This window comes from Arvicanthis niloticus, chromosome 6, assembly GCF_011762505.2.
Source record: "Arvicanthis niloticus isolate mArvNil1 chromosome 6, mArvNil1.pat.X, whole genome shotgun sequence".
Classification (NCBI taxonomy): domain Eukaryota; kingdom Metazoa; phylum Chordata; class Mammalia; order Rodentia; family Muridae; genus Arvicanthis; species Arvicanthis niloticus.
Window position 1 is genome coordinate 68,756,067 of NC_047663.1, and position 71,645 is coordinate 68,827,711.

The 71,645-nt window shown below is 46.9% G+C and overlaps 2 protein-coding genes across 3 annotated transcripts; both read right to left on the reverse strand.

Annotated features, from left to right (window-relative positions):
- Nucleotides 1-9,363: 9,363 nt before the first annotated feature.
- On the reverse strand, nt 9,364-22,058 carry C6H5orf15 (chromosome 6 C5orf15 homolog). 2 transcript variants are annotated; one of them, XM_034506082.2, is made up of 3 exons: nt 21,878-22,057; nt 14,420-14,922; nt 9,364-11,120 (listed from the first exon to the last, which is right to left on the reverse strand). In XM_034506082.2, exons 1-3 carry the CDS (start codon nt 22,011-22,013, stop codon nt 10,989-10,991), a joined length of 771 nt encoding a protein of 256 aa, XP_034361973.1. In that variant the 5' UTR covers nt 22,014-22,057; the 3' UTR covers nt 9,364-10,988. The 2 variants fall into 2 exon arrangements, with proteins under 2 accessions (XP_034361973.1, XP_034361974.1); XM_034506083.2 differs by lacking the exon at nt 9,364-11,120 and adding an exon at nt 11,831-12,659 and having other exon boundaries at nt 21,878-22,058.
- Nucleotides 22,059-27,798: 5,740 nt separating this feature from the next.
- On the reverse strand, nt 27,799-54,622 carry Vdac1 (voltage dependent anion channel 1). The gene is made up of 9 exons (XM_034507069.2): nt 54,367-54,622; nt 42,015-42,084; nt 41,417-41,466; nt 39,930-40,082; nt 39,773-39,825; nt 33,345-33,572; nt 31,169-31,319; nt 29,609-29,666; nt 27,799-28,788 (listed from the first exon to the last, which is right to left on the reverse strand). The coding sequence occupies exons 2-9, from the start codon at nt 42,079-42,081 to the stop codon at nt 28,697-28,699; spliced, it is 852 nt and encodes a 283-aa protein (XP_034362960.1). The 5' UTR covers nt 42,082-42,084; nt 54,367-54,622; the 3' UTR covers nt 27,799-28,696.
- Nucleotides 54,623-71,645: the final 17,023 nt, after the last annotated feature.

Sequence of the window (71,645 nt, forward strand, 5' to 3'; positions counted from 1 at the left end):
AGAGTTTGGTTCCCAGGGCCCATGCCAGGTGGTTCATGTGCAATGCCGGCTCTAGGGGGTCCAGTGTCCTCTCGGGGACTCTGAGAGCCTGCATTCATGTGAACATGCATCCTTACATGTGGGGAGATGTATATGTATAATTAAAATATAAATTTTACAGAAAAAAAAAGAAACCCAGAGATAGACTGGGGGATTTTGAAGATGCTGAGAGGCCGGGAAGAGAGGGTGGGGCCCTGAGTGCTCTAGCAGACTCCACCTCCTCAAACTCACAGAGCTGATCTTCTGGAAGAGGAGGAGGGAGAAAACCAGAGTCTCCAGCACTCCAAGCTAGTTCATCTTTTTGGCTATGGAAACATAGCTGGGTCCAGGCTTCTTTCTTTCTTTCTTTCTTTCTTTCTTTCTTTCTTTCTTTCTTTCTTTTTTTCTTCCTTTCTTTCTCTGTGTAGCCCTGGTGTCCTGGACCTCCCTCTATAGACTAGACTGACCTTGAACTCAGAGATTCACCTGTCTCTCTGCCTGTGTCACCAGCACTCAGCTTAGGTCCAAGCTAACAGAGACTATTTTCGGAGTTGGGAGGAGTTGGTAATGCTAACCAGGGCCCCTCGAGGGAGCAACCCCTTGCCAACCTGGTCCATAGGTTATGTTCTTCAAAGATAGAAAAGGAGGGGCCGGAGAAATGTCTCAGTGCTTAAAAGCACGGTCTGCTCTTCTAGAGGACCTGGGTTCAATACCCAGCACTTACATGGCAGCTCACAACTGTTTATAGCTCCAGTTTCAGGGGCCCCATGGCCTCACACACCCATACATGAAGGTCAAACGCCAATGTACACAAAATAGAAAGAAAACTAAAAAGAGAAAAGGAGGCCACTGAAAGGCTTTCCTCGACTTCCTTTGGAGCTGAGGCTTGACAGTGAGTAGCTTAAGTGCTGGGCCTTGAAGACTCCTGCTCTCACCGCCTTGTCCTGTATCTGTGACTCAGCCCAGGGCAGGGCTCAGTGTGCTTGATGATTAACTGTCTGTGGCATGAATGGGCTGCCTATGGGTTCCTGGACTGGAGGAGATGCATGCTTTCATTCCTCTGTAGGTACAGTGTGCCTCCGTGCCAAGCACTATGCTGGTGCTTGGCTTGGCTGAGCCACCTTCCTAACGAGCTCAAAGACGTCCCTTGTGAGAGCCCCTTCTTCTGGAACGCTGTTGATACACGGCTCTGCCTGCAGGCCCAAAGCCAAGAGTCTGGTTTATGTGTTAAAGATACTCAGCAGTAAGGCATCCCAGTAGGCCTTAGAAAGGGCAGTGTGCCTGTCCACCCTCAGCCAAGCAGCAGGACAGCCTCGCCTTCCTCACTGTAAACAGACAGAGTTAGGTACTTAAGAACAGATAAACTGACAGTCAGCAATAAGGTCAATGACTTTGGGGACCCAAATCATGTTGCCACCAAAGGTCATGTGAGAGAGCTGCCTTCGCTTGGAGTAGGCCATTAAGAGCTCACTCACAGGCTCCATGCAGTCTAACGAGGCAGTGTTGCTCACGGTAACCTGACTGAGCCAAGGAACCAGGGAGAGCAGCTACTTCTGCCTCATGCCTGTCTCAGTGTCCATACCAACGACATGGTTCATTCTATCAAGAAATAACCAGCAAAGGGGGTGGTGTGGAGGCGGGGTGTAGAGCATCTGCCTTGCATGCACACAGCCTTGGGTTTGATCCCCAGCACCACATAAACCGGGGCTGGTGGCACGTGCCTCTAATGCCAGCACTTGGCAGGTAAAGATAGAAACAGGAGGGTCAGAAGTTCAAAGTCATCTTTGACTACATGGAAGCCAGCCCGGGGTAGCTCCTTCAACAGAAGGAAGAGAAGGGAGATGAAGGGAAGGGAGAACATGGGAAGAGAAGTGGAGAGAGAGCTCTGTGATGGAGTGTGGCTCTCCTGCCATAAACAATTATACAATAGGGGCCAATGCAGTGGCTCGCAGTTAAAGGGGCTTTCCAAACAAGCTGGAAACCTGAGTTTGGTCCTTGAAACTCACAGTGAAGTGGAAGAGAAGACCCAACTTCACAGAGCTGCCTCTGATCTCCACATGCGCCTGCAGCACACACACACACACACACACACACACACACACACACACCATGTTCATGAATATATACATACACACATACAAATCAACAAAATTTCTATTTGTTTGTTTGTTTGTTTTTTTAAGACAGGGTTTCTCTGTACCCCTGGCTGTCCTGAAACTTGCTCTGTAGACCAGGCTGGCCTCAAACTCAGAGCTCACCTGTCTCTGCCTCCCAAGTACTGGGACTAAAGGCATGCATCATCACTGCCCGGCAATAAACACATTTAATAACAATAATAATAATAACAACAATAAGTAAGCCAGGAAGCCATGGCACACACCTTTAATCCAGCACTTGGGAGGCAGAGGCAGGCAGATCTCTGTGAGTTTGAAGCCAGAGTCAGTTACAGGGAAGCCAAGGCTACACAGAGGAACTGTCTCAAAAAACCAAACCAAAAAAAGAAAAAGTATAAATAAAAACAAAAATGAACAGAGCCTACAGGATCCATGTGGGGTGACAATAAGCACCCCAATATAGACATTAAGGAAGCCCAGCACTAGACAGGCAAAAAGGAGAAAAGGAATATTTGAAGGTTGACCAGAAACTTCCTACTTTGGACTAAGAACGTGAAAATCTCTGTGAGTTTGTGTAGGGCAGTGGGCTGTGAGAAGCAGCTGGGTGTTTGGGTGAGCATGAGTTTCAAACCCCGGAACCTTTATCGGACGGCAGGAGTTCAGCTCTGCTCCCAGGCCCTGGTTTTTTTTCACTTAGCTTCAGTCCTCCAACAACCCCTCCCACAGAGAGGTTTATGACCATCAGTCATGAGGAACGGTCCCTCAGGCTCTCCCACACGCAGATGAGGCATCTCCAAGCTCTCAGGCAATAGACATTATCTGCTGTCAGACCCTAAACCACCCAAAACTGTATATAAGGGCTCTATTTAGGGGAAGTAAAACGCGCTCAAGAATCATCCTGGTATCCGAGAATTTTTGTCACAAGAGCTGTAACACTTGGGGAGAGCTCTGCTCTCCCAGAACCTGCCTGGGACACCAAGCTGCCTCCTTGCCAGCTAGCCATCCCCTTATTGGCCCAGCCCGGGCTTGAGTGACAGGTGCAACACCTGGGAGAGACAGGTCATTGACATCGGCGAGCAAGCAGAGGCAGCAGCAGGGGCAGGCAATCTCCCCTCCGGCTCGAACTCTGAGTCCTTTGGCCTCGACCTCCAGCATCAGGCCGGAGACCTACAGACAGTGGAGACACAAGCGAGGAGACAGTAGCGAGCCCTTCCTGCTCTCGCCCTGTCCCCAGTCGGGAGATCGTCGTGGGACACCCCCCAGAACAAGGGACCAACAAGTTTGAATTCAGCCTGTAACATAAGTTTCAGAACAGCCATGGCTACATAGAGAGACCCTTTCTTTTTTGTTGTTGTTTTTGTTTTTGTTTTGTTTTGTTGTTTTTCGAGACAGGGTTTCTCTGTGTAGTCCTGGCTGTCCTGGAACTCACTCTGTAGACCAGGCTGGCCTCGAACTCAGAAATCCTCCTGCCTCTGCCTCCCAAGTGCTGGGATTAAAGGCGTGCGCCACCACCGCCCAGCGAGAGACCCTTTCTTAAAAGCAACACAGAAGGAAAATTAAACCATGAACCCACAAAGCAACAGCTCAGCAAACCCCAAGCAGGATGAACCCAGGAGGTCCTCACTGCCGCAGAGTTCTAGACCCAAACTATGAAAACACAAGGACCTTCAAGAAGCAAAAAGAAGCAACTTATCACCCCCTTCGTCCCCACTCCCCGAAAGGATCCCCGGTCTCATCGAGACTCAGAAAACTGAAGACAACACCATTTCACCAAGAGCTGAAAGAGCTGCTCCAGGTGACTCCCATCTATAAATCCCAGCATGTGGCAGACTGAGGCAGGAGGATTGCTGTAAGTTGAATGTCAGCCTGGGTTACGTGGTGAGTACTAAGTCAGCCAGGACTGCATAGCAAGATCCTATGCTCAGCGCTAAAAGTGGTGATTCCTGAGAATCCAAGTTCAGTTCCCAACATGTGCATCAGGTGCTACACACACACACACACACACACACACACACACACACACACACACGCACGCAAATATAAAATAAAGCCAATGAGATCATCCAGCAGGTGAAGGGATTTCCCACCAAGCCTGGTGATCTGAGTTGAATCCCTGGGACCCATATGAAGAAAAGAGAGAAAGTGACTCACATAATTTGTCCTCTGATGATGTCCATGTGTACGCACGCGCACGCATGCACAATAAATCTAAACAAACAAAAAGTAGACTTTGTCTCAATAAAACAAATTGAGACCAGAGACAAAGAGGAGGAGGAAGGAAGGAGGCCAGTTAAGATACTCACAAATTAGTAAAAGATGAAAGACATTTGTGGAAGTGGTAGTAATGGTGGTGGTAGGACGGTGGTGTTGGTGACCTTGGAAGTCAAGATGATGGTCATGATGGTGGTAGGTGTGGTTGTGATGGTGGTACCACAGGGGAACATTTCAGTGGGTTTCTAGTCTAGGAATGGAATTGTGGGTGTAAGGGGATCTAATCTCCTGGACCTGGAGTTATGGACTCTTGTCAGCAGCCATGTAGGTGCTGGGGATTGCCCTAATGCTGCCCACAAGCTCTCTAGGTGGCCCAAGCCATCCCCCACCTCTAGCATTATGAGACTTGTTATATTTGAGACAGCATTTCACTATGTGGCCCAAGCTAGCCTTCAACTCTCAATCCTCCTGCCTCAGCTTCCCACAGACTAGGATTTCAAGCATATGCCAAAAACCTTGTGAACCCCTTTTAAAGATGTCTTAACTTGGGAGGCAGAGACAGGCGGATTTCTGAGTTCGAGGCCATCCTGGTCTACAGAGTGAGTTCCAGGACAGCCAGGACTAAACAGAGAAACCCTGTCTCGAAAAACCAAAAAAAAAAAAAAAGATGTCTTAACTTACTGTTTTATGTGTGCAATGTTTGCCTGCATGTATGACTGCACCACATGTATGCTGGTGCCCACGGAAGCCAGAAGCCGGTGTTGGATCCCCTGGAACTGGAGTTACAGGCTTGTGAGCTGCCATATGGGTACCGGTACTTGAACCTGGGTCCTCTGGAAAAGCAGGCTCTTACCCACTGAGCATCTTCCCAGACCCATTTCAACTATAATTATTATCTTAACTAAGTGTGTCTGTCTGTATGTGGGCAGATGCCTGCAGAGTCCGGATGAGGGCCTTCCCTGGATTCCCAGATTTCCTGGAACCAAAACTATTGACAGTTCTGAGCAGCCATGTGGATGCTGGGAACAGAACATAGGTCGTCTGCAAAAGCAGTTGGTGCTCTCAACTGCTGAGCTGTCTCTCCTAACCCCACTGTAGATGCTTTGTGTTCCACTGTAGCTTTCCTTTTAATTGCATTTATTTATTGTGTATAAGATGGTGTGTGTATGAAGGGGAACGCATGCCGTGGTGTGTACACAGAGGTCAGAGGATAACTTTAGGGAGTTGGTTCTTCCACCATGCAGGTCTTGGATGAAACTCCAGTTGGCAGAGTTGGCAGAGTTGGCAGCAGCCTCTGCTGAGCCACCGTGCCAGCCACCACTCTGGCTTTAATTCAGACAGGTTTCCCCATAAACGACAGGTTGAATACTCTCACGTGTTGCCAGCATTAGGCGCCCTGCACCCCTTTAACTCTTACCTTTATTTTATGTGTATAGGTGTGTGCCTGCATGCATATCTGTGCACCATACGCATGCAGTGCTGGTGGAGTCCAGAGGAGGGGATCTGATCCCCTGGACCTGGAGTTACAGATTCTTGTCAGCAGCCACGTGGGTGCTGAGATTGAACCTGCGAGAGCTGTCAATGAGCCATCTCTCCGGCCCCAACCATGCATCCTTTCTAAAGGCCGTTTTCTTTACTTATTTTAATTTATTCTTCCCTAACAATTAAAGTGCCTCAAACATTAAAAATACATAACCACTATAAACATATGAGAACCAAACAACAGAGTTCCAGAATGTCTGTAAATTGTTGACAGACTTATAAGAACTAAGCAAATCTATAATAATAATTGGAAACCTTCACAGACCACTTCAATAATGGATTGAGGAACTAAAAAGAGCAGTAAAGGGTGCTGGGAGACGGCTCTGTGGCTAAGAAAATGTACTTCTCAAGCCAGCTCAGCTCCTAGCTGCATTCTAAATATTTATCCTTATACCCTGAGATAAGCACAGGCCCCACCCCTCTCTAAAGAAACATATCCTAGCAACAGACGGAGACCATTACAGAAAAACCACAACAGATGAAAATGTGGAGAACAGGTGACCGACTGGTACTCAGTGAGGCTGTATAGCCTAAAGTCAGTCTGCCTCTGTCTCTCCATCCGTCTGGCCCATCCATGTGTGTGTGTGTGTCCCCTTCCCTCTCTCCCCCTCCTCCATCCCACTAGCCCCCTGGCCTTGTTTCAGGACAAGGACAAGGATGGAGAATGGGATTAGAGAGTTCTAGAAACCGTACCGTCTATCACCTCACAGGATCACGCATGCCTAGAAGGCTCAGCACAAACCTGACCCCAATGAGCCATATGCCTCAGAGGAGCCCCTGGGAGCTGGAAGGCAACCCCGGGACTACAGACCAGTGAACTATGGTGGGTCCAAGGACTGTGATGGTCCTTCTGTGGTAAAAACATTTCTCCATCTACAATCTCCTTTAGGAAAGATTAATCCATTTCCTGTTCCCAGAAGATCTCTGAACTACTCAATTACCAATCTCACAAAGTGCAATCTCACAACTCAGCTCAAGATCACCCAGGGCCAGCGTTAACCTAGCCTCTTCCTTTCCCTCCATTCCTTCCTCAGACAGAATTCCTCACAGATGAGCCAAGAACAGCATGGACCAGGACTACCCTGGCTCCAGCAAAGATGGGACATCTAAAGCAGCCCTTGAGATACCTCTTTCTCCTAAGAAACAGACATGAAACGTGGTTTTTTTTTTCTCCCTAAGACTACAAATAGGAAGACTCAGCCTAGAGGCCAGACCCAGAGAAGGAATCCAACCCAAGCCTGTGTCTGAGGCACACAATAGCTGTCATCCAGGGTGCTACCTCCATGGGGAGTCTCAGGTACCAGTGCTATCCACCCATGCACCAGGGAGTGGCACAAACAGCTCCCTGAGAAGGGTGTCAGGACCTCAGAACTACAGAGAACAAGACTGTCTCACTACAAAGGTATTAGAGCAGTTGTTCTCAACCTTCCTAATGCTGCAACCCTTTTATACAGTTCATGTCACTCCCCCCACCTCAGACACACACCCTGCCAACCATAAAACTATTTTTGATGGTATTTATAACTGTGATTGTGCTACTGCTGTTAATCATAATGTAAACATCTTTGTGTTCTTTTTTGCTGTTGTTGTTAAGATTGATTGATTGATTGATTGATTGACTGACTGACTGATTTAAATATGAGCACACTCTAACTATCTTCAGACACACCAGAAGAGGGCATCAGATCCCAGTACAGATGGTTGTGAGCCACCATGTGGCTGCTGGGAATTGAACTCAGGACCTCTGGAAGAGCAGTCAGTGCTCTTAACCGCTGAGCCATCTCTGCAGCCCAACATCTGTGTTTTTTGATGGTCTTAAGTGACGCTTTCAACTCCCCTCCCTCACCCCCAAAGGGTCACGACCCACAGGTTGAGAAGCCCATTATTAAGCCAACCAAATGGAGCTGTGAGCAGGGGCTTTACAGCCCATTCCTAAGCAGATAACAAGTGTATGTGGGGTCTTACAGGGTTAAAGAAGCACTAGGCTTAAAGCCTTCTCAGGTAGAAAATGGTGCTTGCCCCAAACCAGATCTCAGCAACACAGACAGCAGGTTCCCACAGCAGATTACTGAGACAGTCGCACAATTCCCACTCCAGTTCCAACATCTGTCTGGACAACCTCCCCTCCTAAGTTAAAGTTACAACACAAGGGACTAGCACCCGAGCTAAAGACTGCTATACTGTATACTAGGGAACTCAGGACAAAGAGGTCTCTCAACTAATTCATGGGGAACCCAGAATGGGTACAAGCTGCTGCAGCACCAAAACATGCTAAAACAACAACAAAAAAAAAAAAAAAAAAAAAAAAAAAAAAAAAACCAACAACAAAGAACAGCCTCAACACACACATACACAGACACATGCACACATGTGCACACATGCATGCATGCTCAAAACAGAGAGAACTCTGACCAGATTCCAGTATCACCAAGGCTTCACCATCCGTGTGTGCTTTACCTTCCCATAGGACTGTGACGGTTGTCACTCTGCAGGCTGGTTCTATCTACCCAGCAGAGGCGTGCCCTGAACGTTAGCCACCGAGGTTGACTAGATGCTAACTATATAACCCTGGGAGGAGCCAGGAGAGGCCCTGCTTCTGATTCCTTAGCTACTTTATCTAAAAGCTTAAAGGAAAGTGGGAACTGCTAAGCTGGGAATGGGAGGAAGTAACAGCTACTTCCTGTTCTCAAGCTCAGTCTGGGACAATCCATATGAGCAGCCCCTCACCCCAAAGAAACCTCACCCAAACCAAGCATGGTCACACATGGTGAGATCCTGTCTCAAAAAATAAGACACACAGACAGACATCCCAAGACAGGGCCCCATGCGAACACAAATGCTGTTTCCCCTGCTTGGCAAGTTCTAACACATGCCTCTTGAGCTAACAGAGGGGAGGTAAGTAGTGACAAGCTCAAAACAGAGATAGAGACAAGCTCTGGACAGAGGTTTCAGAAGGCCAGTCTGGGAGGAAGCAGGTCACAATCACTTGGATCCATTAGTACTATACAATTTAAATGTGGATCATGGGTCCTTCATCCAAGAGTTTAAATGTAGATTGTCTGTTAAACCCCCGCAGCATTTTCTGTCTGTGTATGATTTGGTATCCCAAAGTCAGAGGCTATTTAAGGCAGCACCTTCAACAGTGAACACCACTGCCAGGTCACCAAGCCACAGGCCTATCACCGGGGCTGACCCTCCTGGTTTGGGCAGCTCATACTTAACAGGGAGCCAAGCCTGGAGAATACACGGTGATGTCCTACAAGTCTTTCTTGCCATCCTAGTTTGCTAGTGATAGCAGATGTCAGGGCCCAGTAACAAACTGGACCTAAGACACAGTCACAAGTGTAAGTGTCTTCTGAGCTCCGAGGCTGAGCAGGCCTTGAAACAACTGGCTACAGCCCACTTGCTCCCAGTCAGCACAGGTCTTCTGTAACCACTCAAGTCAGCAATGTAACAAACACATTGACAAAAGCACACATTTATAGCTTTACCATTTATTTCTTAAAATCTTATTCAAAATATTAAATAATACAATTTCAGATATGAAAAAAACTACTGCAATAAGACAGTTCAGGTGTTGTTCACTACAGTGCCCTTCCCTCGGACAGTCAACTGTCCCTGATGGGGAAGACAACGTTGCTGCTTCCATGGCCACACAGGGAGCATGGCTGCTGGCCCGTCCAGGCTTTACTGAGCACGCAGTAGACTATGCTTTCTGGAAAGTTGTAACGAAGCTTGGTAGTCAAGCATGGTTCAAATCACACAATTACATTCTGATCAACTCTTAAAAAAACAGGCTACCATGAAATACAGCAAATAATCCCAGTTGCTGGGGCTGGAGAGGAGGCAAGTCTGAAGGTCACTGTTACACAGGTCTGTATGGACTTTTTCTAATTACTGCTTTAACTAAAGGACCAAGACACAGTGTCACTCAAGTGACAATGAGCTCCAGAGTCTCTTCCAGTTTACTGTGATCAAGAAACAAACTGAGAAACCTCTGACCTGTTTTACACTCCGTCCATAATCAGAACCCAGGAACTCACACTACAATCAAGTGCTGATGAACTGTCCCTGGTCATGGGTTAAATACTCTACCAGCTTCTGCCCGAGACTTCAGTCAGTAATCCAAACCCAAACCTGGAGTCTACTACCTAACATTTCACCCGTGCTTACTGGGAACTGCAGTCTCTTCTGCCAGAATTCCTAAGCGAGTTCACCATGACCGTGAAGCAACAGCCACGTCACCTCACACTGTGTAGAGAGCCTGCAATACCCAAAGTGGGTTCTTTTCAACTATGTGTATTTACTATGTGTGTAGCATGTATGGGGGTGCACAAATGTACACATGTGGAGGTCAGAGGACAACCTCCACGACTATTTCCTTCTACCACGGAGTTCCTGGGACTGAACTCAGGCTGTCAGGGTAGGCAGCAAGTGCCCTCACCAACTGAGCCCTCTTCACTGTCCTTACAGCAGCTTTGAGAGAGAGGGGGAAATGTCATCTTAAAGCAAAGCATTAGATTGCGATATCTTTGTTCATTAAAACTGGGAACCAAACACACACAAAATGTGTTTGAAAATATCGGATTTAGGAGTTGGTAAGCGGCCACACCAGTCGTACCAGCACTTGAGAAGCCAAGGCAATAAGACCGACAGTTTGAGGCCAGCCTGGGCTACTGAGTGGGGCCTATCTCAACCAGAGAAGTAAAATAAAGGAACTGAGAAACAGCATCCGGGTGGCAGTGAGTGATGAGCCAGCAGCGCTGGGCCCCACGGGCTGTGAACTCAGGGTTGGGCCTTTCAAAGGGAACACTGCTGCCAGAGGCACAATAAATGGAAAAGAATAACAACTACACAAAAATATAAAGTAATGTTTAACTCACATTTCAGATACCTGATTGAATCTAGCTCTAAAGAAAGATAAAAACAATCATATCCTCCTTGTTTGTGACAGTTAGTTCTCAAAGCACCAAGGCGAGAAAGAGAGTGCCCGTCTCAGTTAAGTGCCACTTGCCTGTGGCAAACATCTGCACATCAGAGAAAAGTTAAGCAAATAAAACAGCATGATAAGCAAATCAAGTCAATAAACGACAATCAAGTGCTTTAGAAAATGTAATCATTGGTGATCTTCAGAGAAGGCATGGCCTCGTTCACGTTCTGATCCAAACGATGGTACTCCACAGTTTTGGAACACAAGCCATCACGCCACTTTCTGCTCTGAACTAAGAGGAAAATCTGAAATAAAACAAAACAATTAGACATGCCAAAGAAAAAACTTACCTGGAAACGTTTTTTGTAACAAGTGCAGGACCTTGCTCAGGCTTTGGGACACAAAAACTAGTATTAGCAGTAAGAAGACGGCCCCCTTCTCTAGCTTGTCGTCATGGCTACATGGGGCCTCTCAGTGGGTATGGAGTGGATACCAGGATCCCACTTGCCCACAGCCTGAGTGTCAGCACTGAGCTCAGTTAACAGGCAACTCTGGGGGTTTGACTGCTGCTCTCTGTCATGGGCTCACCCACACTGGAAGCTGGAAGACATTCTAAAAGTAACTGTTCCATTTTGTCCTTTCTCAGGTAAGAAAACTCAGGCCTCAGAGAGGAAGACAGCCTAAATGACAAGGCAAGTCAGGGAGAGCTCAGCATAGAGAGAGAGACAGAGAGAGAGAGAGAGACAGAGAGAGAGAGAGAGAGACAGAGACAGAGAGAGAGAGAGAGAGAGAGAGAGAGAGAGAGAGAGAGAGAAACAAACAGGCAGACAGAAACTGCTTGAGCACCCTTTGGAACTCCCAAAGGCTCAACTGCTCAGATGCAGTAACCCCCACCCCCACTAGCTTACATCTCCTTTAACCCGAGCACAGAAATGATCATTGCACTCTCTCTGAACTAGAACTTGGAATCATCTAACCATCTAGAAGGAACACAGCACAATCAATTATGCAGATATTGAACCACACTTTTTAAAGATTTATTTATTTACTATGTATACAGCGTTCTGCCTGCATATATGCCTGCAGGCCAGAATAGATCACCAAATCTCCTTACAGATGGTTGTGAGTCACCATGTGGTTGCTGGGAACTGAACTCAGGACCTCTGGAAGAACAGACAGTGCTCTTAACCTCTGAGCCATCTCCCCAGCTCCCTAAACTACATTTGTAAGTAATATGCTATGGTGCCAAAGTGGACAGGGAAAGCTCATGAGGCCTCAGCCTACACAAAGAATTAGAGGCAACTAAGGGATGCTGAGAGCTGGATAAAGTCTGCTTCAGGGAAGAGCACACCACTAAGTTATGGAACATAAATGGTCAGCCCTGAATACACATACAAGTAACATGCAAGCTGAGCAGGTTATACTCATAGCTATTTCTCCCCACCCCCAGGTGTAAGAACAAGGTTTAATGCTGCACCCATCAAGGCAGCCCCAATGTCCATTAATGCAGACGCTCCCCTGGAGTGATGTAGGCTTCCTCAGTGTCCGGCTTCCTCATCATCCTTCACAGGACTAAGCTGTTTCTAAGGCAGCGGGCGTGACACCAGCGAGGGAGGCCTGTGGTAGGAGGAGGGGGCTGCCTAATCAACCTTCTTAAACTTGCCGTTGACAAAAGGTACCCAGTCCAGGATCAGCAGCCAGTCCTACGGCACCCACGGTGCCCCTCATGCTGGCTGTGGGGATCCAGTTTTTGGCCAGTTCCCGGTAGCACAGGCCTAGAAACCTCTCAGCATCGCTGCAGGGTCTCAACACTCAGGGTCACCCTGTTCCACTGCCCTGGAGCACTGCAAATATATATTTCTATTCAAGAACATATATAAATATGTATTTAAGAATATATACATATAACAACAATTAATGAAAAAGGCCATGAATTTGAAAGAGCAAGAAGGGGTATATGGAAGGATATGGAGGGAGGAAATGATATAATTGTATTATAATCTCAAAAATAAAAGATAAAATGGGGGAGATATGCTGTGAAAAATATCCACTGTTTGGCAAAACACAAAGTTACTGGGGCTGAAAGAATACCTCAGCAGCTGGTGAGTGTTGCTTTTGCAGAAGACCAAGTTCAGACCCCAGCACCCACCTCAGGCACCTCATACCTGTAACTCTAGCCCCTGGTGGCAATGTGCTCACATGCACACACATGCATGTACACACACACAGACACACACACACACACACGCACACAACACAATTAAAAATGGGCAATAATAAATAAATATTGGGCTGTTGAGATGACTCAGCAAGTAAAGACACTGTCACACAACCACGGTGACCCAAGTTCAGTTTCCAGAACCCAGAAAGACACAAGAAAACAAGTCTACAAAGCTGTCCTCTAACCTTCACACGAACACTATGGTAAGTGCCCCACACCCACAATTTACCTAAGATTTTAAAGCAAAATGCGAAAGTCTACATAATGTTCATTAAAAAATCACAGCATCTGTGTATGTGTATATGTGTGGACCAAAAATACATTTAAAGTATATTTTAATGCTCTGAGTGACAGCTTAAATTTTCCTTTTCCCTAAAGTCTGAGATTTCTAAATTTTCTACATGAAACACCTTGTTTGGGAGGAAGGGGCTGTTTGTCTGTTAATAACCAGATTCCCCAGAAGTAGAGTTACAGGTTATGAACTACCACACGAGTGTGAGGAATTGCAACCCAGTCCTCTGCAAAAGCAGCCAGAGCTCTTAACCACTGAGTCATTTCTCCAGCCCAAGTTAATTATTCTTGATACAGTTTCGAATAGTCTAAGCTGGCCATGGACAACAGTGACCCACCTGCCTCTAATCCCCAAGTAACACGGTGACAAGCATGCACTACCATACCTGGTTATACATAAGGTCCTTTTTTTTCTTTTCTTTTTAAGGCAGGTTCTTAAATACATAGCCCAAGCTAGCCTGCCCCTCAGTACAAAGTCAAAGCTGACAATGACTAATCCTGAATCTCTGATCCTCTGGAACTCACCCAGGCTTACACAAGTGTTACCATGCCCAGGTTTATGTGATGCTAGGAGAGAACTACCAACAGAGCCACATCCTCAGCCCAACCCTTGAGTAACCAGAAAATAACGTTATTGTAAGATCATTAAGTGAATGCATAATAAATTAAAATATTAAATTAATATTCTTCTGCCACAAATATTCCCACTTAAGTATCATTACTAAATTAAGAAATGCAAGCCAGGCATGGGAGCACACACCTCTGACCCCAGCACTTGGGAGACAGAGGCAGGTGGATCTCTGTGAGTTCAAGCCAGCATAATCTACAGAGTGAGATCCAGGACAGCCAGGGCTACTTTAGTGAGGCCCTGTCTGAAAAATCAACAATTCCCTGGACTTTGGTTTAGTTCATCATGAAAAAATTCAAGTAATTTCCTAGAAGCACATGCAGCATTATTCCTCATTTCTCTAATTACCAGACTCATAACTTCATTAGAAATGTTAAATCAGGCCTTTCAACCTGACTGAAAAAAATTTATACAAATATGGCTGAGACGATGACATTGCAGAAAGGACTAAAATCCCAACTTACCTTCCTTTTGTTGTGATAGGTAACATAAACAACCGCTGCACAGAAAGCAAAAATAAGGAGATGAAAAAAGAAATGGCTGTCCTCTCTGTGAGGGGGCGGGAGCTTCACGACCTGCACTGAGTCCTGGAAGCCTCTGAAGCGCCTGCTCTCCTTGCTTATGGCAATGCTGAGATCCTCAGGCTCCTCATCCCGGGGGTTGGTAGTCCAGTCGTAGTCTGGCTCTCCGTAGTCACCATTGTCCAGAGTGTCTTTGACTGTGGCCGGGGAACTGTTGAGAGCCAGAAGATCCTCCTCCTCCATGCTGGGATCTTCATTGCTGTCAGCCTCGTCCTGGGGCACAGACGGAGCCGTAGAGGGCGTGGGTGCCACAGAGCTGCTTCCACTCTTCTCTGTACTGGCTGGGGTAAGTGTGGTGCTGATTTGGGAAACAGAAGGTTTGGTATGGTTTCCAGGCATAACTGAAGGAGAAACGGTAACACTGTTTGGAGTACTCTCTGGTGTATCTGAAAAACAAAAGCATCCAGACATTGCCAACCTTTACTAAGAGAAAAACATATTTATCAAATTTTTCACTGAGCATTTCTCTTCAGTGTAATAAATTCCTGCAGCTTTCTTTTAATATTTAGTTAAGTTTCAATGGCTAGCAATCAATTCCATTTCTTCTTGGTCAGTTAATCTCAGGTAATAATTGTTTTGCTCAGTAACAACTTGGACAGCCTACTACTCAAAGAATAAACAAGCATCAGCTTTCAGGTCAGTCTTCAAAGTCCACACAGACCTCATCCTACCTGCACTGTTTCCCTTTACCAAAGACTGGCCCGCAGCCAGCCCTGTCCAGGCTCTATCTCATTGCCAGAATAGAAAGGGAGGAAGCCTTGGGACAGGAAAAACAATTAGTATACATACATCACACACACACACACACACACACACACACACACACACAAACACTCGACACAGAATCTGGAACTAAATACAGTATAAAACAGGTACTTAGAAACTTCTTTTACTAAAATTGACTGACCCTCAATTGGAGCCCAGAACATGAGCAAGCACCAGTTAAAAGCCTTCACTTTGTCCGTGTCCTGCTTCCCTCTGCAGGTCAGTATGGTAAGCAGTCAAAGAAGTGTCTGTCTAGTCTGTGTCATCCTTCAAGCCACTGTCCTAACCCTACAGGCACCCTGGATTCTACAGAGCAGACCCTCCGAGGACAGAGCAGTTATTCACCAGGGAGAGGGTGCATCCTGGCACTGGAGTACATCCCCTGAGAACCTCCACGTATCCTCCAGCAATAGGAACTTCTGACCACCTTGGAGAACCAAACCAGAGACAAAAATCCCAGACTACACCCTGACTGGATGCTCAATTACGTACCATCTGCCCCCTCCCTGCCCTATGCTCAAAGTTCCTGTCAGGATCTTCCTGAAAACAGGGCTTAGGGGTCACTAAACCTCTTTCTCGGTTTCTCCCTCTCCCCAAAATAGCCATATTAATTCTCTGCTTTTCACCATTCCTTGACTCTAATTTGCAACACTTGAGATAGGTGACAGAGCCTAGTTTGTCGGGGCTGCCAGAGGCTAGACTTTTACTCTAAAAAAAAAAATCGTGTTTCAAGCATATAACCAGTATACAAAGCTATAAACAAGCTGAAAACAGCATCTCTAAGTGATACTTGAAGACTCTTAAAATTTTTAAATCACCAAAATTCTAAGGGACAAGAACCAGAAACCAGAACTTAAAAGCTTACTGACAGCAGTATAAAAGTTGGGGAGGCAGTCTCTGGGTGGGAAATGAGGCCAAATGCTTGCACAATCTTCCTCCCCTGTTCCCCTACCTCCTCAGTAAAGTTCACTGAAGTACAGCTAAGACTGCTTACAGAAGTAACTCCACCCAACAGGGAGAATCAATGGAGACACAGTCCACAGAGGAAAGCTGCTCAATCGAACAGTGTTTCCAATCTGGCTGAGTGGAGCCTCTGCTCAAGAACTTCAATAATGATGATGATGATGCTAACAACGACCTATCACATGTGACCTAAACCTCAGTCTATAAAAACAAGCCACAGGCCTTCACAAATATTCTCACACACAGAAGACAACTGTTCATATACACACACTCTCATTTAGTAGTATGTCCCAACTGTGATATCTACTTTGTTATCTACTTTGAAAAGGGGGGATGGTCTTAATTGGACAGAAGTCTCCCAGAAAAATAATTTCTAACAAAGAAAAAATAAAGGGCTGGAGAGATGGCTTAGTGGTTAAGAGCACTGTCTGTTCTTCCAGAGGTTCCGAGTTCAATTTCCAGCAACCACATGGTAGCTTATAACCATCTGTAATGGGATCCAATGACCTCTTGTGTCTGAAGACAGCTACAGTATACTCCTACAAATAAATCTTAAAAGAAGGAGGAAGAGGAGAAAAAGTAAGAAGAGGAAGAGAAGAAGAGGAGGAAGAAGAAGAGGAGGAAGGAAGAGGAGGAGGAGGAGAAGAGGAAGAGGAAGAGGAAGAGGAAGAGGAAGAGGAAGAGGAAGAAGAAGAAGAAGAAGAAGAAGAAGAAGAAGAAGAAGAAGAAGAAGAAGAAGAAGAAGAAGAAGAAGAAGAAGAAATAATAGTTTATAAAGATAATAGGATTAACGATATTGCCTGGTATATGTGGGGCACTAGGTTTGATCCCTAGCACCAGAAAAATAAATGTTAAAAGACAGTAAATTAGAGCCAGGCATAGCAACACACACCGGTACTGCCAGCAGTCCAAGGTCATCCTTAGTCTACACAGCTAGTTTTGAGGGCATTCTGAACTACAGGAGACCCTATTGCCAAAATAAACAAAAAAATCCGTCTTCCCCTACCTAACTTTTTGGATAGTCTCTAAAGGACTTGTGCTAGGAGGGGCAGGAATGACTCCACAGAAAAACCATTTCCTGAGCCCTCCAGATGTCTCCTCATGCTTCTCTGTCGACATAACAGAAATCTGATTCCCTTCCAAACATGCTGGCCCTGCATCCCTTTTACTCCACAGCTGGATACACACACACACACACACACACACACACACACACACACACACACACACACATATATCCTTGCACAGACAGAAGAAGGGCATGGCCTGCACTGCACACCATTTCCCATTCTTCCCAGAAGTGCCACTGGTTTGGAGCACACATCTCTCCTATCACCAACTCCTGCAGGTCTCCTCATTCTAACCCTCCTAACTGTAGGGTCCTCTCTCATCCAGAGAAGAGCTCCTATTTGGATTTCAAAATCCATGACCTCTCTTGTGCTGAGTCAGCCCAACTACCCATCAGCCTCTGCTCCACTATTACCAACTCGCCCATCTGCAGCATGCTGCTTCCTCGAATGCTGGCCAAGCTTTCTGACTCATGGGCTGCTCTTCTCAATCCATGAAGACTGACTCCCATGCTTACTGTTCAGCCCCTGCAGCCACCACCAAATCTGGCCGATACACTCTCTGCTCTTTCTCACGGTTCAGTGGTGTGGCCAAGCACTCGGATCCCTCTTGCGTCCATGGCTAATGGCCTCCCCACTCACACAAGAGTCTCCCTCATTTGGCAAAGGCTAAATCAAACTCTTTATCCCCAAGTGCACTATACAGCCGCCCCAGCTGGAAACACACAGCCATACCAGTGTTTTCATTTCATCTGAAACTCAATGTGGTTATGCTGTAACTTCCTGGCCCATTTTCCTTCCTACTCCCTGAAGCTGCCTCAAACTCCCAACACTCCCATTCATCAGAAGAGAATGTCCACAAATCACCAGAACTCTGCTCATGCAACAGCCTCAGCTAAGCATCGTCCTCACCTCACACCCCTCCTGCACGGTGCTCCCCCTCACCTCAGCAGCACACCAGGCAACCACGGACAGAAACCTCTGAAACAATGGGCAACCAACCCTGTTCCTTCAGAGTCTTCCCAGTTCTCCATGCCAGCCATGGGGCAATCATGGGCCAGCTGTGTGAGACAAGGTCCTGGGTTCAAACCTCAACACAGGAAGAACTGAGGGAAAGCCTGTAGAGGAGCTGCTGCTGTCTATTCTAGGCTGTAAAGCTGACAGGACGTTTAAAGTCCATCAGGGTAGTCCACACACCACCAAGCCAGGCGAACCTCGGTTTCACACCTCACACAAAAATTAAATAAGCATAAGTCAGGTAAAATATAAAATATTAAGGAACAAAACTAAAAAAAGAGAGAGAAAGAGAAAAAAAAATTTGAAATCTAGAACTAGAAAAGTTTTTAAATTTTACAAAAAAAAAAAAAAAAAAAAAACAAAAGCACAATGCATAAAAGGGAAAATACTGGTAACTGCTATTCTTCAAAAGAGAAACTTTTGCTCTGTCAAGGATGCCTCCCAAGATAAAAAGACAAGCTACAGTGCAGAGAAACTATTTGCAAGCTCCATAAACAACAAAGGATGTGTTCCTAAAATAAAAAATCTCAAAACTCAAAAGTGAAGAAAGCAAACAATCCAAGTGGAACAGAAGAAAGATGGAAACAGAGTGGACCCTAAGTTCCCTCTGACCTCCACACTCACTCTCTCTCTCTCTCTCTCTCTCACACACACACACACACACACACACACACAAATTAATTAACACCTATATCTATCACCAAGCATAAGCAAGATCAGAAGGCTTTTCACGTCAATGCCCAGGCCTAGTCCAAGCCACCATCGCCTCATCACCTCAGCTTTTGTAACTCATCTGCCTGCTTCCGCCTTAACCCAACTGCCTGTGTTCAGCACAGCAGACCGCCATCATGCAGAAACTGATGTGAGGTCACTCACTCCTTTACTTAAAAACTCCCACCAGGCAGTGGTGGCTCACACCTTTGATCCCAGCAGAGGCAGGCGGATTTCTAAGTTCGAGGCCAGCCTGGTCTACAGAGTGAGTTCCAGGACAGCCAGAACTCCACAGAGAAACCCTGTCTCAGATTAAAAAAAAAAAAAAAAAAAAAAAAAAACTCCCTTAGCAGGGTGGAGAGATGGCTCAGAGGTTAGGATGATGTACTGCTTTCCAGAGGATCAGATTTCTGTTCCTAACACCTATCAGGTGCCTCACAACTGCCTACAATGCATCAATGTCCAGGCTCCATTGGTATTCACCAACACATACCCACAGACAGACAGACAGACAGACAGACAGACAGACAAGTAGGCAGGCAGGGAGAAAGACAGAGACATGCACACACTTTTTTTTTCTGAGACAGGGTCATTCTGTCTATAGTTCTGACAGTCCCAGAACTCTCTCTGTAGACCAGGTTGACTTCAAACTCACAAAGATCTGCCTGCCTTTGCCTCCCAAATGTTGGGATTAGAGTTGTGTGCCACCACTGCCCAGCCACACACACACACACACATACACACATACACACACACACACACACACACACACACACACACACAACCTTCAAGCTCCCTCTTTCTTGCAAAAGCCAGTCTTAGTATCCGTCTACAAGATCCTATTTGAGGGACAGAGAAGTGGCTCAGCAAATAAGCAAGTTTGTACTTTGGAACTCAACACGGTAGAAAGCAAGAACTCTCAACCAAAAGCTGTCCTATGTTCTACACCTAAACACACACACACACTAAATAAATGTAAAGAAAGATATATCTTTTAAAACGTCAACAACCTGATCTTCCCTTTGGCCACTTCCTAATCTCCCTAACAGCTGCCCATACTGTCTACTTAAAAGACCCCAGCATTCAGTGCACGAACAGTAAATGCACTCAGTCCGACCCAATCTCATCAGGATGCACACTGCACCCCACAGAGCATCTCAGTACCTGTTGTACTTCTGCAGGGGCGCTTCCCTGAGTCTCAGCTAGGCAGAGTCCCTCTTCATTGATGAATGCCTACATCCAGCACCCAGGAAGTCAAGCAATGACACTAGAAGAAAAGCTCAAGCACAGCCCAGGACAATAAGCTAGGACTTCACATGACACAGCAGATGCAATGCTGACCCAGCCAGATGAGAGAGAACTCAGAACAACCCATGTCAGACTGCCTGCGTGCACTTCATGGACATTATGGCTGAGCTTCATCCACACAGGTACCACTGAGACTGCTAGGACCCCGTGCCTGACTGGTACTACCTCTAGTTTAAAGGTAACAGAGAGAGAGAGAGAGAGAGAGAGAGAGAGAGAGAGAGAGAGAGAGAGAGAGAAAGAGAAACTTAGGTGCAGTACCCACAGAAGCCACAGGTGTCAGATTACTCCTAAAGATGCAGTTACATACAGACTATTGCTTTAGATGATTAAAGACCAAAACAGTCATGTCTGTGTCCACCAGGGAAATCCTCATTACATTCTACCAATGATAAAAGAGCCTTGGAAACCCCAGTCTTTCCCCCAGCAGACTCCAAAACCCTCCAGGTAGGGCAGTCAGCTGCCTGTTTTCAGTGCTGCTGAGGAAAGAAACTATGTGTGCAACCCAGCACTGTAATAAAGGATTGTAGGATTGGCTGGAGAGTCCCCCTGGGCAAAGAAGGAAGTTATCCCAGTTCACATTATTTTTCCATCTGAAAAAAACTAATAAAGACTTGGAGAGAGAATGATTGTAGCAACGTGACAGAAAGAAAAATGACTACTCAGCAATATTCAGTTCTTAACAGTAGGTTTCTCCTGCTAAATCTCTGCCTTGGTTTACAGATATCTTCATTTTCAAGAAAGGCTTTAATATCCTGGTTTATGATGTAGCATCTGCAAGAAAAGAAAGTCTATCTCAAATACTACGACTTCATTAAAATGAGGTGGGGCGTTCGCTTAAACTTCAGCACAAGGAAGGGTATCTGCTGACATGCTCTCCTTTGTCCCTCCTCCAAGCCCCTCAGCAGTCCAGCATCCCTGGACTCCGCCTCTATGCCAAAAGCACCAGAACGTCCCAGATTCAGAGATGGAATCCCCAAGTAGCTCCCCCGTCCTCCACTCTGAAATAGTCAATCAATTCAGTCCAAACACTGGGTCACTGTCCCTCTCTTTATCTCTGAGCTCACCTTTTTGAGGGGAAAACAAAACAAAAACTTGCCTAGCCTTGCTTGTCCCTCTAACCTCAAGCCTCTCTCTAAACATTACTTCCCACAACTCCAGCTATCACTTCGGCCTGTCTCCTATCCAGTCTGCACGATCTCTGAACTCCCCATTATCAAACATTTTGGGGAACACACACACACACACACACACTGAGCGCCCTTCCTCCAGGGAGCGTTTTCTCAAAGACTCTGCCCACGACACGGCCACTTCACGTCCCCGCCCACTCACTCGGGTCTCTGAATCTCACAACCCCACTTCTCAGGCCTAAGGAGACCACACTAGGAGCGCTTCCCATCCCGGGCCCAGCCCTGGCAGCGGGAACTCGGCCGGTGGGAACCACCGTGAGTCGGCGGCGCTCGGTCCCCGTCGGGCCCGAACCGGACCCTCGCCGTCTCCCCGCGTCCATTACCAGAGCACAGGACGGGCGCGAGCAGCAACGCCAGCACCAGAGATCGCGCCAGCGCTCCGAGGCCCCGGGCGCCCGGCCCGGGAGACAGCTTCTCTCGTGCAGCCTCGCACATTCTGCCCAGGGCGGCGGCAGCCATAACGGACTAGACCTCGGAGCCTGCGCTGTTGCTAGGTTCTGCGAGGTGACGTCAGACACGCGTCCGAAGCGCACCCCCGAAGCAGCTACGTCCCGACGTGATGACGTCGCATCTCTGAACCGGAAAGGGTAGCGTGGTATTGTAGAGAAGGGTGCTGAGAAAAGCAAATGGAACGGATTTATTTTCAACTGGTGGTTGTTGTTTTGTTTGGTGGTTTGTCGTTGTCATCTTTGAGATGTATTTTAGGGGTTAGAGAAGTGACTCATCGGTTAAGAGAACTAGCTGATCCTCAGCTTCTGGGTTCGATTCCCTGCACCCATATATGTGAGGGCTCACACCCATCTGGCCCAGGGTATGCGGTGCCCTCTTTGGGTATCCTCAAAAACAAGACGTATAACTGATGCAGAGACACACAGGCAAAACACCTACACACTTAAGTTCAATACGTTTAATAAAGATTATATGTATGGAGCTAGAGGGAATGTTCAGCTGTTGAGAGCACTTGCTACTCTTGCAAGAGGACTGGGTTTGGTTCCCAGTACTCAGATTAAACAGCTCACAGCCACCTCTAACTCCAGTTCCAGGAGATCTGACTACAAAACCTCTTTTGATCTCCACAGGTATTAGGCACATGGGGTGCACATATTTATATGCAAGCAATCATTTCTGAATTAAAAATAGCCAGGTGTGATAGTACATATCTTTAGTTCCAGCACTCAGGAGGCAGAGGCAGGCAAATCTAAGTGAGTTTGAGGCCTGCCTGGTCTACAAAGCAATTATAAGACAGCCAGGGCTACACAGAGAAACCTGTCTCAAAAAAACGATAATAAAATAAAATATTTAAAAAAAAAAAAACAAGGGCAAAATTGTGTTTAAGTTCAAGTGCCCTCCAATGCCAGAAGAGGGTGTCAACTCCCCTGGAGCTGGAGTTTACTGTGATTATGAGCCACCCAGTGTGGATCCTAGGAACCACACTCTGGTCCTCTACAAAAGCAACAAGTGCTCTAAACTGTTGAATAGTTTCACCAGCACCCTTTTTGGTTTTGGTTTTGAAACAAGATCTCAAGTAGCCCAGGCTGTCCTCAAAATCCCTTTCTACCTAATGACTAACCTTGACTTCCTTCACCTCCACCTCCACCTCCCACATGCTGGATTATATTTTTATATACTGAGGGGTTTGTTTTACAAAATGTAAAAAGTTATAGAAGTATGCCTTTGGAACATGTGAGCCTATTCTCAATGGCAGAGTCTCCTTCTGGCTTTCTTGCCAATTTTCTTGCTTTTCTTTCACAACACTTTCACTCTGTTAAATGTAATCCACGTTTACAGTGTCCCCCACATGAAAGCAAGCCTGCCAAGGCCAGCTTGACTTTACTTTGTTTATTGATGCACCCTTAACTATGGAGAAGTGTTAAAAATTTGATGAAAGACCAAAATATAAACCTTGGGAGGCAGAGGCAGGTGGATATCTGAGTTCAAGGGCAGCCTGAACTACAGAGTGAGTGCCAGGACAGCAAGGGCTACACAAAGAAACCCTTTCCAAACAAACAGAAAGAAAGAAAGAAAGAAAGAAAGAAAGAAAGAAAAAAATGTAAATTTAGAAAGTTTGCCTAGAGCCTTGGTACAGAGTCTCCGTCTGTGGGTATGTTGTGTGAATGTTTCCTATAGGTTTCAATTTATATATTTTCATTTCATTAATTTTCAGGAAAATCAGTGTAGCATAGAGCTGGCATTTATTGTCCCCCCCCCCCGCCCCAGCAGCATCACTGCCATCTTTTCAATTCCCTCCCCAGAGACAGCTTATGTTTTCCCAAATCCAGTTTCTCTGACCCCAGGAAAGCTTAAAAGCACACAGATTCTGTTAAACAAACTAAGAAGTTATTCTTCTCATTTCAGTCTGCCACAAACCCATGTACATGGAATGGTATCCAACCTTTCCAGATTAGCAGAAGTACAGTCCTTCCAAGCACCCCAAAGCTTTGCTCTCTGACAGTCTAAAAAAAACAAACAACAACAACAACAACAAAAAAAAACAGTATTCAGAGACTAGCTTCTGCCTGTTTGGAGACAGTTTTCAATTGATTGGCTTTCCATGACACCTTCTGTCATTCTCCCTAATCTACTTTGTTCTTTCATCCTCAGTAACAGATCAGCTGAGTTCATTTTTCAGCTTTTTTTCATCTATGTGTACATGTCTCATCTTGTGAGGTTTATGCATGTGAGTAGTATCATCAGAGACTAGAAGAGGGCGTCAGGTCTCCCTGAACAGGAGTTGCAGACAGTTGTGAGCGGCCACGTGGATGCTGGGAGTCAACCCCTGGTCTTCTGCAAAAGAACAGCTAGTGCTCTACCTGCTGAAGCATCCTTCTCCATCTGAATTCTTTTCATGAATGAGATACTATGAACCCAAGGCATTTTGCACTGATACCCCATCTAACACACTGCAGACTGGAGGCAGGCACAATGGAGCGAGTGACTGGTGAATCCCTCATGCTCAGGGGCCTTTTGTACATTCACAACATTTAATGCTATGCCTGGTCTTCAACTACGTGGACTGAGAAACCACTTTGTTTAAAATCTCTGGACAGAACATAAGCATTCACTTAAGGAACAACTGCACGTCTTTACATACCTAGTGGTGACGATGTGACCAACAAGCCTCAATTCTCCAACCTGTTTTTGCTGCCTGTAGGTGTGCAGGTGCGGCTCCACGTATGCCCGAAGCCTGGGGTGGGCATTAGTGAGTCACTTTTGCTCCTGTAACTCCTCACCCATACTCCTGTGAATAATTCCAATAAAGCTCACTGATGAGCCAAGCTGGACTTTGGTGGCATTCATTTGTCACATCCCCTCAGTGATGACATCACACAGTAGCAGATAATAATGCTTGCTGCCGCCTTGAACCCAAGTTTCATCCCTAGAACCCACACAAAGATGGAGAAAAAAAAAAGGCTCCCATAACTGTCCTCTGAACTCCACATGTTTGCTCACACATGTCCAGACAAAGAAAGTTAATAAAATTCTTTCTTTTAAAGGAATTCTGCCAAGAAAACAGAATGTTCTTTGTAGGCATATATATTTTTCAACCTACTTTAATAAGAGTTCAACCTCCCCCTTTAGACCACCACCCACCAGAGGTGGTGGGAAAGAAAGGTTATCAGGATAGAGGGAAGTGGACCTGTTTAGACATGAATCTTTGGGGTGATTCCAATTTTTGTTGTTCTCAGTCCAGTCCACTTGGCAGACACCACGCATGAATCAGTAGCTGCAGTTCAGTCCAGAAGAAACTTGTGAGGAGGCTCACCAACTGGCCTGAGTCCACAGAAGCCTCAAGAAGCCACAGGAACCTCCCGAGTTCTTTTGCAAATCTCTATGAAGTCACCACAAGCAAAGCTCAGAGATGCAATGTAAGACGAACCAATACATACATGCGAAAAGTAGCAAGGCAGAGCAAGGCAAACCAATGCTCCAGCTCCCACTGTCAGTGAGGTCATATTTATATCCCTTCTAAGCATCATGGGTCCTTTCATGTGTTTGCTGTAGCAGAACATCCTTTCACCTGTGTCTCCCTCAGCAAAACATCCTTTCATCTGGGTGCCCCAGCAGAACACCATTTGACATAACTGTCTTTCCGAAGAAACCAGAAGTTTCCACTTCAGTCCCTGTTGAAGCTGAAGAGTGTGTGTGTAGAATTCCTAACTATTGCATAGGGGAACTCACGAATTAGTAAAAAATCATGAGGTAGCCCAGCCGGTAACCCCCACATACTAGGAGAAAATATACTCTTTCTGTTGTTCTCTGTAACACACATGCGCACGCATAAGGAGAATCAATATAAACATGTTAATAGAGGAGTAGGGCTGCAGAGTTGGTTCAGTGGTTAAGAACAATGGCTGCTCTTCCAAAGGTCCCAGGTTCAGTTCCCATCTCTATGTGGCAGCACACAACCATCTGGAACTCCCTCTTCTGGCCTCTGTAGGCACCAAACTGCATGTGGTGCACAGAAACATGCAGACAAAACATCCATACCTATGAAATCAAAGCAATTAAATCTTTCTTTAAAAAAAGAAAAAAGCCAGGAGTTACTGTCGCACACCTTTAATCTCAGCACTTGGGAGGCAGAGGCAGGTGAATCTCTGAGGAGGCCAACCTGGTCTTCAGGGCAAGTTCTAGGACAGCCAGGACTACACAGGGAACCCTGTCTCAAAAAACCAAGAGTAACTTCAAAATGACCATCTCCCATGACCCACAAGGAAAAGCCTGTGAATGAGAGTTATTATAAGTGTGGTGAGCTTACTTTTGCAGTTAACCTTATAGAGGAGAGCCTAGCCTAATGGTGACCGGTAAAAGGAACAGAGCAGGTCCTGGAGAACAGGAGCCTAGTGAGGATTAGACAGGGAGTCTTTCTGTTCCATACACTGGAGATGGAAGACAATGTAAGGAATGCTGGTGCTTTCCAAGTTCTGCATGGTCTTCAGGAAACAAGCCTACTGGGTAACAAAGAGACTCAATTCCACCACCAACAAATGGATTCTACCACAACCATGTGGACTTGGAAAAGGACCCAAAGTCTCTTGCCGAAATGAGGGTCCAGCCTAGCTGTGTTTGCTTTCCTATTGCTGTGGCCAAGGCAATGTATCTGGGCTTTGATTCCAGAAGGATATTAGTCCATCACCATCAAGGCCAGAAGCATGGCAGCAGACAGGCATGGCACCAGGAATGGCAAATTGAAAGCTTATGCATCAAATCACAAGCATGAATTGGAGAGTACAAACTAGGAACAGCATAAGCTTTTGAAACTTCAGTGCCCACCCACCAGTGACATACTTCCTCTGGCAAGGCCACACCTCCTAAGCCTCCCCAGTCAGCACCTACTGGAGACCAACTACCAGAGCCTAAGGGGACACTCTCTTTCAAACCTGAGAAAAGAAACCAGACACACCTTCTACATCAGTGGTATTAGTGCTCTTTCACATGTTTATTTATATATAATTTAGATAAATATAATTATATATATTATAGATTATATGTGTATTATATAATTATAATTTGTAATATTTATATCATATATGGTTTTTATTATATATAATACATATAATTTTAAAAATTTTTTTATTATTGGAAGAGGCAGTGGTTCAACAATACTTGATGCTCTTGCAGAGGACCCTAGTTCAGTTCCCAGCACCCTCATTAGACTGCCTGTGACTGAAGTTCTCTTTAGTTCCTGGGGCAGCTGCATACACATGGTGCATATAAATTCACAAAGCCTCATACATGCACATAAGCGTGGGTGTGAGGACCACAACCCCAAAGAAAACTGCCTTTCGCCCAACAGCCATCGATGCCAACAGCGCCTCAACTAAGGTGGGCCCTCCTGAACCCCGCAACTTTCCTGTTGACAGACCTCACTGTGTCACTGTGCTTACCTCCAAGGTACTGGGATGTGCTACCACGTCAACCATAAGTGCTTTTTTTTAAGATTTATTTTTATTTGTGTGTCACGTGGGGGGGGGGGGGGAGGCGGGGGGGGGGTACCTAAGGAGACCAGAAGAGGGAGTCAGATACCCCAGACCCAGAGTTACAGGAAGTTGTGAGTAGTTTCGGGTCTACAGGAACAAGAAGCACTATTAACCCCAACTTACCCCTGCAGCCTCCCGAGTGTTTTTTCTGTCATCGGCTTAGTGGTGATTTATTAGACACCAAGAACAAAATTCCTACGAATGCAAAGACAAATCCAAAGCAACACCCTGGCCATTCATATTTTCTAACAAAAGCAACAAGAGGGTGAGGTTTCAGTATTTTATTCAAGTTTTATTTTAAGTGATGTTAATTACAGCATTTGAAGGGGAGGAGCTAATTCCACACAAAATGGAAGACTCTATAATGTACCCATTAAACTGCTAGAAAATAGTGATGAGGCTACAAGAGGAGTCAGTTGAGATCCCTAGTGTTGTCAGGGTGTGACCACAATCACCCGCCCAGCTCAGAGCCGGAGAACCCGGAAGCTATTTCATACTCTGGTGCAATGGCAAAAAAAAAAAAAAAAAAAAAAAAAAAAAAAAAAGAAGAAGAAGAAAAAGAAGAAAGAAAGAAAGAAAACCACACCACAACACAAGGAAGAATTAAGTCCTGAATGACTGGCTCCATCATGGCCACCCTCTCCACCCTAAAATGGCACAAAAAAAAATAGCTAACCACACCCTAAAGACTACTTTTGGTGTAAAACAGGTCATTGATGAGCTAGGATGGGAACAGGGCATGATGGGAACAGGGTGTGAGGATCTGTCTAAAAACATCCCTTTCACGAAGGTGTGTACATGCTTCCGAGCAGATAAGACCTGGACACCAGGGTTCAGTGCTCGGGAAGTCACAATTTCATCTGGGGACTGGGTACAGATTTACAAAGGACGCACATGTTCCCACCTTCCACGTGCAGCCTGGCATGTCTAGAGGGGCTCCTCCCCAACCCACGCCTACAACTAATCTGACCCTTTCTGGAATGGGGTTTCTGCTGTACCTCTGAAATGGTAAACACCTTAAAGCCGAGTCATCCTTAGCCTGGAGGTCTAACGTGGTATTTATCAATTCTCGCATCCCCAACATACAACATTAAAAGGTAACTAAATTCTGAAGGTAGCTATGCTGCAGAATAGTTTAAAATTAAACGATTGTACAATATTCATTTATGCTTGAAATTCCAGTCCTAGACCAAGCTTGTGGCCGCCCGCGTTAACATTCTTGCCATCCAGCAGGGCCGACAGCGTCAGTTTGATACCTGTAAGGAGTTGGGATGGGAGGTGTGGGATGAGACGGGTGACAGTTGGAGGGAGAAAGGGGCAAGAGACAAAGGAAAGAGAAGAGAGGTTATTAACATCAAAGTCAGAATCTCTTCCAGGAGCAGGCAGCAGTGGCCAAGCGAGGTGAGCTGCTGCTGTCCTCAAACATGCAACAGCCAGAGACCCTGCTGAAACACCCTTCCCTTCCCGCCTCCCCCACTCCCATTACAATGAGTGTGCCAACCGCTGCTGTCCCCACTCACTAAGCTGCATGAGCAATACTGCCTTGGAGGGAAACCCTAACCTGTGACAGCCTGAGTCTTACATTCATCTCCATAACACGTGCGCGCACACACACACACACACACACACACACACACACACACGCACACACACAAACAATAAACTTCTTTTCCGGGGACTTGTAATTTTAGATCGAACGGGTGAGTTTTCCCTGGAGAAACTGGATTCGCATATCACACACCAGTGAGAGGCTGAAACAACCATGCATAGCTAGTCTTTCTATCCTAGGATGATTGACAGGCTAATTCTGACTACAGCCCGGAAGTAGCTATCACATATCACATGTTGGGGAAAGGAAAAGAATAACCAGAGGTGCAACGTGAGCTAGCCCAGGTGGTTTCCTTCCGCTCTCTATTTCTCAGACTCTTTTTTTTTCTTTTTACAATGACGTCACAGCTCCCTTTATAAACATTTAATTATAGAAGTTCATATATAGTCATTTATAATGTCCCCCAGCAACAGCAGAAATCAGCAGAATGCAACAGAGAACTAGCTTCACACATGGGCAACACATACCTGGTTTTAGGGTCTGCGTGTACCCTAAGCCAATCAGGCTGGAGTTGTTCACTTTGGCCTGGAAAAAAAAAAAAATTAAGTCCAAGTGAAGATGGTGTCCCTCACCCTACATGTCTACCTCCAAACTCGGTGACAGCATCTTAGGCAAATCCCAGTATCAGAACCATGTTCGTGCCTGCTCATGGCCACCTTGTAAAACTAACTGAGATGTCTCACATGCAATGTGCTTTCCTGTTCCTGTGAACTTCCAAGGACAGAGCAAGAAGAAGGGCTCTTAGCAGGCCATGTCCTGTCTAACTGTTCCTTTATACTCCCAACAGTCTAACAAGGAGAGCCCTTGTTTTTCGGTTTTATATGCATGCCTCATGTTGAGGGAGCCAAGTCCAGTTCCCAGGTCAGGAGATTTAAAATAGACTCTCTGTGAGTTACACCAACCAGCTGAAACATTCTGCAACACGACACTTCCTCATCCCACCTCAAAAAGGTGGCCACCTACAGCATGATAACAGGAGCCAGCTCAACTGGGTTCACCACAAAACCTGTGCCATTCTGGGCCCCCGACAGGTGCCACAGGGTAATACAAGATGCCACCTGGCTTTGTCTTTTTTTAAGATGTGATCTCACTGTATAGCCCAACTTTGAACTCCTGCTATATCATAGCCAAGAATGGCCTTCTGGATCCTTCTGCCTGCTGTTTCTGCAATTGTGGGGACAAAGCACAGGCTTTCTGTATGCTAAGCAAGCACTCTACCAACTGAGCTACATCCCAGCCTCTGTTTGGGTTCTTTCCAGTAATGTGGCTGAAGCCCAGGCCCTTGCACATGCTGGGCCAGGGCTCTACCACTGGAATATATCATCCTGACCACCAATGTCTTAGTGTGTACTGTAGGGACTGAAAACCAAATAAAAAGGAGGGGAAGAGTAAAACACTTAAGGGAACCCCTCCTTACAGTTTGCATGAGAGGCTCAATAGCAGAGCAGTCTGCTTACAGCCAGGTCACAGCACATACTTGCTGTGTGCTGTGTGCCTTTAAGGAAGTTACCCAATCAACCTCCATAATCGTTCAGCTCCTCCAGTGTCAAAATACTCAAGATATAAAAACTATGCAGGTGTCAAGCGGGATTGACATACCTTTAATCCCAACACTTGGAAGGCAGAGGCAGGCAGATCTCAGAGTTTGAGGGCATCCTAGTCTACAGAGTGAGTTCTAGGATAGCCAGGGCTAAGAGAAACCCTATCTCAAAACAACAACAACAACAAAAAGCAACACCAAAAAAACCAAACAAACAAAAAACAACTCACAACCAACCAAAAACAATGGAGGCCAATTGTGGTGCACACCTTTAATCCCAGTGCTGCTGAGGCAGAGGCAGGCAGACATCTGTGAGGTCTCTATAAGTTTCCGACCACCTAGGGCCATATAATGGGACTTTTAAAAAAGTATCTGTCTCAAGTATATCAATTAAACACAAGAATCATCTTTGCCCAGTGAGAGAACATCTAAGCAGAAGCACAGAATTATGTCAATCGTGTGCGATGGGTGATTCCCTGGTACCCACCGAAAAGCAGGCATCAGGGTCAACCTGATACTTGGCTGCTATTCCAAAGCGAGTGTTACTGTTTCCTGCAGTCCAGGCGAGATTGACAGCAGTCTCCAGCTTCTTGTTCACCTTCTGGTAAATGGAGCCACCAAACTCTGTCCCGTCGTTCCTGCGAGTAAGCATAGCAATAGATATTCAGCTGTCTAGGGAAATGGAATGAAAACCAGGTAGAATCAGCAGCACCAACAAGAGAGCAAGGATGCCAGAAATAGACTGAATCAAGCCACGGTATCTAGACCAAATTTCACAAAACATGTGCTGAAATACAGGAAGCCCTACAGGAATAGGACAGACACCAGAGTCTCGAAGTTTCAGAAGATAAAACATCTTACCCATCACTGAGAATTCTTTTAGGGATCCCAGACTACTACCAGAACAGCACAGAACCTCAAGATAGCTTCTAAATGCTCTTTAAAATTGAGTTAGGTAAAGCTGGAGAAATGGTGCCATGGTTAAGAGTACTCGCTGCTTTTCCAAAGGACCTGAATTCAGTTCCCAGCACCCACATCAGGCAACTCACAACTGCCCATAACTCAGCTATAAAGCATCCAGCACCCTCTTCTGGCCACCATGGGCACCCACACAAACCTCACACACACACACACACACACACACACACACACACACACACACACGAATAAAATTAAGCCATTTTGGTTTTTCCCCCCAAATGAAAGCACAAACTAGAAAATTAGAATCCTACAGAGTTTTCTGCTGTCTACTGTGTTTGTGTCTTTGATTTGGTAAATTGTTATGTCAAAGATGGTAGGAGGGAAGCCAAGGAGAAGAGACACAGCCAGAATGGTCAAGAAAGTTCTGTGCCACAGTCCTGGGAAGGCAAGTGTTGTGGTTTGGAGGAAGAAGATAACACTTCCTGCAAGTTGTTAGGTAACCACCACACATGCACTGATGCATAGGCGTTCATAGACAGACAGACAGACAGACACAGACAGACACACACACATACACACCCCACACACAAATACATGTTTTTAATTGTTATTAATGGAAAGAAATATTTGTTTAGACTAATACCATTATGGGTCTGAGTTTAAGAAGCTATTTATTTAGCACCCTCTAGTGGAAAGAACAGATTAATACTTCATGGAACTAACCTAAATAAACTTACTTTAAAAAAAAAATGCTTTGGGCTGGAGGGATGGCTCTGCAATTAAGAGCACTGACTGCTCTTCCAGAGGTCCTGAGTTTAATTCCCAACAACCACATTGTGGCTCACAACCATCTGTAATACGATGCCTTCTTCTAGTGTGTCTGAAGACAGTGACAGTGTACGCACATACATAAAATTAATAAATCTTTTTTAAAAAATGTTTTATATGGAGGGGGTGGGGAAAGTCACCTTCAGAGCCCAGAAGAGAGCATTGGATCCCCTGGAGCTGGAGTTTCAGGCAGTTGTGAGCCATGCATGACAAGGATGCTGGGAAACAAACTGGTTATCCTCTCAGCAAGTATTTTTATCTGCTGAGCTTCCCTCCAGCCCCAAATTAGATTATTTTTATGATTGAAATTGTTACCTCAAGTCATCAATGTCCTTCAACCTCTGAGTCTATGCACAGACGCTCCCCAACCTAACGGGCCACACCTCTGCCTAGCACCCCACCATCCAGTAATCAGCAAGCTGTTAACTGCGTTAATGGAGAGAATACTATGAATGCCTGATAATCCTCCATGTGATGTGAAACAAAACTGCTAACAGCCCATGTGGCTCATTGATCCAAATGACTGAAAACCAAACTTAGGAGCCACCACCCTAGCCATATATAAACACCCTGTGGCATTATGAATGAGATTGGACTACACTTGAATACTTGCTCCTCAGTTTGTCAAACTGTTTGGGTAGGATTAGGAGGTGTGGCCTTGCTGGAAGAGGTGTGGCATGAGGGGGCAGGCTTTGAGGTTTAAAACCTCCCACCACCCCCACTGTTCCCTCTTTCTGTCTGCTTTGTGGCTGTGGATCAAGATGTGAGCTCTCAGCCATTCCTGACGCCATCATAGACTGTAACACACTAACACAGTAAGTCTAATTAAATGCTTTCATTTATAGGTTGCCTTGGTCATGGTATTCTGCCACAGCAATACGAAAGTAACTAAAATAACCCCCACATACACTTACACATTAGTATGAAGCTGGAATTCATCTGTCTTGTAGCCAACTGCGAAGTTGCTCTGGGTCACTCGGGACTTCGAGGTCTCAAAATTCATCTGGTAGCCAGCCAGCCAACCCTCATAGCCAAGCACCAGAGCGCCCCGGATTGAGGGCCCAGCAATGTCAAAGTCCACGTCACAGCCCAGGTTGATATGTTCTCTCTTGTACCCTGTCTTGATTTTAGCATTTTTTTTCCTAAAAGGAAAAGGAAAAGTGTATTAAAGCCAAGCTAACTCATCTTTAACAATCATTCGAGACTGTAAATATTTTGTCTGATCCCAGTTTGTGTAGGAGCTGGGGAATAAATGTGAGGTCAGTGGCTAGTTGTCCCTAAACACCTGCTAGGCCACAAACAGGCCACAACTTCTCCTGAGCTCAAATTCAGTCTGTAGAAGGCTGCATCAGCACTGTGTACACCATGAGAAGAGACTGAAAGTGAGTGCCAACCATGTTCTTTTTCCAGCGTCTCCCTATGGCTAACCCAAAACCCTACACAGGAATCTATTAGTCATCTTTGCTGTTTTCCAAACCTACAGAAAAGAGGCTCGTACCTCAAAGCTACCCACACAGCAATTTGGGGAGATGGTCATCTTTGTGGTTCACCCAATAGACACAAAAAAAAAAAAAAAAAAAAAAAAAAAGCAGATCCCTGGTGCTGGAAATTAGCCTGGGATTCAGCTTCTAAGCATTCAAGCTGGCAGTTCCCAACTGCCTGTAAATACAGTTCCTGAAGATCTGACCTCTTCTGGCCTCTTCAGGTACTTCCTCTACCCCCTCACATGTGGTGAATATTCATATACTCAAGAATACACATACATATACATTATATAAATAATAGGTCTTTTCCCTGCTTAGTGAATATGCTTGGAGACCTCTTGCCACCATAGTCGTAAGACCCCACTGAGTTCACAACTCAGTGAGGAAAAAGATGAGGAACTCGGAGACCTTCAGATCTCAGGTCCAGCCCAATATTGTCAGATTTACACCTAAGACCAGTAAGTTCAGTGTCTGTCAGCTATTTCTCAAGATCCAGTGTCCCTCAGCAAAGATGAATAAGTCATGTCACCTACAAACATTTATACAGCCTAACTTTTATCCAGAATAAACCCCAGAGAGTAAGAGAATGCCTATTGGGCTGAGTAGATGCTCAGTGGGTAAAGCACTTGCCAAACAAGCATAAAGACAAAAGTCCAAAGCCCTAGAACCCAGTAAGGGCCACATGCACCACAGAAGCCTTCATGATCCCAGTAAACCTTTATGAGAAGATGGGAGAGAGAGACAGGAGGCTTGCTGAAGCTCAAGAGCCAGCTGGTCTGGCAAATACAGCAGGAAACAAAAGAACTCATGAGATGTGTTTGCCTCCCAAGTGCTGGGATTAAAGGCTACCCACCACTGCCCAGCAAAATACTTTTTTTTTTTTTTTTTTTTTTTAGAAAGATCAAATCTATCAAGTAAAATTAGAACTACATCACATACTTGCAAAAGAGATGACTTCCTGGCCAACTGCTTTCTCAGCCTAGACCACAGAAACCAGGACTCAGAGCTCCAGAAGACAACACATACTTGCCCATTCCTGGCCTTATTCAGAGACATTAAGGGTTCATCTGCACATGCAATCCGTGGGCTCTGAACCCATCCCCTCCCACAAAGGCCCTGCTGTTTCTTGGGAGATGGCCAGTTACAGATCCAGGCCTGAAGCAGCTCCTTAAGCTGTCAGAGATCAGCAGGGATTATTGGGCAAACAGATCTAATTGCTAAAATAAGGTTTCTACCCAGGGCCTTCAAAGATGGGACAATGTAAGCATTGGTAAGACGAGAATTGGCAATAGACTAAAATACATCATAAAAAAACATATTTGGTTTAGGGCCAGTAATATGGCTTAAGGTACTGGCACTTGTCGCCAAGCCCAATGACCTGAGCTTGATTGCCAAACTCACATAATGGAGGGAGGGAACCAACTACCAAGGAGGTAAGAGGATCAGAACTTGGAGGCCAGCCTTGGCTACATAATCAGACCCTGTTTCAATAAAACATTAGTGGCACACACCTGGCCATGAAGGCAGGAGGATCAGCAGTTCAAGGTCAGCCTCAGATACATTAAAAACTCAAGGCCAGACTGGACTACAGGAGACCTTCTCCTCAAAAGACAAAACCAGCAAAAAGCTGCCATTGACCACAAAGTGTGGTGCCTGTGGCAGAGCCTCTGACCAATGGTGGGTACCACCCATACCAGTTTGCACAGTGACTCCTCGATGTCTCACGAGATTCTAGCTAAGGGCCCAAGCATCCCAAAAAAAGATACAGAGGAGGGGCAGTGACTCAGATTCCCTCTGGGATCTGCCCTGAGCACAACTATGGAGGTTTTCCTTTCTCAAATGTCATTGGGATTTTTTTTTTAAGCTACTTAAGAAATGGTGCTAATTTGACAAGCACTCAAGAGACACATAACACAGATTGACGGTTAGCAAGCAGGCTTTATCTGTGGAAGGCAACTCACGGGTGGGTGCTAATCCGTGAGGTCTGCAGTCCCGTCCAGTTGTGCCTACATTTGGCTCAGGGTGGTCAGTGCTTTCAGGGTATCACTAGAGCTTCAGAAAGCCAGTGTTAATTTCCAATGAGCCAGAGTCATCAAAGTTCATCTACCCAACACAGCTAGGGCCTACAGCACTCCCTTTTAAACAGCATTCCCAACGTAAGGTGCCAAGGCTCCTAGGAGAAATGGCTGACAGCAGGAATAGGGAAGAAAGACCCTAAGATGAACTTCACACAACTCCAAAACAAAAAACCACAGAACAGCTCAAAGACAGTAAGAGGAGCACCCCCAAAAGCCCACACATGTAAACCTGAAGGAGCTTCACACTGTCACACCGTGAGCCACAGTGTAAATGATGTAACTGAATATAACTTACAGAATAAATGTCCATGAGTCTATACATGAGTCAAAAATGACTAGGGGCTGGCAAGATGGCTCAGCAGATAGAGGTGCTTGCGGCCAAACCTAATGACCTGAGCGAATCCCTAGGACTCACATGGAAAAAAGGAGAAAACCAAACCTGTCAAGTTGTTCTCTGATGTCCAAACACACACTGCGATACACACACACACACACAGAAGAAACTGCTTGTGTGTGTGTGTACGTGTGTGTGTGTGTGTGTGTGTGTGTGTGTGTGTGTGTGTGTTTCAGATAATAAAGGGATGGAGAGATGGCTCAGCACTTAAGAGCACTGGCTGCTCTTGCAGAGAACATGAGTTCCATTCCCAGGACCCACATGGTGGCTCACACATCTGTAACTCCAGTTCCAGGGACTCCAGTGTCGTCCTCTAACCTTCATAGACACTAGGCACACAAGTGGAATACATACATGCATATAGACAAAACACATATGCAAACAAAACATAAAGACAATAGAATAAACACTAAAGCTGGTTAGGGAGGAGTAGAACTGCCCTGCCCTACAGTAAAAGCTCCTAAGTAAGAAAGGACTGGCTATGTGGTGGCTCACACCTTTAATTTCAGCACTTGGGAGACAGAGGCAGGAAGATCGCTGAGTTCGAGGCCAGCCTAGTCTACAGATCAAGTTTTAGGATAGCCAGAGCTACACAGAGAAACCCTGTCTCAAGAAACAAGAAAAGAAGGCAGGAAGGGAACACCTACCAATAATGACACAGGCAAGCATCAAAGGATGATTTCATGTAACCCGAAGTGGGATGAGAGAGAATATCTGCAGTCTCAGTATCTCTGCAGTGGAGACCTAGCTGATGCCACCTTAGCCACACAATCAGGGTTGGTATCATGGGCCAAGACGCACACAATAGCGGTCTTCCAGACAGCACAGCAGCATGGACACAATGAGATGCCACTTCCTTCTTCAGCTGCCAAAAATATACAACCTGAATATACTCAGGAGGAAACATCAGACCAATCCAAGTAGAAGGACACTCTGCAAAGAGCTGTTGGCAATTCTTCGAAAAGGTTAGGGTCACGAGAGACAGAGAAAAATGGAGAGTGTATCCCAGAGAGAGGCCACAAAGGAGACCTGAGCACTTGATGAAATAGAGGATCCAAAACTGGGTCCCGGGCCAGAAAGATGATATCAACAGGGCATCAGTTAATAGTGTGATGCCAATGTTCACTTGCTGGCACAGATCTTTGTTAGGCACAATTGCTTAACGACAGGGACGCATTCTGAAAATTGCATCATTGGGCCATTTGGTCATTAAGCAAACATCGGGGTGCACTTACAGAAACCTAGATGACCACGATTAACCACTCAACCACGACCTGCTCATGCACCCAAGAGACAGATGTCCAAGGCAGGCAATGTAACAGCACATGGGCTCGTGGTAAATATTCTATAAGAAGAAACACATTCTAATGGTAAGTAATGGTAAGAACACAGGGAGCGAGTACCCAAGCCAGGCACACACTCGGCCCCAATACTGTTGCAAGAGCATAACTGTACATGCTCGACTTTCAGTGGGCGGTGTTTACATCAGTTATCACAGACAATAAATGCACTGTGCTTTGATGGCAATAAGCAACAGGAATCTTTCAGCTCTGTAATAATCTCAAGGGACCACAGTCCTATATGTGTTTGATTGAAATGTTATCATGTAGTAAACAGCTGTGTATTATATAGCATGTACTGTGTTATAATGTGATGGCAGATAGAAAACTTCAACATCAGAGGGAGGTAGGGGAGAAACAGGGGAGAGCTCTACAAACTTCTTTTATCACAATTTTCTATATAAGAACTGTAAAACTATTTCAAAAGAAAAGGTTGAACTGAGGGGGCTGGAGAGATGACTCAACGGTTGATAGCACTTGCTTGCTCCCAGCCAAGGTTCAGTTCCAAGCACCCACATGGCAGCTCACACCTTTAATCCTAGCATTGGAGAGGCAGAGGCAGGCAATCCAAAAAGGAGGAAGGAAAAAAAAAAAAAAAAAAAGCACAGAATCACAAAAGATAAAAACACATGCTGCTGAACCATGGGTGTAAAAGGCGGTGGCGATGGTAAACTTTATACATCTGCTGCCAAGTTAAAAATCTGCCAAAGGTTGAGAATGGTGGTGCACACCTTTAATCCCAGCACTAGGGAGGCAGAGCTAGGCAGAACTCTGAGTTTAAGAGAGCCTGGCCTACAAAGCAAGTCCAGGATAGCCAGGGCTGTTACACAGAGAAACCCTGTCTCAAACAAAAACAACAACAACAAAACCGAACAAACAAAATAAAAATTAAAACAAACAAAAAACAAACAAACAAACAAAAAAACCTGTCAAACCAAAAACCTAAAGCTTAAAACTTAATAAAAGTCTGGACTCAATCATCAGTGGGCAAAACAAAAACCAAAAAAAAAACCTTTCCCCTGATGATTTAGGAGACTGGCCATTCTAAGAACAAAACCACAAATATTCTAGAAAAGAGTTCCTTCTAGCCCTGTAGAGCACTCAGGAGGGGAGGCAGACCAGCTCACTCTTTTTGCCCTCTGATGTGTCAATAACCAACAAGCCTAAACTGTTTCTGGCCAGAGGACCTGGCAGCCCCAGGAGCCACCTTATGGTTAAGCTCTCAGGATCTTAAGGTCTCAGAAAATTGGAGGAAGAGCCCTCCACACCTACAAAATCAGCCGACAACAGTGACCAGTCAGCCCCTGATTCCAAATGCCACCTCTGCCCTTCAGCCCTGACCACTTTCATTTACCAGCAACCTTGTGTGAAGCAGATCAGCTGGGACAGAAAGCCCGTGGCCTGCAGCCAGGCAAACACTGGCCTGAGTCCTCCACTACCAAGGACAATCCTTAGCCCTGAAGACACAGCTCAGTGTAGATGTAGCACACATTACCAATGGACTGCGTAAGTCCTGGCTTCCATCCTTAGCACCCCATAACTGGGTATGGGAACCACATGCCCATGATCCCAGTACTTGAGAGACAGAAGCAGGAGGATCAGAAGTTCATTCTCATCCTTGCCTACAAAATGAGTTCAAGGCCAGCCTGAGCTACAGGAGACCCTGTGTCAAAAGGAAGAGGGAAGTTCCTTGGGGCAAACAGCATCCTAGCCCAGGCACCCTCAATCCCCAAATAAGCATGGGAACACACAAAATCATTTGCTGGAGAAATACATTTCCTAAATTAAGGATGCTTGCTACAGCATAGCCCCCTAACAGGTGACCTATGTGTCCTGGACAGAATACCACCACAGACCCAAATGTACAGCACTTGGACCAAGGCAGCCTTATTGTTGCTGCTACCTGGTTGGTTTTTGTTCTCTGATGTGGAATCTCTCTACATACCCCTGACTGGCCCTGACCCCACGATTCCATCCACACTCCGGCCTCCTAGCTAAGATGTCAGCCCAAACACCCCTGAATGTCCTCGTGGATGAGAACCTTACCCAGTGTTAGGTGAGAAAGATGAGTCAAAGGTCAGCTTCAGTCCACGAGCAAGCTGCATATAAGAGAGAAGTGGCACAGGTTAGCCAAAGGCAGGACCCAGGATATCTCAGTGGGAATGAGAGGAACCAGGACACCTGGCAGACAGGGAGCCCTTACCTGGTCTTCCACGGTGATCTCAGTGCCTAGGGTATTGTCTGTGTTCCATTTCTCTGTAAATGTTAGCCCATACTCAGTCCATCTGTACTTGGTTTCCAGACTGCCATTCACTTTGGTGGTTTCTGTGTTGGCAGAACCTGAGCTGGTAAATTCCTTAAAGGAGAGAGAGAGAGAAATCTTGGTCTGCAGTCCAGTCTGCCCTTAGTCCAGGCCCATAAGCAACAGAGAGTCCCCGATGCTTTCAGGCAGAACTATTTCTACAGTTCAATTACATACTGAAATATGAAGGAGTGAAAGAGCCTGCTACCCAAAGGAACATTCTGGAAAGTCCTTTGTTGGAAGACAGCTTCCTTCCTCCCCTGGGGCCCTAAAGTCTGGACAGGAAACCACCCAGCTTCTATGTTTGCCTCCAGCCTCAGACAGAGGGAGCTATCGATGACAGAGCAACATACTCTTCCCTCCAACAATTGCTATAGATTCCTGTATCTATAACTAAGAACAGGGATGTTTACTAAATAGTAATGAAACATTATAAACATAGGTGGTGCCATACAGCCTTAATCCCAGCACTCAGGCAGAGGCAGGTGGATCTCTGTGAGTTTGAGGCCAACTTGGAATACAGAGTGAGTTCTAGGGCAACCAGGGCCATGTAGAAAGACGATGGCTCAAAAAACTAAAGATAGATAGATAGATAGATAAATAAATAAACAAACAAACAAACAAATGGTAAAAACTGGCCAGCAGGGCTGAAGAGATGGTTCCATGATTAAGAGCACTTACTGCTCTTGTAAAGGACCTGGGCTCGAGTCCCAGCACCCACTGTACAATTCACAATGGCCTATAAAAGGTAACTCCAGTCCCAGAGAATCTGATGCCCACCTTTGGCCTCCCCAGGTTCCTGCATGCGTGTGGTGTACACAAACTCCTGCAGGCGCACACACACACACACATATACCAAAAAAATTAAGTCTTTAAATTAAGAAAGAAAACAACCTAGGTCAAACTGGGTGTGATGGCTCACATCTTATAACCCAAGCACATGGGAGCTAAGGCAGGAGAGTTTCTGTGATGTGAAACCAGCCTGAGCTACCAGAGTAAGACTCTACCTCAAAATAAGAGAGAGAGAGAGTGAGAGAGAGAGAGAGAGAGAGAGAGAGAGAGAGAGAGAAATCAATTTCAAAATAAGAAGCATCAAGGATAGATCAGGTTAGGGTTAGGTCAGTGGTAGAGTACATGCCTACAGTGCATTAGACCAGGAGTTTGATTTCAAACAACGCAAAATAACTTGTAATTTAAAAAAAAAAAAAAAAAAAAAAAGCATTAAAAGCTACTATATAGTCCCAGACCACCCATCACACAGAGTTTTGATAACTAGCATTAACAACCACAATCCAAGCAGGCAACTGTTTTTGGCTCTGCCAGCTGTACCACAGCACCCCTACTGGTCAGGGACAAATATAACGTCCTGTGCAAGTGGATCGACTTACCAGTCCATTCTCGGACTTCGTTTTCAAATCAAGTTTTATTAAGCCAAAGCCTAAAGAAAGAAAAACAGCCAAAATCAGGTTAACTAATTAAGCCAGAGGAGTTGGGGGTGTATCTTAGCAGCAAAATGATTGGTAGCAAGCTCAAGGTTTGACCCCCAGCACTTAAAAAAAAAAAAAAAGCAAAATTATAACTTGAAGGTAGGACACCACTGCGTTCCTTCTGCCCATCTGAAAATGCTTAAAGAAAGCCAGGGCAACAGTGGCAGACAGAACAAACACAGGCCTGACCTGTGCCCTTACAGGACCTGTGAGGCAGGTTCCAGCAGCTGGCAGGGGCAATCAACAGGCCTGGTGGGCCCATTAGGGTAAATTTAGAATGGTGTTCTGCTGGAACAGACGCTGGAGCTTGCAAGGGACCAGATCTGCCAATTTGACTTGCGATGCCTGAGCCTCACCACTGGGTGGCACACAGCTGCATGAAGCTCATCCTTTTGACTGGACATATAAGTTGTCATCTGGGAACTGAAGTGTCACAAAGATGCCAACTCCCTTAGTAGGTGAAAGGCCTTCCATTGCTCTGGACTCCTCCAACACTCACCGTAGCCCTTGGTGAAGACATCCCTGGCGGACTTGCCAAGATCAGCATATGTGGGAGGCACAGCCATGTTCTGCCACAACAAAAGCAGGAAAAAGAATAAATGCATCGGTAATTATAGAAATTAGTTTACCGCCAATAAAACTTATTTGCTATAATTAAACAACCAATAAAAATCACTCAGCTCTAAAAGTCCCAGGCATCTTTCCCCGCCAGGTGTGGGTGTGCCTGAGCTGTCTCACCCTTCCTCTGAGGCCAGAGCTGGGGACACTTGGTGATTGCTTTCATGTAGCAACACCAGGCCTAAGCATAGACCCAGAGACCCGACAAGGAGAGTCGGTCAATATTTGATGAATGAATGAACCATCAAAGACATATCCCCAGGAGCCAGCCACTACCACACTGAACCGCAGAACTCTTGCCAATAATTACAAAATGCTGGCTGCCTGGCCGGTAACTGCACAAGGATAAATCAGAATTTCCTGTGGCAATCGATGTATCTTGCACATGGCTCTAATTTCATTCCCTCAACAAGGATCAACAAGAGGAGTGACTTCACGTGCCACGGCAAGCCCAACTTCACAAAACTTCCTTGTACAGCATAAGCTAGTTAAGTATCTCCTCACATGAAACAAAGGCCAGCAACATGCTACAAAAGAAGGAATCTAGAACCAGCAGGAGGGCTTAGTGGCTCTTTCCACACTTGTGTTACCAAGCCTGGCTACCTGAGTTCAATCCCTGAGAACACGTCAGAACTCCTCAGCAAGTTGTCCTCTGACCTCTACATGCATGTGCCCATGTGTGTATGTGTGCATGCATGCACACTCACACACAGACACAAACACACAAAAAAATTAATTTTAAATATTGGGGGTTTGGTTTTTTGTTTTTTTCAGACAAGGTTTCTCTGTGTAGCCCTGGCTGTCCTGGAACTTGCTCTATAGACCAGGCTGGCTTTGAATTTACAGAGATCCACCTGCCTCCCAAGTGCTGGGATCAAAGCCTGGCTTTTTTTTTTTTTTTTTTTTTTTAATTACTTTTTTTTTTTTTTTTTTTTTTTTTTTCATGTGCATGGATGTTTTGCTTGCATGTCTGTGTTAGTGTGATGGATGCCCTGGAACTGGAGTAACAGCTGGCCTCAAGCTACCACGTGGATGCTGGGAATCAAACCCAGGTCCTCCGGAAGAACAGCAGCACTCTCAACGGCCAAGCCATCTCTCCAGCTCCTTCTTTTTTTACTGTATGTGTTTCCGCATGTATATATGTGAACCACGTTCACACATGTATGCATGTGAGCCACATTCATGCCTGGTGCCTGAGGAGGCCAAAAGAGGGAAGTCAGATCCTTTAGAATTGGAGTTACAGATAGCTGTGAGCCTCCACGTGGGTACTGGGTCATCTGTTAGAGCAGCAAACGTTTGTCCGGCTCCAGTGGGCCTTTATTTTAAAAAGCAACTATCAAAATATTATGGGGGGTGGGGCTGGGGAGATGGCTCAGTGGTTAAAAGCATTGGCTGTTATTCCAGAGGACATGGGTTCAATTCCCATCACCCATATGGGATAGCTCACAACTATCTGCAACTGCAGTTCCAGGGAATCCGACACCCTCACATATGCAGGTAAAACAACAACGCCCATAAAATAAAATTTAAAAAAGAAAATACTATCTGGAGAGCTGAGTCTAGAGTGCAGGGAAGCACACCTGCTTAGCATACACAAGGCTCCAGGTTCCATCAAAAGCACCATCATCTTTTTTATTTACATGTCTGTGGGTGAGTACACACGCATGGGTGCAGGTACCCTAGGAGGCCAGAAACAGAACTTGGTTGTTACACACAATTAAGTCAGTGAACAAATATTTGTTAAATATCACAGTGGTCAGGGAAAGAGAATAACTCTGATGGTCTCTGCTGCAAGGGTGGCATTATATTCCTAGAAGGTTTTATGTTGACAAGCTGTGTAGAAAGAATTAAAACCCTGCTCTTGGATAGCACACACTGTGACTTCTGTCCTAAAAAGAAGGACCCATGAGTGACAGAGTCCCATCCCAGAACCATTAATGTCACTAACCGGAAGAGTGGTTCCAGTGAATTCCAGGACAGCCAGGTTTGTTACACAGAGAAACCCTGTCTCGTGATTGAGGGGACAAATGAACAAACAAACAAACAAAAACAACAAAAAAAACTATACACCTAAATTATCAAACTGGATCTGCATAGGTGCCATCTGACGTGACACATGTACCCATTCATAAACGTGAACATACTGTAGTATATTCCTGGCAAGTGGGTGCCCCACTGGGGAAGATTTCAAATGATTCCAGGGAAACAAACAATATCAACTGACCAAAACCTGAATCAAAGACACCGCAAAGAGCTCACAGCAGGACCCACAACATAATTCAGCAGGTAAAGGTGCCTGCTGTCACACCTGGAACCTCCAGGATGGAAGGGGACAACCAACTCCCAAAAGTTACCTTGTGACCTCCACATAATAAATCAATCCATCAGTAAATAATTAAAGACAGCCTACAGCCAAACCCCCGATAAACACTACAGAAGAAACAAACATGGACTTCCAGTGTTAATGGAATCTGCAGTCCAGGCCATATTTCCCATTTTCAGAGCCTGCTCGCTCCTTCTTTGTGTTGTTGCTCTTATCTCTTGCCCATCTACAGGCTAGAACCTAATGTGGACAGACTGGCCCACATTAGGGTCAGGACAAAGAAGAGGGCAGAGATTTCCCAACACCGCCCTGTCCACTCTTTCAGAGCTGGGGACTCTCCTCTTCCCACTGGGCCCTTCCAAACTAACCTTGCAGGCACATGTACCCCAGGGGCAAAGGAGACTTCACACTCTGGCCTGGAAAAAACAGCACACACACCTCAGGCCAGATGGGCCTAGCCCTTCCCCTAGGAAAAATCAACACCAAGCAATCCTGGGCTGAAAGATAGCACAGCCCAGCAGACCTGCAGAACATCTTGGCCGAGAGCCCAGAACATTCTCCATCTCTGCCTGGATTAAGAGCCATCCGTGAAAGTACGAAAACAGGAGAGATGGCTCCTTGGCTAAGAGTACTTGTTGCTCTTGCAGAGGACCAGGGGTCAATTCCCAGGACCCACATGGTGGCTCACAACTGTCCATGACCCCAGTTCTAGGGGACCCAGACATACAAACACACACAGAGACAAAACACTTATACACATAAAATAGAATAATCCTGAAAGGACCTAACAAAACAAATGAAAAGAACCAACTACAGACAGAGCTGTCTATCCTCTAGAGGAAGGAACAGAGGGGGAGCAGGCCCATCTGCAGCATCCAAGATAGTTAAAGCACCCACAAACTCTCTAACCAATAGTTATTTTAAGATTTGGTTTTACTTTTGTGTATGTATCTCTCAGTATGTGCCACATGTGTGCAGGTGCCTGCGGAGACCAGAAGAAGGCACCAGATAGATCCCTTGGAGCTGGAGTTATAGGTGATTGTGAGCCACCCAATGTGGGGGCTTGGAACAAAACTCAGGTCTGATGTTAAAAATATTGGTCCTTCCCCCGCCCCGCCCCCCCCGCCCCCAAACAGGGTTTCTCTGTGTAGCCCTGGCTGTCCAGGAACTCACTCTGTAGACCAGGCCTCGAACCAGAAATCCACCTGCCTTTGCCTCCCAAGTGCTGGGATTAAAGGCGTGCGCCACCACTGCCCAGCATATTGGTGCTCTTAACCCCTGTGCTAGCTACCTCCATAGTGTGCCCACACACCTGCCTTTTTTTTTTTTTTTTTTTTTCTTTTGAGATTGGGTCTTATGTAGCCCAAGCTAGCCTCCAACTCACTATACAGACAGGAATAGCCTTGAACTTCTGACCATCCTGCTCCATCTGAGAGTGCCGAGAGTACAAGCATCTCAGATGTATAGGACATTGGGGTAATCAGTGTGCGTGCTAAGCAAGCACTCTACCAATCCAGCTGTGTCTCCAGCCTATTAGAAGCCAGATCTTTTCCTGCTACCCTTCCCTGACCTCACAGAAAAGACAGCCCCCAGGACCCCACTCTGCAGGCATCTAGACCAGATCCCACCTTGAGGAAAAGACAGAACATTCATTATTTAGTGTTCCCCAAATGCAGTCTGTTGATACTAATCCCCAAACCCAACATGGAAAGCCACCTGTCAAAAAAGAAAAACAAAAAAACACTACCCACAGCAAACACCAGCTACTGTATCAGCTCTAAGGAGATTACTGTCCAGGGCGTGAGGTGGGACTTCTGAGCTCAGGGTAGGAGCCAGGCTCTGTGAGGCTCCCTTCCCTGCTATCCCACCATACTGCCTGTCTGTCTACCTACCCCGCCCCCCTCACCCCAAGTCTGCCAGCCTACCAACCCAAGCCTTCCCTGGACGACCTTGAACAAATTATGCAAACGCCACTCTAGCCTAAGGAATGATACCCAGCCATACTGGAAGCAGAGGGGAAGGATTGTGTATCACCTAGCAGTTCACACAACACACTTGCGTAACTTCCATCTTGGGGCCCGGGGAGGACAACATCTTCCTGACTCATCAACTACATGGCAGTGACAGCTGCTCACCGTGCTCCCACCCTCCACTCCTCCCACAACACCCCCTGAACTCAAAGCTCCTCAGAGCCGGTCAAGCATATGTTTACCCAAATGTCTGTAAAGATGTCAAGGCCTGGCACACAATGGGCATTCATGTGCACATACACAACTGAGTATCACATCTTACATCTTTAATTACGTGTATCTCGTGAGCCCGTGTGTACCGTGATGCACCTGTGAAGGTCAGAGGTTACCTTAGTTCTCTCCTTCCACCATATAGGTTCTGGAAACTGAAATTGTATCTTCCGACCTGGCAGCAAGTCTGAGCTACCTCATCAGCCCTACCAAAGCATCACTGCAAGCTGGGCTTGCTTTGTGCTTTTGCTGCTACAGCTTCAGAGGCTGAGGCTAGAGCCTAGCTTAAGGGGTAGGATGAGTCTCCGTTGGTATAATGCTTGCTTAGCATGCACAGAGCCCTGAGTACTAGCCCTGCACTGCATAAACCAGGCTTGGTAGCACAGGACTATAATCTCAGCCCTCAGGAGACAAGAGGACCAGAAGTTCAAAGTCATCATCAGCCACATAGTGAGTTCGAAGCCAGCCTATGCTTCATAAGACACTGTTTTGTCAAAAAACAGTGGAGAAGAGGGGCTTGAGAGATGGCTCAGAGGTGAGGAGCACTTGCTGTTCTTGCATTAGAACCCAGGTAAGTCCCAGCTCTAACATGGTGGCTCACAAGTATACACACATGTGAGAAGGCAAAACATTCATATGCATAAAATTTAAAAGAGAGAAGAAAAAGGGCAAAGGACAAAGGGAAAGAGACCACGAGGAGGGTTTTAGATGAACCAGGACTAAGGCCAGAGCCCGATTCAGTTTTTAAAAAAAGTATCATTATCATTGTAACAAAAAGAGGAAAGTAGAAACTTAGTATCTGACAATAGGAACAAGTAAATTACAATGTAACTAGGAAGTAGGCGCTTCCCCCGCAAGGCAGCTGGAGAGCCGGGGCAGAGCAGACAGGAGACCCCAGAGCAGCAACCTCCCTAGGAAAGAGCTGAGCCCAGGCTGAGGGACCTAGGGGGGGGGGGCGGGGGGGGGGAGGGGGAATTCTGGGTGCTTTAGGCCTTAAAACAGCCATGGGTTTTATTCCAAGAGCTGCTGTACACTGACAGCCCCAAGCCTGGTAAAATGTCAATGCTGAGATCTAGGAAACAGAAGGTGAATACAGTCCACTTGTGTTTAGAGGGCAACTGATAGACAATTAACTCAGCATTAATCTGACACCCAGGAACCCCACCCACTAAGTATTCTAGGCACCAAAAAACCTACAGCAGCATATTCTCTACCCACCAACTGTGTCACACAAACCTAGACGTGACCAACATGCCCATCATTAGAAAAATGATGTAACCAAAAAAGCAGATACTAACAAACTAAGGAACACCAACAAACTAAGGAACACCAAAGAGTCACCAAAAGCAATGAGGCGAGATGGGTACGAAGGCGGAAGCCTGTAGTTCTAGCACTTAGGACAAGGAGACAGGAGGACCAAAAGTTCAAGGTCATTATTGGCCACACAGGGAATGTGAGTAACCTGTGTTATGAGACTATCCCAAAACAATCACAGTGGTGAATTTATAAGTGAGAACATAGAACATTATGTACCACTCAATGAAAAGAGAAAGCCAGGCTAGGTGTTGTGGTGCAGGTCTTTAAATCCCAACTCTCAGGAGACAGAGGCGGGATCGCTGTGAGTTCAAGGCCAGCCAGAACTGCATAGTGAGACAGTGCCTCAAAAAATAAAAAATTAAAAAAAAGAAGAAATAAAATAGCATGCCACAGAACATTTTAATTCCACATAATTAGTGGGCCCTTTATGCATTCAAGTTGTGAAAGAGCAGGAGAGAACAGGAAAGAAGGGTCCCACCTGGGTAGGACAGCTGCTTTGGGGAGGAATGTGGTTTGGGGAAGGTAGAGGTGGAATTCAGATGTGCTTTCCATTTTTTATTCTGCTTCATTATTTAAATGTTGTTGTGAAGAGCAGCACTGAAAGTCAGCAACGTTCCAACATGTCACCTCAGTCAAGGGCAGGGGGCTAGAGAGATGGCTCAGAGGCTAAGGGCACTGCCTACTCTTTACTGGATGGGGTTGGGTTTCCAGCACCGACCTCTGTATAGCCAGCTCCGGGAGCTGCAGTGCACTCATGTAGTACACATACATACACATGCATACACATACATATACATACATACACATAAAATAAAGTTGTTTGTTTAAAGAGAACTAGGGAGATGGTAGTTGGTATAAAGCCACAGCTAGTTTTCCAGAGGACCAGGGTTCAATTCCCAGCTCCTGTGTGGTGGCTTACAACCATCTGTAACTCCAGTTCTAGGAGATCCAATCCCCTTTGAGGACACCAGACATACACATGGTATACATACATACAAGCAGACAGCACACCATTGACATGAGACTAATATTTTAAGATACAGAAATGAAAAGCTGTCTGGACAGTGTCCATACTGGCTCTAAGAACTGATTCAAACTGGGACAGTAGCCTTATTACTGGACAAGGCCTATAGGGACACATTCCTCTCCTAAGCAACCACCAACATCTGGGCCACTCTGCCCAGAAAGCAAAGAGCAGGGCAAAGCTCCTTAACTTCAGTGTGTCTAAAAATTGTCAGGGCAGCTGTCAAGCAGCCTGGGCACAGGCAGCAGTGGTCTACAAAAAAGACTAGGCTCACTCTGCACCAAGCACCCACCAGAACGCCAAGCTAACCCAGGCCCTCCCTATGGGTCTTGCGCCTAACCAGGAAGTAGAGTTTCCTCAACACCAGAAACACCCCCAATGAGCTCAGACCCCCCATCTCCAAAAGCAAAGGGGAAACAAGCCAACTTCCCAAAGAACAGGAGCTACCACCTGCCATGGAGTCTCCCAGACCTTCCAGGTAACTACAGATGATGGGGGGGGGGTCATCGACTTAGCAGAAGAGCCCCTGGGTGTGAATAGACCCACAGCCCACCCTTTCTCAGGTACCCTAAACACGCCAATGACTTCCTTCTTACACTGCCCGAATAACCGGATAACAGTACATAGCTACTGTCAGGAGGCAAAGCAACCAATGTTACCATCACCATCCCAGGATTCTCCCCCAGAATGAAAAAAATCATGAGAAAACTTTTGGCTCTGTTCTTTCTCCAGCAGTTTTGGATAGTTTGCCAGGGTAAAAATGGACCAGCAAACAAAAGGGGTATCAAGGGGATGGAGAGATGGTTCAGCCATTAAGAGCACTGGCTGCTTTTGCAGAGGACCCAGGTTTGGTTCCCTGCATCCACACAGGGGCTCAACATGATTTCTAACTCCAGTTCAAGGGGATCTGATGGATGCTTTCTTCTGGACCCTGTGGGCACTGTATGAACATGATATGCATAAATATATGATATGCATACAGGGAAAACCCTTATACATACAAAAAACAGAGGTCACAATAGACCACAGTAAAGTCAACCTCTTCACCAACCTTAGGGAACAGGGGGGTGAGGTGGGGGGGATTAACCTCCCAGCAGAAAGCAGGCCCAGTTCAGGAGCTTCCCCCACCACAGACAGACATACAGACAGACACACACACATACACACACACATGCACACACACACACACACCAGTGCTCTCTTTCCAAGCAAAGGCAACCCAGGGAACCAGTGACTACTGGTTCCAGATGCTGGCAAGGCAATGGCTCTCTGCTCTGGAGGCAGGCTGAGTTACCAAAGCAGCTGCCTTCCCCTCCCCCCTCCACAGAGTCTCACAGGGGGGCAGCCTGGCTTTCCAGGCTCTGCTTCTATTTTAAACCACCCTGGAAGCTGGGCCACCAGTGGCAGCACAACCTTCCATAAGGCTGGGGAGCCTATGGTTGACTCAGGGCGGCTGGCCTTCTCACTCACCCACCTGTGGAGAGAAGGCTGTGCTAGGGTCCAGCCAGGCACACCAGGGCTCCAGCATAGCCACAGGCACTTTAAGTGCTCAGCCTTAGAAACCAAGCACAACTGGGTCCATGTTCTACTCCCTTTCTGGATAAAAGACCCCAAGTCAGTCTCTCTGACCTATTTTCCCTTGGTCAAGTACCCAGCACTTAATACCGTGGCTGGTACACACAGAAGCCATGAAACAAACACAAGTAGAATTCTATTACAATGGCAGACGATAGGTCAACTTATCGATTGAGATGAGCAAACGGATAAATTATGGGTTTGATTGGGTTTTAGTTTTTCAAGACAGGGCTTCTCTGTGTAGCCCTGGCTGTCCTGAAACTCGGTAGATCAGGCTGGGCTCAAACTCAGGGAGATCTGTCTGCCTCTGCGCCCTCCACTCCCCCACCCGCAAGTATCAGAATTAAAGGTATGCACCACCAGCCAGTTTGTTTTTGTTTTGAAACAAGATCTAATGCAGCCCATAGTGATTCTCAAACTCACTATGTCACCGAGGGTGACCTTGAACTTGATCCTCCTGCTTCCATGTCTGACTGTGTGCCCCATCACACCGAGTTTCTGCACTGTTGAAGATAAGAACCCAGGACTTCCTGCATGCTGGGCTAGCATTGCAAGTCCCATTCGAGCCAGCCCAGTAGACTGTTTCTGTTGCTATATTTATGGCTAGGGATCTAAGCAAGCTCTCGTTTTGTATATTTACTATTATAATGATGGTTTCTGAGCATCTTGTCAAAGGCTCACCCTGAACCACAGGGTCCAGAGTCCTTCCCATCCATAAAGAGGTATTGTTCAGCTGGATACTATCTGGCCAGGTCCTGAAAGAACACCTCCCATCTCACCCCAGGGAAAGTGATTCCTCTGAGCACTGCTCACTACAGAGGGCTCACAGCAGCTGCATACCTCTCTCTCCATTCCCAACCAGTCGGTAACTTCTGCTTTACAGAGGCACTCACACCTATGGGCTCCGAAAAGCATAGCAGTGCAGTGTGGACTTAGCAGCAGAGAACTAGTACCCAAGCACCAAGTGTACACAGCAGGGCCGCAGAACACCAGAATGCCCAGCAAGGACAATCACATTTCTACAGCAGACCCAGGTGATCTCAAGGCCTGGGTGGAGACAGGGAGACCAGAAGTTGCCCTCTGACCTCCACATGTGCTACTTACCTCCAAACAAATAATTTTTAAAAACAGGGAAAAAAAAAAAAAAACCCCACCACATTACAACAGAGAAACTAAGACATGAGAAAGCTACTTCATCTGAGCTAGCCTCGGGGCTCTTCTTGTCAGTCAGATTAGCCTTGATAGCCCAGGCTGTCCTCTGGAGCTTTTACTAGCTCAGATCACATGCTGTGTGACTAACAGTGGAATGGAGGCCCATATCCTGGTCCAGCTAACACGCCTCTGTCATTTCTTCTTGGTGACTATCACAGGTACCTGGGACAAGCGTAAAGCTACATACACAGTACAACCTTTCTGGAATCCTGGGTGCTAACCTCCTGACTTTGGCAGTTCTCAGCTACACGTTTCCCTCAGTCATCACTACTGAAGGTGTCCACCATACTGTGGGAATTTTCACCAACAGCAAAGGGCCTCAGAGAACCGTGATGGTGGGGCGTGGGGAGGGGCAGCCCTTACCACCACGGGCTCAAGAGTCCAGAGTGTACACCTGCCTCAGGTCCGGCATGAGGACTGCATGGTCCCAAACAGTCCCTGTCTAAAAGCCTCATTCTAGAAATCAGAAATAAAACAAATCGCCTGTGAGCACCCATCACTACAACTGGGGCCAGGCACCTTACTCAAACTGTCAGACCCACACACCTGTCAGAAAGGGAAGTCGCAACAGGCCCACGGCCTTGGCCAGAATCCCATTCACCCATATCACTCCAGCTTCAAGCCCAGAAACACCAGTTTGACAAGTTCCCCCAGGACTTGGGAAGTTGTAGAATGTTAAAAGAGTCGTTTCCCATCCCTCATGACTGTTGCTGTAGGTGTGTACCATTCATTACAGCTCTTATAACATCTATGAATGCTAGGCCAGGATAGCTTCTAGAAGTTAGTGAGCTGACTAGGTCCTCTAATGGGTGTTTAAGATTCCACGATTTAATGTGCACCTACCATGCCTGGGTAGTTAAGAGCCATATGAAAAAAAAAGTGGAGAAATGGCTCAGCGGTTAGAGTGCTTACTGCTTTTGCAGAGGACCCAGGTTCAATCCCCAGACCCACATGGGGCAGCTCACAACTGCCTAATAACTGCAGTTCGGAGGATCCAACACCCTCTTCTGGGCTGAGGTCACCTGCATGTATATACATAAACTCACCTGGGCACAAACACACACACACATTAAATAGACATTTTTAAAAATGAATTTACCCCACAGACCTTTCTCAGCCACCTAATGTGTGCCAAGTGGTCCCACCCAAGACCCTGAAGACAAGCCTGAGTTTGGCCCTACAGTTTTGTCAGTCCAGAGAAAAGTAGACAGGCCCTCAGTAGCTATGCCTGACTTGCTAGTAAACAAGACTGAGTAAAGCCCCTCACCCATCTCTCTGGTCAGGGAAAGAGGCTCCTTGGATGGTACCGACCTGAACTGAGCCTACACTCTTCCTGCACTCTGGGTCCACAGTCAGATTCAGTACTCCAAACTGACAGCTGTCAATCTGTAAACTGACAGTGTTTCATGCATTATTCTCCAATACCTGGTGCCGCACAAATACTTGTTACTGACATAGTAATGATGGCATTAAAATAACATGACTGTAGAGTTTTTAATCCCTTCCAGTGCACCATGTGGAACAAAAAAGAAGGGGAAAAAAAGGTCTGCGGAGGATGAGTTCAACGCTCCCCCAAAGCTCCTAGGTGTCAAGGTTTCTAAGGTGTCCTTGTGTATGCCCCAAGGCTTCGTCTTAATCGGATCATTTTATTCTTCCCCCAAACTCAGTGAAGTGTATATAATTGCTCCTATTTCGCAGATGAGGAGATTGAAGTTTGAAATCTTCCTACCAGTGTGACCTTGGACAAACCATGTAGAGTTGCGGGCCTCCAATCTGATGTCAGGCCCTGAAAACAGTTTCCAGAACGCACAGTTGGATTTGGCTACACGAACACGGAATCCGTCCCCAAGGCCAAGGAGGCCAGGCATATGGCTCCCTATGGGGTCTCGCTTTCAGTCCAGGCCCAAGTCCCTGTTCCTATGGCCTAAGTCCACTCAGGGCAGCCCGTTCCGCCCGGGAAGGCACTGGCTTGCGCGGGAGGGACCGGGCGCCACCTACTCCGGGCGTGGGCCGGCTAGGGCGTGTAGGGGCCGGGGGATCCAGGGCATGGCCATGCCTGGAGCTCGTTCTCTCGGCGGAGGAAGCTGGGTCCGCACAGGCCCTCGGAGCTGGCGGGGAAGAGCTTGGGCCGTAGGAGGGTCTCTACCAGATCCACGCCGACGGGATCTAGAGCCAGAGGACGCTGCCGTAGAAGGTCACCTAGACCCGCGGCCCGCCGGGCCTCCACGCGGCCGCCCTTGCCCTTCCGCCCCTCGCATGTTCGGACCGCCCCTCGCTTCCAAATGCAGGTGCTCTGATTGCTCGAGCTAGGATCTCTCTCTCCGGAGATCCGCTCTGCGCCTGCCCTCCAGGCCTCCTCTACAAGCCCGCTGCCCCTCCAGGCCCGCGATGATCGTCCTGGTTCACCCTTCGCGGGGCCAAGCTCTTAGGCCCGGCGCCCTCGCCCGATCCTCCCTTGATCGCCTCCCTGGAGAGTCCCCAGTAGCGCGGCCCGAGGCCCCAGGTACTCAGGCATAGCCCGGGCCCTCTCCGCTGCGCCTACCTCTGAGGTGGTGTCGGCGGGAGCAGCGGCAGCTACGGCGGGGGTTGCGGCGAGGAGGCCGGGAGCGCAGCGAACGGGCCGAGGGCGGGGCGGAGCAGATCGCGGCGGCGCGGACACGCCCCAGCTCTGCGCGCCGGACCCCGAAGCTCCGCCCGAAGCTCCACCCCGGACAGCGCCCTGGCCAGTCCCGGGGTCTTCTTCCCACCCCGGTGCTGCGCTCTCACCCTCTGCAGCTCTGTGATCATGTGCGACCGCGCGTGAAGGCCTGCGTGCACCCTGGCACGGGGCGAGAGGGAGGCGTGGGTCTGACGTGCGTGAGGGGTGTGCGTGCGCGGGGACACGCGGGTCACAGTTGCAGCCTCCAGGCTGCTGGAAGTTATTTGGGAAGAGGGGGAGGGGAGCTTCCGGCACAGTGAGCGGTGGCCTAGGGGACCTCAGCGGATAGGGTCGCTGGAGTCTTGTGGCTTCTGCGCAGCCTCGAGGCCGGTGGGGACACTGGGCTAGGGAGGTGGCGCTGCTTAGGGTAGAGCGGCTACTGTCCTCTCTGCTCCAACCTAGGTTTCCAGAGCCTGCGACACGCCCGCGTGCGTCAGCGAGTGAATTGCAAATTAAACTCTCCCGAGAGCAGGCTCCGCACTGCAAATTTGCGTGCAGTTTTCCCTGGTGTCGAAGCCGCCTTCCGCCATTTCCCAAGCATTTGAGAAATTAGAAAAGACAAAGTGAGTTTTGTGAGACTGCGGAGCCTCACTGCGTGAGGAGGTCACGCGGGTTCTAGATGTCTGCTTTCCTGCAGCGTAGGGCGGGCGGTCACTTTCTCCCAGCTTGATCTCACGTCGGAGGAGAATCCAGGCATTTGGGGTCCACTAGAGGAGCCGCTAGGTGGTTGCTCACAACCTGCTGTGGCTGAATAAGACAGCTGGCACACAGGCCACTCTAGAATTAAAATGCTGTTCCGTGGGCTGAAAGGAGGGAACTGATGGGGACGCTGAGGAGAGGGGATGTGAGGGGCGCTAAGCCCACATCTAGTTAAGACCATGAAAGAAAGCCCTTCAGGATAGGATGTGGGGAGACATAGCTCAGTGGTGTAGAGCTTGCTTTGCTTTAGAAAGAACCTGAGTTGAAGCTAACAAGTCTGCAGATCTACCTGGCAACAAATACCCAACCCACTCCCAGAGTAAAAACCAGGCAGGGAAAGCTGCTGAGTCACAGGGGAATACAGGGAGGCAGAGTCGGAAGGACAAGACCTGGAGACACAAGGAAGATTTGTCTCCAAGAATCTTATACTTGGCCCTGAGCCCCGATGCCCAGTTGTGGAGCCCAGAGCCAATGTTCAAGATCCTCCAAGTACCACCCCAGCATCCCTTTCAGACCTGGAGAGTTCTAATGGCCTTCTCTGTCCTCCCCACAACCTCCCCAGCTGCCCTAGGTAGGATTTGCAATCACCAAGAGAGCTTATGGGCGACTTTTGGCTCTGTGCCGCAGGTGGGCAGAAAGTCTGGCTTCTCAGAACCTCCCCCTGGGAGTGTTGAGGTTAGTTTAAAATGAAACACTCCTAGGTCTGGCGATGTAGCAGAGTGGTGAGGTGCTTACCTAAGACTCAGTGAGTGGCTTGTGTCACTTTTCCTAGGGACACATAGACAGTTATTTGTTGTAGAGAGGGCACAGGTGACAGACTAAAGAATTCCACCCAAAGTCTATCTCGGCAATCTAAGGAATGTGTTGAAGTTATTTACAAAGTGACTCAAGGTAGCTGAAAAGATCACCCTAACGGCTCCCAACACACAAAACCTGCATGCATTCCTGGACCAGTGCACTACTTACCTGCAGCTCGAGTCCCCTCTCTGGCAACTGTTGACTGTTGAGAGACCCTGTGAGTCCAATAGCTGAACTTCCCAAGCCATATGTATTTCAATAGCTTCCTGTTTTGTTTTTATTTTACTTTCTGGTGCTGGGGACTGAACCTAGGATCTGGGAGCATGCTAGGTAGCTTCCCGACTTTTAAGAATCTCTTTCCTTCAAGAAGGGAAGGTTTTAAATCCAAGGAATTAGCCACACAAGAAAGGCAAAGGAAATTAGCTAGAGCAGGAAGGGAACTTGAGAGCCCTTGGGATTGGAATCAAAGTATAGTAGAAAGATTATTCATTGATCCTTCCCAGTCACAGCCTGTAGGGAGGGGTAGCAGCAAGTCACCTTTTTTTGTTTGCTTTAAACTGGACTCTGATCAACCTCCCCTCCACCGAGCCTGCCAAAGCTGGTCCAAGCTTACACAGACCCGGTTCTTACTTGCAGATTTGAATTAAGAAATCCAGAAACCAGCTGGGCGGTGGTGGTGCACGCCTTTAATCCCAGCATTTGGGAGGCAGAGGCAGGTGGATTTCTGAGTTCAAGGCCAGCCTGGTCTACAGAGTGAGTTCCAGGACAGCCAGGGCTATACAGAGAAACCCTGTTTTCAAAAAAAAAAAAAAAAAAAAAAAAAAAAAAAAAAAAAGAAAGAAAGAAAGAAATCCAGAAACCTTAGGGGAACAGCAGGAGGATGTCCCTGAGTCTGCAAGCTCCTCAGACAGGCTTGCATCTCTGTTGGCCCAGAAAAATAAGCAGAGCACTGTGCAGTTGCAAGAGGCTTTAAGCCCATTTCCTCATCAACCCCTCCCCCCACTGATTTTGGGGTCCCCAGAGCTACTTCAGTTGGATGTGTGTCCAGAGATGTCTTGTTGGCTTGTAGGGATGAGCTAGTCGTGACCTTAGTTCTTTGGAGTGAGTGACACTTTTTTTCTGGTGCACAGGCTTCATTGGAGCTGATGCCAAGGGTAGTGCCAAGTCACAAAGTCTTGCTCTCTTTCTTCTGACTCTGAGGAGGAATCACCGTGGCCCTGGAGTTCTCTAGCTGTGGAAATAGACTAAAACTGACACTAGAGGAAAGATTAGCTGTGCAGCTAGTGTGCACCTGCATCTGGCCTCTCCTGCCAGCTATCTGAGCGATGGGTTGCTTTTTTTTTTTTTTTTTTCTTTTTTGCCTAATTTATTTACATTGTATTTTCTTTTAGGTGCAAAATCCAGAACAAAGTAAACCATCCAGAGAGGATACAGTTTTCTCTTAATAATGAAATGGTCTATGAATGTAAAATGATTTTATTTTAGGGGCTGGATCAGAAGTTTACTTTATCCTTGGCTACATAGTGAGTTCAAACCCAGCCTAGGTTACATGAGACCTGTCTCAAAAAAAATAAAATAAACCATTTTTTTCACCTTAGGGAAGTTCTTTCTTTTACTAGGTCTTCTTTAAGAAAAATTTATATTGGGAACTGGAGAGATTATATTATACTAGGCCCTCTTTTTTAAAAAAAAATTATATTGGGGGCTAAGAGCATTGACTGCTCTTCCAGAGGTCCTGAGTTCAATTCCCAGCAACCACATGGTGGCTCACAACCATCTGTAATGGGATCTGATACCCTCTTCTGGTGTGTCTGAAGACAGCTACAGTGTACTCATATAAATAATTTTTTTTTTTACATTATAAGTTTTTGTTTATGTGTGCACAGGTTAAAGGACAGCTTGCAGGGGTCAATTCTTTCCCTTTACCATGTGGGTCCTGGAGATTGAGGGAACACAATGGCCCTCAGCCCTGACCCACCCCCATCATCTTCAGCCTGCTAAAGTGTTTCAGAGACTTCCTAGGAGGAAATCTTCATTCATAATGTTAGTGGAAGCAACTATAATGCTATCCACATTGTTGTAACCACATTACTGACTGCTGGCAAGTTATAGCAAGCCCGACAAGGGCGAGAGATGCCCATCCTAGTCATGGGGCCTGTGAGTATATTCATTCCTTAAGGCACAGTCTTGGTCTGTAGCTCAAGCTGACTAACTCATGGTGATCCTCCTGCCTCAACCTCCTAACCCTTGGGATTTTGGGTATGTACCACCATCCCCAGCAAAAATTCTTTTTTTTTTTTTAAAGACTTATTTATTTTACATTGTGGATGGATGTTGCCTGTATATGTCTATATGCCACATGCATACCTGGTACCCCTGGAGGTCAGAAGAGGGTGTTGGATCCCTTAGAGCTCTGGATGGTTGTGAACTAATCATCCAGGTGTTAAGAATTATGAGAAAAAAAAAATACAAAATAAAAATAAATTGTTTTCCTGAAGTGTGGTTGGCATGTAGAAAGAATACATAGATTTCCATGACTTTAGATACAAACACCCAGGAAAACCATCTCCATCAACAAGCTGTACAGATGCCAATCACACTCCCACATTTCCTTGCAATGACTTGCCTTAGGGACTAGAAAGAAAGTTCAGCCATTAAGAATTCTGGCTGCTCTTGCAGAAGACCCGGCACCCACATATTGGCTCATATACGCCTGTGATTTCATTTCCATGAAATCTAACACTCTTCTGGCCTCTATGGGCACCAGGCAAGTATGTGGTACATCTGCATACATACAGGCAAGCACTCATACACAACATAAAACTAAAGAAATCTTTTGAAACACAATTTACTTAATTATTATTAGGGGAGGGGGCTGCAGGGGGCGTGAAGAGTGTGCTCTGGTGAGAGAAGATCATGTGGAGTCAGTTCTCTTCTGTGGATTCTAAAGACTAGACAGGCTCGCCCAGAAAACACTTCTACCTGTAGAGTGAAAAATTATAAAGGCCATTTTATGAAATATGTGTAGATTTTTTGCCTTACAGAACGTGGAACTGAAAATAAGATTTCAGGCCTTCACATTCCAGGTGAAGGACACTTGCTGGATTACATTCCTCAAGCCTCGCCCAAGGCAGGAAGACACATTCCTGACCACAGATAAAAGATGCTGCTACCTAGGTGGGGCTATAGCAGGAAGAAGTAAAGATAGTAATCTGAAATGGCAGGATAGGGCACAATGGCATGGTAAAAAACCACATTTTTGAGAAGAATGCAGGGCGATTTCCACATGACACTAATCATTTAGAGTGAGTACCTCTGAATTGTTCCACTGTTTTCATGTTTTGTATCTTTGACAACCCCTCACCCCCCTTCCCACTCCCCTGGTTTGTGGTTTTTCCCTTTAAAACCCTCCAAGGACTGGCCGAGGGGGTCGGACCTTGACTCCAGCGGGAGTACCTGGTCAGACCGCTGGCTGCCAGCTCTTTCCCTAATAAACCTCTGTTGATTGCATCCAGATATGGTTTCTTGTGATCTTTGGGTGGCCGCAATGTCCTGAGGCTTGAGGAAGGGTCTCCAGAGTTTGGAGCTCTTCATACCCACCAACCAATCTCTCCTGGCGCTTTATTTTAGGTGTATGAGTGTTTTGCCTGCATAGATGCCTGTGTACCATGTGCATGCATTGACCACAGAAGCCAAAAGAGGGTGCTAGATCCCCTGAACCGAGTTAAGGTTTATTGTGTGCCTCCCTGTGAGTGCTGGGAACGGAACCATAATCCTTTATAAGAGCAGCAAGTGCTCTTAACTACTAAGCCACCGTGTCTCCTGTCTGCTTTTAGGAACTTTTAAAAATTATTATATAATTATTACTAGTTCTATAAGTGGCAGTGTGTGTGTGTGTGTGTGTGTGTGTGTGTGTGTGTGTGTGTGCAAGATTTCATGTTCAAGACCAGCCTAGAGCTGCAGAGCAAGGCAGTGTCTCAGAAAACCAAAACAAGCGGGGCAGTGGTGGTGCACACCATTAATCCCAGCACTCGGGAGGCAGAAGCAGACAGATCTCTGAGTCTGAGGCCAGCCTGGTTAATAGAGCAAGTTCCAGGGCTACACATAGAAACCTTGTCTTCAAAAACAAACAAAAATAAATAAATAAAACAAAGAAAAAAAACTTACCTTCACAGCTAGCTTAAACTTATAATACACCACTTGTATCCGTGCCTTTTCTTCTTACTGAAACACAGTATCTGACAAAAGCAACTCAAGGAAGGACAGGTTTATTTTGGCTTGGGAGTTGAGAAGGCAGGCCATCATAACAGGAAAGACATCAAACACACGAGGTGGCCGGGCACAGGGCATCCGCAGTCAGCAAGCCCAGAGAGATGAATGTTGGTGGCTCATCTCACTTTCTCCTTTTTATGTAGTCTAAGCCCATGAGCTGATGCCACCCAGCATTAGGGCGAGGCTTCCCTCTTCAATCAACCCATTCTAGAAACTCCCCCGGTGATTCTAAACCCTGGATAGCAGCCATCCCAGGATTGTCAGCCATAGACACTGCAGCAGGGGCATCTCCAGAAATTATGTAACCTGAGTAGCTGAAACTTTGTATCATCAGACGCCTCCCTGTGCCTTTCCCTCAGACCCGGGAACCCACTGTTGCACTCCCTGCCTCTATGGGTGTGATTGTTTACTCTCCATATGTAAGTGCAGTCACATCCATGTTAAGGACAGTGACATAGGGACTTTATCCTGAGTCACCTGGTGGGCCCCATGTGCTCACAAAGATCCTTAGAGAGTCAGGCAGAGTGGCACACAGCAGGAATCCCAGCAACTTGGGAGGCTGAGGCAGAGATCAGAAGTCATGGAGCCAGCCTGGACTACATAGCTAGCCCTCATCTTTATTTTATTTGTTTATTTTATAGGGGATGCACATATGCCACAGCACACACGTGGAGGTCTGAGAACAACATGGAGATTCTGTCCTTCTACCATGGGTCCAGAGGAATCTAACTCTGGTCAGCAGGCTTGACTACAGGTACCTTTACCAACTAGGCCATCTCCCCAGTCCCACAGTTTTTACTTTTTAAAACAAGGTCTTGCTAAGCTGCCCAGGTTGGTTTTGAACATACTTTGTATCCCAGGCTGACCTTGCGTTAGCTAAATTGGCAGAGTATTTACCTAGCATGCCCTGGATTCCATCCCTAGTTCCACATAACTCCAGGCCCAGTGAGGCAGGCCTGGAAGAGATCTGGTGTGGATGCAGCCTATTGAGGAAGTCAGGGTTATCCTCAGCTACTCAGCAAATCTGAGTCCAGATTAGGACAATGAGACCCTGCCTCTCCTCTCACCTCCCCCCCACCCCAAGAGACAGAATTGGCCTGCACAGTGGCACATACTGTAATCCCAGCTTTCAGGAGACAAAGAGCAAATGTAGGATTACAGTAAATCTGGGGCCAGCCTGTGCTACAGAGTGAGACCCTGTCTCAAATCCAGGGCAGGAGACTGAAGAGAAAGTTCACCAGTTAAATCCCTTTGCTACTCTTCTAGAGGAGGCTGCATCCCAACATCTGTGTCCCATACCCCTATATCTCGATATCTCGAGCTTCAGTCTTCAGGCCTCAGCGGCATTGCACTCGTGCACGCGCGTGTGTGTGTGTGCGCGCACACACACACACACACACACACATACACACTTGTATTTTAGAGTCACTTCTTAGCTAGGTGTGGTGGTGCACACCTGTAATCCCAGCACTCTGGAGGCGGAGACAAGTGGGTCTCTGTGAGTTGGAGGCCAGCCTGGACTACATAGTGAGTTCCAGGACAGGCAGAGCTACATTCAAAAAACAAAAAAAAAAAAAAAAAAAAACAAAACAAAAAAAAAAAAAAAAACTAAAAAATCTTAATAAAGGCAGCAGGCCCAGTGAGGCAGGCCTGGAAGAGATCTGGTGTGGATGCAGCCTATTGAGGAAGTCAGGGTTATCCTCAGCTACTCAGCAAATCTGAGTCCAGATTAGGACAATGAGACCCTGCCTCTCCTCTCACCTCCCCCCCACCCCAAGAGACAGAATTGGCCTGCACAGTGGCACATACTGTAATCCCAGCTTTCAGGAGACAAAGAGCAAATGTAGGATTACAGTAAATCTGGGTCCAGCCTGTGCTACAGAGTGAGACCCTGTCTCAAATCCAGGGCAGGAGACTGAAGAGAAAGTTCACCAGTTAAATCCCTTTGCTACTCTTCTAGAGGAGGCTGCATCCCAACATCTGTGTCCCATACCCCTATATCTCGATATCTCGAGCTTCAGTCTTCAGGCCTCAGCGGCATTGCACTCGTGCACGCGCGCGTGTGTGTGTGCGCGCGCGCACACACACACACACACACACACACTTGTATTTTAGAGTCTCTTCTTAGCTAGGTGTGGTGGTGCACACCTGTAATCCCAGCACTCTGGAGGCGGAGACAAGTGGGTCTCTGTGAGTTGGAGGCCAGCCTGGACTACATAGTGAGTTCCAGGACAGGCAGAGCTACATTCAAAAAAAACTAAAAAATCTTAATAAAGGCAGAAGCTCTTTCTCCATTTGCTGCATTAGAATGATTGGGCTTTGGAGTAGAGTCCTTGAGTGGGGAAGAAGCCAGAGTTTCTCTGCTCAGCATGTGCTGGCCATAGTGTGTGTGTGTGTGTGTGTGTGTGTGTGTGTGTGTGTGTGTGTGTATGACAGAGAGAGGAAAGAGAGAGAGAAAGAAAGAGAGAGATTGCTGGCTAAGACCCCATACTACTGCAAGAGACAGCATTGTCTTCTTAGGCTACACAAGTGAACAGATACATGGTGTTTGCCCTAGGGGCAAAGCTGGACCTGCCTCTGTCATTTGACTTAACAACCCAAGTCTTTAAGGACTGGAACAAGCATTACTTCGTTCTTGATTGGTTTGGGGTGAGGGTGGAGGAGGGGACTTTTTTTGTTTGTTTGTTTTTAGTCAGAGTCTCACTATGTAGCCCTAGCTGTCATAGAATTCGCAATATAGACCAGACTGGCCTTGAACTCAAAGAGAGCCATCTGCATCTCCCTCCCGAGTGCTAGGATTAAAGGTCGTTTTGGGTTTTTTGACACTTCGTCTCATGTAGCCCAGGCTTCCCTCAAACTCACTATTAGGTAGCCGAGGATGACTTTGAACTTCTGATCTTCCTGCCTCCCCCTCCCAGTGCTGTGGGCTTCCTGCATGCCAGACAGACACCAGCACTCTGCCAACTGAACCACACCCTCCACCCAGTGGTCGCTGCCTCTACTCCTGTTCAAAGGTAGGCTCCTTCTTCCACATTTTTGTTTTTAGCTTGGCTTTTTGCTTCCTTCGTGGAATTAAACACCTACTTCTTTACTGGAATGAATGCTGCCTGGGGTCAGGGTTGGCTTTGACTTGTTCACCCTGTCCCTTTCCAGGGCACTGCCCCACAGCTGGTGTTCAACATACTATCAGTGTGTGATAGGTAACTGTCAGCAAAAATGGCAGGCAGCCAGTCCACTGGGCTTCCTTCTCCTGCATTCTGTGCTTGGGGACAGCCAAAGATCATGCCCTGGGGATTTTCAGTCCTGGAAGAATGGACTTTGCAGCCTAATGCAGGCTGCAGGTTGAATTTATCTACATTCAAATTCTTCTTTTTTTTGGGGGGGGGGTGTTTCGAGACAGGGTTTCTCTGTGTAGCCCTGGCTGTCCTGGAACTCACTCTGTAGACCAGGCTGGCCTGGAACCCAGAAATCCGCCTGCCTCTGCCTCCCAAGTGCTGGGATTAAAGGCATGTGCCACCACCGCCAGGCTACATTCAAATTCTTAACCTTGTCTGAAAGGAAGTCTGGCCTTTGCCCCTAGCTTCCAGAAAGTACTGCTCGAGGGGGAGGGTCTTCATTTAGAGAGGGAGTTGGCCAGACAGTGTCAATCAACAAGATTGCCATGAACACCTGCTTTGAGCCAAGCTTACTCAGCTGGGCCTTGAAAGGTCTGAAGGACTGGTGTTGGCCTCACAGGCAGCAAGTATGGAACCCCAATATGCACTTTAGGTAGCAAGGCAGCAGATGATGCTCTGTGTGAGCTGGCACATTTTGAGAGTGGTGGGCGCCAGCTGGGACTCCATCTGCAGGAGACAGCAGACAACAGTGCCCTGGGAACCCTCCTGGTCCTGCCCACCCAACACTTTCCAGAGTCAATTTTACCTGTGACTGGGAGTGACAGAGTTCCCAATGAGGTCTTAAATGTGAGGGTGGCCTCAGGGATCTCTAGACTTGTAATTGGTGCCAGGACAGAGGGGGTATGGATATGACCTGTTCCCTATCTTGACAGCAGTGTCTGTACTGCCTCTAATACGGTTTCCTGCTGCCATGCCTCCATGCATATCACATGTGCACATGCGTGCATATGCGCACACACACACACACACACACACACACACACACTATGTTGCCTGCAAAGTCTGGATCCACTCAGGCACCTCCAACTACGGGCTTCTTTCTGCCCCACCCCCCACCCCAATGCCCTTTGTCCCTCTAGAAGAGACGACTTTCTTGACAGTGACAGGTAGAAAGATAATAAATCAACAAGCTGGCTGGACTCTGAGTCCACCCTGGAGCAGGGAGGCAGGAAACTGACCTCTGGGCTTGCTCTGACATGCTGTAACTTCTTCAGCTTCTTCCCCAAACCCATCAAGCCCCTCCTCTCTCTAGAGCCTCCATATCCCATGTACAGGGCACACAGCCCTTCTTGCCAGAGCCACCAGCCTCTAATGCCTTTCCAGGGTCAAAAGTTTCAGGTTCAAGTCTAAACTTAGTAGCTCTGCTGCCCAGGGGTCACAAAACAAGTTCGCCTGTGACTCTTACATAAGCAGGTCAGACCTCTGCTCCTCCCTCAGGCCCCTCCTCCTCCCTGAAGCTACCTCTGTCCAAGGCACTTCCCCTTTTCTCCATACACAAAGCCCCAAATACAAACTTTGTAATTCTATCTACCAGTAAAGACAGATAGACAGACAGACAGACAGACAGACAGACAGAGCCAAGAGAGTCTTGTGGTGAATGCTATGAGATCTTGCCCAGACAGACAGACTCACACACACAGAGAGAGAGAGAGAGAGAGAGAGAGAGAGAGAGAGAGAGAGAGAGAGAGAGAGAGAAGAGAGAAGAGAGAGAATATGAATATGAATCCCAGGGCAAATGCTATGTGATCCTGCCCAGCTGGAGGAGGAGACTGCACCTCTACCCAGCCTGCAAAGGGAAACATAGAAAGTTGCTTGTTTCCAAAAGCCTTCTATGAAAATAAAACCACAAAGCCACTAAAAGATACAATGTCCCTGTGATGGTTTGAATGAGAATGGCCCCCATAGACTCGAATGTTTGAATGCTTGGTTTCCAGTTAGTGAACTTGTTTGGGCAGGATTGGAGGAGGAGTTGTGCCACTGGGGGTGGGCTTTAAGAATGACAATAGGACTAGCCAATCAGAAATATACACAGATAGACCAGGAAAAATCTATCTCTCTCTCTCTCTCTCTCTCTCTCTCTCTCTCTCTCTCTCTCTCTCTCCCTCCCTCCCTCCCTCTCTCTCTCTCTCTCCCTCTCTCTCTCTCCCTCTCTCTCTCTCCCTCCCTCTCTCCTCTCTCTCTCTCTCTCCCTCTCTCTCTCCCTCTCTCTCTCTCTCCCTCTCTCTCTCCCTCTCTCTCTCTCCCTCTCTCTCTCTCCCTCTCTCTCTCCCTCTCTCTCTCCCTCTGCCAACTGCCAACTGCCCTAGGAATCACTACAGATGGTTGTGAGCCACCATGTGACTGCTGGGAATTGAACTCAGAACCTCTGGAAGAGCAATCAATGCTCTTAACTGCTGAGCCATCTCTCCAGCCCTACAAAGGAATTTAAATCAGCCTGGGTTACATAGTGAGTTCCAGACTAGCCTGGGCAACAGAATGAGTTCCAGGCTAGCCTGGGTTGCATAATGAGTTCCAGGCTAGCCTAGGCAACAGAATGAGATTCAGTTATAAAGCCAAACAAACAAACCTAGCACATTCCTGTAATCCCAGCACTTGGGAGGTACAAACAGGAGACTCAGGAGCTCAAGGCTATCCTCAGCCACCAGGTGAGTCCCAGGCTAGCCTAAGTACCCTGTCTCAAACAAAACAGTCCCATTTTTGTGTTTTGTTGTTAATAATGTTTTTTGTTGTTGTCGCTGCTGTTTTGCTTTTATTTTTTGAGATAGGGTCTCAGTTTATAGCCCTGGCTGGTTTAGAATTCACAGAATGGCTTTGAACTCACAGAGATTCATCTGCTTCTACCTCTGGGGTGTTGGGGTTGAAGGAGATTGCCACCATAGCCAACTAGGCAGAGAGAAATGAAGAGAAGACGTAGATTCTCAAAAGGATTCCTACCTGAGAGCCCTGGGAGGAAGGCTGGAGAAGCTGCAGAGGGCCATGGCCCTGTTTGAGGGTCTCCATTTCTGCTATGGAGTGTCACTATTACTCACAACCCCCTACCCAAAGCACCTTAAGGTATCTGAGAACAGCAGGCCCAGAGGGAGGTGTTCCCTTAGCAAGGAAACAGAAAAGAAAGTCAGAGTATGGCTGCTTTCAGCTCCACATTCTGCGGTGTCCTCTCATGGTTTAGCCTTTAGAGGCCTGAGTAGCTCGATTGGCCGCTAATTTGTGGTAATACTTCTGCCTCAAACTCTGAAGTGTCGGGACAACAAGCGTGAATCACCACACTCAGCCTGTTCTAAAAGACATTTCAGAACCGTTCCTCCTTTCTTTTCTTTGGAGGTAAGGATCCCTCCTGTATCCAGGGTGGCTTTGAGCTAGACCTTACCCTGCCTCAGCCTCCCAAATGTTGTGATTACAGGCATGCTCCACCATCCTGAGTGCTTCAGGATATTAAAAAAATTAGGCTGAGTATGAAGGTCCACACATTTAATCCCATCACTTGGGAGGCAGAGGTAAAGATAGAAGCAGGTACTCTGAGTTTGAGCAAGTCCAGCTTGGTCTACATAATAGAGGGATTGTCCCAAACAATAACAACTACGACAACAACAATAGCAAACCATATTTTTTATGGGGTTAGAGAAATGGCTCAGTAGTTAAAAGCACTTGTTGCTCTTGCAGAGGACCCAGATTCTGTTCCCAGCACCCACGTAGGTGACTCACTACAGCTACACCTCAATTCCAGGGGATCTGGCGCCCTATTCTGGCCTCTTCAGGCACTAGGTGCACACACAGTTCTTGTGTACATGCAGGCAAAATGTTCATACATACAAAATACAAATAAATATTTCTAAATATTTAGTGTTGTAGTAAATATTTAATCTCAATTGGGGGTTCCTACCCTGCCTCTGATCATTCGGTTCCCAGATAAAAAAACACACAACCTCTTATATTTATAAGAAGCTGTACTGCACTGGGGCTGGGCAGATATCTGCCCTCTAAGCTATTGTGTCTACTTCCCTGTCAATAACCCCGAGTTGTAACTTGCCATGCTCCATCTGGGCAGCTCTTACCTCCAGTTGGCCAGCCCTCATGGCCATGTCTTCATGATTCACTTATCCCATAGTGTCTTCACTCTCTCCTCCTACCACTACCTCCTTGTGGTCTCTCCTCAGACCCCAAGCCTGTCTATCTGCTGCCCAGCTATAGACTGTAGGCATCTTTATTCACCAATCAGGGAAACTTGGGGAGCAAGGTTACAAAGCATCACTTGTGTTTGTGCAGATTCTCTTGTCCCTGGGGGACACCAGGCCCTGGGGGCCAGCATTTAGCATTACAATACATAGCAAAAGACCAAGCCTCAACAATTTAGTGCATGTGCAGGTGTGTGTGTGTAGCAGTATGTGTGTGTAGCGGTGTGTGTGTAGGTGTGTGTGAGCCACAGCACAAGTGGAGATCAGAGATAACTTGCTGAAGCTGGTTCTGTTCTTGCCTTCGATCACATGGGTCCCAGGGATTGGACACTGGCTTGTCAGGCTTATCAACGGGTGGTTTTTACCCTCTGAGCCATTTAACTGGCCCAGCACCTGTTTTTGGGGGGTGTTGTTGTGTGTATTTGTGTGTCTATATGTATGTGCACATGGTCGGAAGAGGGCATCAGCTTTCCGGAGCTGGGGCCACAGGCAGTTGTGAGCTGCTGAGAGTGAGTACTGAAAACTGAACATGGGGGCTCTGCAAGAGTGGTACTCAGTCTTAACTTTCCTGCTCCCAGGTTTGCTGGTGTTTGTTTGTCTGTTTGTTTATTTATTGAGATAGGATTTCTCAGTTAGCCCTGATTGTTCTGGAACTCACTCTGTAGACCAGGATGGCTCACAGCTGTGGAATCTGCCAAGTGCCATAGCAGCTCCTGGCAGGGTCTTCTCCATGTATCTTCTCCATGTATCTTGTATGGGAAGCCATAGTGGGGACAACACAGGATGGACAGGTAAAGGTTAGGTGAGCAAGAGAATGTAGCTCCTGCTACACTGGCATTAATCATCTCATGAGGTCAGAATTCTTGTGACCTAACAGCCTCTGCAGTCACCTTAGCAGTTAGGTTTCAACCTAGCTCTTGGAGGGGACAGACAATGAACTATAGCCTTGTTTTAGCTGCTTTTCTGATGTGAAGAGACACCATGACCAAGGCATCTTATAAAAAGGGGCCTTGCTTATAGTTTCAGAGGGTAAGTCTGTGGCCATCACAGAAGGGATGATCGCAGCAGGCAGACATGACACTGGAGGAATAGCTGAGGACCTGCATCCTGAACCATAAGTACATGGCAAAGAGAGAGGGGGGAGAAGAAGAGGGAGAGGGGGAGGGGAGACAGAGACTGGGCCTGGCACAGGTTTTCAAAACCTCAAAGCCCACCCCCAGTGACAGGGCCTCCTCCACCCAGGACTAAAACAACTCACCAACTAGGGAACAAGCCTTCAAATATATGAGCCAAAGCTGGGTGGGGGCACAAAGCCTTTTAATCCCAGCACTCAGAAGGTAGAAACTGGGTGATCTCAGAGTTTGAGGCCAACTTGATCTACAGATAGAGTTCCAGGACAGCCAGGGTTACACAGAGCAACTCTGTCTCAAATAAAAACAACAAAAGTGTGTGTGTGTGTGTGTGTGTGTGTGTGTGTGTGTATGTGTATGTGCGTGTGTGTCTGCATGTGTGTGTCTGCATGTGTGTGTGTATGTGTGTATGTGTGTGTGTATGTGTATGTGCGTGTGTGTCTGCATGTGTGTGTGTATGTGTGTGTATGTGTGTGTATGTGTGTGTCTGCATGCGTGTATCTGCGTGCGTGTATCTGCGTGCGTGTATGTGTGTGTATATGTGTGTGTGTATGTGTGTGTGTGTGTCTGCAAGCGCACAATCACCACATACTTGTTGTCGGTCATTCCCATGTAAAGCACCGGAGCCCTGTACCTTCTTCAGGGTCTGTGACCTGCATGTTAGGAGGAGTCACACCTATGCCTGGACATCTCTCAGCTTCTGTCCTGTCCCTCTCCCTCAGAGATTCTTCGCTCACACAGTTTTCACTGCCAGTCTTGCTCCCCCAGCACTAAGAACTGAGCCAGAATAGGATATGGGAGAAGCGGGCGCCACCGCTGCCCTCGCACAACTAATAATCAAAGGATTAGATAGACTTTGCTCAAAATGCCGTAGAAATAACATGTAAAGACTGGCCAAGGTGTCACATGCCTGCAACCCAAGCGCTCCAGAGTACAGGAAGGATGATCAGGAGTTCAAGGTCAGAGAAAGGTTGAAGCCTGGACTGTGTGAGATATTTTCTCAAAAAAAGCAAAGTGAAACAAAACAAAAACGGGGGCTGGCAGTACCCACATTTAAACCCAGCATTCGGGAGGCAGAGGCAGTTGGATCTCTGTGATTTTGAAGCTAGCCTGGTCTGCATAGCAAGTTCTAGCCCAGTCAGTGTTATGCAACGAGACCATGTTTAAGAAGGAAAAAAAAATCAAAAGTATAAAGAAGCTGCAGAAAGGATCCCAGCAGCCTCCTCACCCCATTTTCCTCCAAACAGGGAAGCTACAGGAATGTAATCTACAGCAGCCCCATGGAAGATTCTAGGCATAGCCAGACTCAGCTGAATGCAGCTCCATAAACACCACAGCCAGAATCACAGGAGACTGAAGTACAGTCCCGGGGACGCCGGACTTATTACAAGGGTGGCAGTGGGTTAGATGAATTAGATGAAGCGGAAACTGTGGACTTCACAGACTAAGGCTGTGTTCCTTGCTGTAGTACACAGCCACCCTGAGCTGGAAAGGGTGGAGGAGGCATGGTCTCCGGGGGAGATGGTGGATATAGGTACGGCCATTGGCTGTGCCGTCCTCCTGATTTCCACAGAGGCCAGCCTGGGGGAGGGGACGGCCTCTGGAATGGCTACCAGTCTAGCCAAGGGCACCTATTGTTAGGCAAGTAGCCAGACATGATGCCAGTGCTTGGCGTCCTTTCCCTGATGTGAACACACGGAGCCAAGCTTATAGTTAGAGACACAAAGGGTCATAATGACTACAGTAAAAGGGGCGAACTGAACCAAGACCAGGTTTCTTCTCAACATCACTGATTGATATAAAATTCCCTGTATCTACTGAGTCCTCTGCTCTCTATCTGCTCTGCCTGGCTGGCTTGGGACTCCCTGGCCAAGAGATAGGCTCTTACGCTGGCAACAACTTGCTGTTCCTCAACCATACCAAGAATGCATTTCCACCCACTTACCAACAGGTGGCAGCATTCCCCCAGGTTACTTGCTTGGAAGCCTGTGTGAGCTCTTGAAGTAAATTCTCTCATTTCCCTGCAGGGAATAGAAATCAATTCACATATTTTCTGCTGAGGTAAGTGGGGCCAGAAAGAAAACGATTAGCAGTTGCATCTCATCCACAATAGCATGTCCTGATGGCTCTCTGACCCGATCCCAAAGGAGAGTCAGTCCTTGCTTCTGCAGAGTATTCTGGCAATCTCTAGAGGTATTTTTGATCCTCACAGGTTGGAAGTAGGAGGCTGTCATAGTTAATCTTCATTGTCAACCTGCCTGGGTTTGGAATCACCTAGGAAACACACCCGTGTGTGTCTGTGAAGGCAGTTACACATAGGAGGGAAGACCCTGGATGTAGGTGGTACCATCCCATGGCTGGGGTCCAAGACAGAATCAAACAGTGGGAAAGGAGAGAGCAAGCTGACCACCAGCATTCCTGCCCATCTCCTACCCACAGATGCAGTGTGATTAGCATCCTCATATTCCTGCCCCCAAGCCTTCCCCACCACAACGGAGTGTACTCACAAACCACGAGCCAGAAAACCTTACCTTCCTGAAGCCATTTGTCAGGAATTTCATCACAGCACTGAGAAAAGTGACTAAGACACTGGAGTCACTGAGACGGTGGCCAGAGACGCTGGCAAGCATCTACACAGAACAGGCTTCCATGACGAAGAGATCTCTATCCCATAATAGCAACCCTGATAGGATTGAGTCTCTCAAGAGCAGTGGACTATGACTAGACAGGAAAGGCCTTCCACAGCCTCCCTCAACCTCAGTAGCCCCACATCCTTCCCTCAGAGCCACCTCCATGAGGACTCAAGGGATAACCCTGACTGGGAGGCACAGACAGGCCTCTGTGCCAGACCCAGGAGGGACCAGGCTTGCCAAAGG

Coding starts and splice junctions, on each gene's coding strand:
- Vdac1 (XM_034507069.2), bottom strand. CDS start 42,081: ATGGCTGTGCCTCCCACATATGCTGATCTTGGCAAGTCCGCCAGGGAT. Junction 41,467..42,014: donor TGTCTTCACCAAGGGCTACG/GTGAGTGTTGGA, acceptor TTCTTTCTTTAG/GCTTTGGCTTAATAAAACTT. Junction 33,573..39,772: donor TCTTTCTCACCTAACACTGG/GTAAGGTTCTCA, acceptor TTTTCCTTTTAG/GAAAAAAAATGCTAAAATCA.
- C6H5orf15 (XM_034506082.2), bottom strand. CDS start 22,013: ATGGCTGCCGCCGCCCTGGGCAGAATGTGCGAGGCTGCACGAGAGAAG. Junction 14,923..21,877: donor CGCGCCCGTCCTGTGCTCTG/GTAATGGACGCG, acceptor TTTGTTTTTCAG/ATACACCAGAGAGTACTCCA. Junction 11,121..14,419: donor CCTATCACAACAAAAGGAAG/GTAAGTTGGGAT, acceptor GTTTTATTTCAG/ATTTTCCTCTTAGTTCAGAG.